At 43.6% G+C, this 70,700-nt stretch overlaps 5 protein-coding genes across 9 annotated transcripts in view; 3 read left to right on the plus strand and 2 right to left on the minus strand.

Annotated features, from left to right (window-relative positions):
- Positions 1 to 5,362: 5,362 nt before the first annotated feature.
- On the minus strand, positions 5,363 to 19,703 carry LOC139160076 (zinc finger protein 84-like). Of its 3 annotated transcripts, none has more exons than XM_070737608.1 (2): positions 11,691 to 11,949; positions 5,363 to 8,903 (listed from the first exon to the last, which is right to left on the minus strand). In XM_070737608.1, the coding sequence occupies exon 2, from the start codon at positions 8,009 to 8,011 to the stop codon at positions 6,851 to 6,853; it is 1,161 nt and encodes a 386-aa protein (XP_070593709.1). In that variant the 5' UTR covers positions 8,012 to 8,903; positions 11,691 to 11,949; the 3' UTR covers positions 5,363 to 6,850. The 3 variants fall into 3 exon arrangements, with proteins under 3 accessions (XP_070593709.1, XP_070593711.1, XP_070593710.1); XM_070737610.1 differs by lacking the exon at positions 11,691 to 11,949 and adding an exon at positions 19,667 to 19,703 and having other exon boundaries at positions 6,237 to 8,903; XM_070737609.1 differs by having other exon boundaries at positions 6,237 to 8,903; positions 11,866 to 11,949.
- On the minus strand, positions 17,552 to 29,314 carry LOC139160072 (zinc finger protein 850-like). Its single transcript, XM_070737601.1, has 2 exons — positions 29,013 to 29,314; positions 17,552 to 21,087 (listed from the first exon to the last, which is right to left on the minus strand). The coding sequence occupies exon 2, from the start codon at positions 19,695 to 19,697 to the stop codon at positions 17,973 to 17,975; it is 1,725 nt and encodes a 574-aa protein (XP_070593702.1). The 5' UTR covers positions 19,698 to 21,087; positions 29,013 to 29,314; the 3' UTR covers positions 17,552 to 17,972.
- Positions 29,315 to 29,356: 42 nt separating this feature from the next.
- On the plus strand, positions 29,357 to 33,139 carry LOC139160079 (zinc finger and SCAN domain-containing protein 2-like). Its single transcript, XM_070737612.1, has 2 exons — positions 29,357 to 29,550; positions 30,860 to 33,139. The coding sequence occupies exon 2, from the start codon at positions 32,177 to 32,179 to the stop codon at positions 33,137 to 33,139; it is 963 nt and encodes a 320-aa protein (XP_070593713.1). The 5' UTR covers positions 29,357 to 29,550; positions 30,860 to 32,176.
- Positions 33,140 to 33,179: 40 nt separating this feature from the next.
- Positions 33,180 to 54,409, plus strand: LOC139160083 (zinc finger protein 850-like). Of its 3 annotated transcripts, XM_070737618.1 has the most exons (3): positions 33,180 to 33,507; positions 33,734 to 33,740; positions 34,744 to 36,905. In XM_070737618.1, the coding sequence occupies exons 1-3, from the start codon at positions 33,180 to 33,182 to the stop codon at positions 36,218 to 36,220; spliced, it is 1,812 nt and encodes a 603-aa protein (XP_070593719.1). In that variant the 3' UTR covers positions 36,221 to 36,905. The 3 variants fall into 3 exon arrangements, with proteins under 3 accessions (XP_070593719.1, XP_070593720.1, XP_070593718.1); XM_070737619.1 differs by lacking the exon at positions 33,734 to 33,740 and having other exon boundaries at positions 33,180 to 33,556; positions 34,678 to 36,905; XM_070737617.1 differs by lacking the exons at positions 33,180 to 33,507; positions 33,734 to 33,740 and adding an exon at positions 49,710 to 54,409 and having other exon boundaries at positions 33,799 to 36,190.
- Positions 54,410 to 64,896: 10,487 nt separating this feature from the next.
- The window catches only part of LOC139160003 (zinc finger protein 850-like), a 10,160-nt gene continuing 4,356 nt past the window's right edge, over positions 64,897 to 70,700 (plus strand). The window contains exons 1-2 of the mRNA XM_070737494.1: positions 64,897 to 64,998; positions 69,914 to 70,700. The exon at positions 69,914 to 70,700 is cut by the window's right edge and continues 4,356 nt beyond it. The gene's annotated coding sequence lies outside the window, so the exon portion shown is untranslated. The remainder of the gene's footprint in view (positions 64,999 to 69,913) is intronic.

A 70,700-nucleotide genomic window follows, 5' to 3' on the forward strand; every position in this document is an offset into this window, starting at 1 on the left:
TGATGTTTTATTAATTTCAAAAAATATTTTTAATTCCTTTTCAATCCAATCCTTATATTTCTTATCATTTAATATATACCTATTCATCCGCCAGTTGTTCTGTTTATTATTCATCGTCATATAGACCACTATTGGGTTGTGATCAGCCCATGTATTAACGTCTATCTCGACCTCTCTTATTTGTTCTGCCACCGTTTTTGGTGCCCATAGCATGTCAATTCTCGTCCAAATTTTGTGAGGGTTGGAGTAGAAGGTAAATTGCCTTTTGTGAGGGTGTCTTTCCCTCCAAATGTCACTTAGTAATAATTCCGCTTTCATTTTTTGAAAAGTACTAGGTAGCAAATTCCTTCTTGTTTTTTTACCTTTTCCCCTTTTTTTATTACCTCCCCCTCCTGAATGGTCTAATTGTCTATTCGCGATAGCATTGAAGTCACCTATTATCAATACATTGTCGATAGCTAAGTCTATTATTATTTGGTGTAAATTTTTATAAAATGTCATTTGATCTTCATTGGGAGCATAAATAGAAACAACCACTAGAGGTCTAGGTTCAATATCAACTTGTACAATCAGTATCCTACCCTCTTTATCCTTATATATTTGTTTGGAATTTATAGCATTCTTAACATACATCACTACACCTCTTTTTTTTTGATCTGCTAATGCAGCATACATTTTTCCAATTTTGGGATTCAACAGTAATTTTTGGTTATCTTTTTTAATATGAACTTCTTGTAGTATTGCAATCTGAACATTTTGATTTCTAATTTTAGAAAAAATTTGCTTCCTTTTTCTTGGTTCGTTAAGTCCATTGACATTTACAGAAAAGATTTTTAAGTCTTTATTTGTTGTCATTTAATGGGTTTTTTGGTTTCTCGCTGAGGTTGAACTCTTCTAGAACCTTGGTCCTGCTCTATTACTTGAGCAGTAGCCCCCAGATCTTCTTCTTGCTGAGTTGGTAATTTTTCCCCTGGTTGCTGTTGAGCTGGTTGTAGTTGGACCACTTGTTGCTTACTTGTGTGATCGGAGTGGCCAATGCCACTCTTTTCAAGAAAGTACATGGCTTGTTCTACGTTTTCCAATTTGTATCTTGTAGAACGCCATGTCAGAGAAAGTCCTTGTGGAATAAGCCAACGGTAAGTGATATTTTCTTTGATCAAAATTTTAGTTAAAAAGTGATAATCTCTTCTGTTTTCTCTGACACTTCTTGGAACTTGTTTTAATATCTTTATTTCTACTCCATGTCGTTGAGGCGGGGAGTTTCTTGAATAATGAAGTATCTCATCTCGCAACGCCTTTCTTGTAAACTTAATATGTATCTCTCTTGGGAGGTTGTGTCGACGGATATAGCTATTCGAGATTCTGTATACTTCATCGATTTATTTCAGTAAGGCTATAGGGTCCTCTTGGAGTATAGCTCCAATAATTTCCGCCATAGTCGTTTTTAAATCTTCATCTTTTTCCTCTTTTATATTCTGAAATCGAAGTCCGTACGAAGCTCGTTGCATCTCCAGCTGGATGATAGATTCATCATATCTTCTGTATCTTTCATCAGCTCTCCCTTCAAGATAGGCCATTCTTTTCTCATTTTTATCAGATTGCTCTTCAACTTTTTTAACTCGGTCATCACTTTCTTGGAGAGTTTGTTGGATCTGCTTTATCTGGTCTTTCATCTCGCCCATATCAGCTTTCATTTGGGCCATCTCCACTTTAAATTCTGCCAAGTCAGCTTTTATGGCTTCTCTTTGTTGTGTTGCCTCCTCCTTTATGGCTTCTCTTTGTTGTGTTGCCTCCTCCTTTATGGCCTCTCTTTGTTGAGTGGCGTCTTCTTGTGATTTAACCATAAAGTCCTTCAAGGTATTTAGAGTCTCGTGTATAGTTGCAAGGTTGGACTGCATTGTTTTGTCTTTGTCTTTATCTTTGGTAGACATGGTTAACACCTGGTGCGAGGGGGAAGAATGCGGTGACACTTGTGGAGAGAGGGTAGTTGGTGTAGTTTGTTTTTTTGCTGTTTTAACAAGGGTTGAGGTATGGGACATTATCAAATTAGAATCCACTATTTCAAATTTTAAAATTGGTTTCAATTTATATATAGTGAAAAAGAGAAAAATTACTATAAATTCCAAATCTGTTCAGTGTATTTTGTTAAAAAGAGAAATTCCCTTATGATATAACTATACCAATTCAATAGCAATTCAATTAATAACAGAATTCAAAAAAGAAAAAAAAACATTATTATTTAATGCCACAGGAAAAAAGAACAGGTATTAACCTTTGCAAGTAAGAGAGAGACAAGAAATAAAAGAAGGGAAGGAATATCAGCTATATGTAGAAAACAAGAGGAAAAGCATTGGAGGGGAAACTTTGGGAGGAGGGAAGGAAAAGGAGAAGGGGGGAAAAAAATAAAGTGAAAAGAGTTGTTCAAAAGGGGAAAGAAGGAGGGTAATATTTTAATTCAACTATTTAAAATAGAGCAGGAACCCAAGGGTTATTAACAATGCATATAGTTCAAACTAAACTTCTTCTAATAATAAAAATACCCAGGAATAGAAAAGAAAGTCAAAGGAAAATCAGGAAGAAAACAAATAATTATTCAAAGACACAATAACAATATTGTATACTTAAGTTCTTCTTATAAATCCTGCAATTTTGCTAGAGAGTAGAGATGAAAATCCAAGTCTCAGAGGGTGAAGTTGTATTTGATTTCAATTCAAGATTCAAAGAGTAAGACAAATCAAAGGCTTGCTTGTGTTCAAAATGAAGTCAGTTTATTTTCCAAATTCAAAGCAGGAACAAAGAAACAGATCCCAAGATGGAGTCAAGTTAATTTCCATGCAGCAGGGCAGATGTTAAACAAAAGAATTCTCAGCAAATAATCCAAAAGGAGTCAGCAAATAATCCAAAAGGCTCAGCAAGTAATCCAAATAGGTTAATCCAGCAATAAGTAATCCAAAAAAGAAGTGATTTCAATCTCTTCTAGATTCCATTTAGTTCATAGTTATTAAGTTATTTCATGTTGTGAAAAAGAGCAACAAGAAGAAAAAAAGGCAGCAAGACTATGTTCCTCCGCTTCAAAAATTAAGCCCAGAACATTATGATTTTAAGAGTCTATCAAAAACAGATTCTGATCATCACTAGGAATTTCTTTTAGCAGTTAAAATTTTCTAAATAGTCATGTCAGATTTAAGCTATTTTGTTAAACCATAAAGTCAGAAAATTATTTTATAGGTTCCAAAGTTCACGTTCAAGATGGAAAAGTAAAAGTAAAAAAGATTAGGTCCGGCTGTTATTTGCGGATGAGTTCAAACAGGGAAAAACTTTCACTTTCGCCCTGAAGAAAAAAAGACTTTTACTTAGAACTTTCACGATCTTCTGGTTTTAAACACGAAACGCAATGGAAATTTTTACCTTAGGTCCTTTCTCTGCTATATTCTTTTTCAATGAAGATATTTTGTACTTTCACTTCTTAGATTTTTTCTTCTTCCCGCTGAGTGAGGGGAGAAAGCGCTGGCCGGTCCTCTTAAGCAAAGAGGAGCGGTTCCGCTGCGGGGCGAACCGCTGCCTCCGGAGTCCTGGCGATGGGTCCTCGGGCAGAGGAGAGCCCCCTGTTCATGGATCGGGCCATCCGGGCCCGATCCGATCGCAGATGCGACCTTCGGAGGGGGTAGAAGGGATCGCCTGGCAGAGCCCTGCCAGACACGTCCCGCCGCGATCTCCACCAAACCGGAAGCCCAGAATCTGCACAATTTCCTAACACAAATATCTTTCTTGTACCTTCTCCCACCTTCATATACTTCTGTGAATTAAGGAAATTTTTCTGGGGGTCTCTTCTGAATAGGATGTTATGCTGGGGATTTGGGAAATGTTTTCTCCTCATCTCTTTAGTAATGGAGTTTGCATAACTCTTAAGACATTTTCTTTTAGTTTGTGCAATGGGGGGTCTCTGGGCATAGGATAGGATGTGTTGGGAAGAGTGTTAGATTGCCGACTCAATGTTTACATGAATGCTAACAGTTTTCTTCCTCCCCCCCTCAAAATCAATTAATGATTCTTACGCAATGCTGCTTTAGAAATCAAACATTTACATTCAATGTAAAAATGAAATAGGTTCTTATTATCATCAATGGTGGACATGTAATAAAGTCCGGACATATTGGAGAATGATAGAAAAAATGATAAAAGAGATTACATTATGTGAAATAGAAAAATCCCCTGAATTTTATCTCCTAGGCATAGCTAAACAGAAATATAAAAACGATATTTCTTTTCTGGTTGTACATATTTTAACAGCCGCTAGGATAGTTTATGCACAAAATTGGAAAGGGGAAGATAGCCCCCAAAAAGAGGATGTAGTTAAAAAAATATTGGATTGTGCAGAGATGGATATGATAACGAGAAGGCTGAATGATTAAGAAGAATCTGATTTTTATATTATTTGGGATAAAGTTTATACATGGATAAGAATAAGTTGAAAATAAGGTAACAAAAACGGTATGAAATGTTAAATGTTATTGATATTTTTTGCTGCTGTTAGTGTTGTTGGCTTCTTTTTTATCAATTTAACTCTATGTTTATTAGAATATGTAAAAAAGTTCTTTTCAATTAGAATATTAGTTTGATTTAAAGATTTAAGATTTTATCCTTTTTTCTGTATTAAAAATTGACTTCAAGAAAAAAGGGGTAATTGTAACCCCTAATATGTGTTTAAATGTTTGTAAGTTTGTATGTCTTTTTTACTGAAAATCAATAAAGTTTATTTAAAAAAAAAGAAATCAAACATTCACTGTACAATTTTCCCCCCTCACATTTTCCAACCAAGGGAGGAACCACAAAAATGTCAGACCTTTGGTGCTGCTCTCACAACCCAGCCAAAGACTAAAAAGGAGGCACCTCCAAGCGAAGGAGATCACAACAGGCCTGTAAGGACTCGCTTCTTTTCTCTCTTCAAGAAAGCAGAATTCTTGAAACAAGAGGAATTTCAAAAGGAAACATTTATTGAGAGACAGTAATAGTAAGTAGAGCAAGGTAGAATTGGAAGTTTCTGCTCAGAATCATTAGGTAAAAAGTTGTAGAAACGCCTCCCTTCTACCCAGTCCAAAGTGAGCCAATCCACAAGTAGGAAGTTGTTGATGATGAAGATAAGAAGGTGATAAGAAGTTGTTCTCAGGGATTGCTTACTTGTTCTGTTGGAGGTGAGACAAAACAGATGGCCACAGGCAATTCCTCTCACCTCCCATTCCCAAGAAACTAGTGTTCCCTCGATTTCCGCGGGGGATGCGTTCCGAGACTGCCCGCGAAAGTCAAATTTCCGCAAAGTAGAGATGCGGAAGTGAATACACCATTTTTGGCTATGGACAGTATCACAAGTTTCAAGTTTTATTGGATTTATATGCCGCCCCTCTCCGAAAACTCGGGGTGGCTAACAGCAATCATAGACAATATACAATAATAATCCAATACTAAAAGCAAATTAAAACCCCTTAATATAGAAAACCAAACACACATACAAACATACCATGCATACCATTGTAACGGCCTAGGGGGAGAAGAAATCTTAATTCCCCCATGCCTGGCGGCAGAGGTGGGTTTTAAGTAGTTTACGAAAGGCAAGGAGGGTGGGGGCAATTCTAATCTCTGAGGGGAGTTGGTTCCAGAGGGCCGCCACAGAGAAGGCTCTTCCCCTGGGTCCCGCCAAGCAACATTGTTTAGTTGACGGGACCCGGAGAAGGCCCACTCTGTGGGACCTAACTGGTCGCTGGGATTCGTGCGGCAGAAGGCGGTCCCTGAGGTAATCTGGTCCGGTGCCATGAAGGGCTTTGTAGGTCATAACCAACACTTTGAATTGTGACCGGAAACTGATCGGCAACCAATGCAGACTGCAGAGTGTTGGTGTGACATGGGCATATTTAGAGGAGCCCATGATTGCTCTCGCAGCTGCATTCTGCACGATCTGAAGTTTCCGAACACTTTTCAAGGGTAGCCCCATGTAGAGAGCGTTACAGTAGTCGAGGTGATGAGGGCATGAGTAACTGTGAGCAGTGACTCCCGGTCCAAATAGGGTCGCAACTGATGCACCAGGCAAACCTGGACGAACGCCCCCCTCGCCACAGCTGAAAGATGTTTCCCTTAACACTTTAAACCCCTAAATTACCATTTCCCATTTCCTTAACAACCATTTACTCACCATTATTACTGGTACTCACCATTGAATAAGACACTTAGTGATCCTGATATTTATAAAAATAATTATTTATTAACAATTTTTTTTTGGTCATTTATTTGCAAAAATTATTAGTTTGGCGATGACATATGACGTCATTGGGTGGGAAAAACTGTGGTATAGGAAAAAAACCGCGAAGTATTTTTTAATTAACGTTTTTTGAAAAACCGTGGTATAGGCTATTTGCGAAGTTCAAACCCGCGAAAATCGAGGGAACACTGTATATCAAAAGTTGAGAAAACAGCAGAAAACGGAAAAGGTCATAAAATGGTGTTTACCACCGCCCCCCATGAGAATGGCAGCATCCTGATAAGGATCTATGGGGACCTGACACACAATCCCTTTTCTCCTCAACTCAATATTCATTTGTTCATTCATTGGTTGGTTGATTGATTGATTTTATTTCTAGGCCGCCCTTCTCCTGAGTCTCAGGGCATAACGATCACAGAAATCAAAGTTAATTAAAACACAACCAACCAACCAACCCACCCGCCCCCAAATTTAAAATATTAATAATCCACTCATCACATTCAACTCAATCACGCTATTTTCAATCAAACAATAATAGGGGGTGGAGCAGAATGACCAAGTTCAACAGCCTCAAGCTGAGAAACTATTTCTCAGCGGAACTTACAACGGGAAATTTGAAATGAAATTGAAGCTTTCTCTACACTCATTACTTTGGGCCTCGTGGATTTTTCTGTGTGCATTAAGGGTGGAAGGATTCCTAAAGCAACATGCACACTCACGGCACTTAAATGGTTTCTCCCCTGTGTGTATAAGCATATGATACAGAAGGCTATCCTTAGTACTGAAATCTTTCCCACAGTCTGGACACTCATATGGTTTCTCTCCCGTGTGGCTCCTCTGGTGACTCACCAGTCGAGAATTGCAAAGGAAACTTTTCCCACAATCTAGACACATATATGGTTTTTCCCTGGAATGAGTCCTCTGGTGTCTCACCAGGTGGGAATTGTTAGTGAAACTTTTCACACAATCAGGACATTCAAATGCTTTCTCTCTTATGTCAGTCCTCTGGTGTTTCACCAGGCTCGAATTCTCACAGAAACCTTTTCCACAATCATGACATTCCAAGCCTTTCTCTCCTGTGTGAGTCCTCTGGTGGGTGATCAGGTTGGAATTTCTACTGAAAAATTTCCCACAATCAGGACATTCATAGGGTTTCTCTCCTGTGTGAATCCTTTGGTGTTTCACCAGGCTGGAATTCTCACTGAAACATTTCCCACAATCAGGACATTCATAGGGTTTCTCTCCTGTGTGAATCCTCTGGTGTATCAAGAGGTGGAAATTCCGACGGAAACCTTTCCCACAATCAGGACATTCAAATGGTTTCTCTCCAGTGTGAGTCCTCTGATGCATCATCAGGTTGGAATTTTGACTGAAACCTTTTCCACACTCAAGACATTCAAAGGGTTTCTCTCCTGTGTGAGTCCTCTGGTGCATCACCAGGCTGGAATTTTGACTGAAACCTTTCCCACAATCAGGACATTCATAGGGTTTCTCTCCTGTATGAATCCTTTGGTGTGTCACCAGGCTGGAATTGTTACTGAAACCTTTCCCACAATCAGGACACTCATAGGGTTTCTCTCCTGTGTGTGTCCTCTGGTGTGTCACCAGGCTGGAATTATGGTTGAAACTTTTCCCACAGTCAGGACATTCAAAAGGTTTTTCTCCTGTGTGAGTCCTCTGGTGTATCACCAAGTTGGAATTTTGAGTGAACCCTTTTCCACAGTCAGGACATTCAAAGGGTTTCTCTCCTATGTGATTCATCTGGTGTCTAACAAGGTGTGAATTGTTACTGAAACCTTTTTCAAAATAAAAAACGTTTTTCTCCTCTGTGAGTCCTCTGGTGTATCACCAGGTTGGAATTATGACTGAAGCTTTTTTTACAATTAGGACAGTCAAGGAGTGTCCTGTGCTGGTTAATGAGGTGGGAATTTTGACTTAAACTTTTTTCACAATCATGGCATTCAAAGTATTTCTCTCCTATAATAATAATTTAATAATAATAATTTATTAGATTTGTATGCCGCCCATCTCCGAGGACTATGTAAGTCCTCTGTTGTCTCATGAAGTGGAAATTTCCAATGAAACGTTCACACAATCTGGACACTCATACGTGATGCTAGATGTCTGATGTATCACAATGTTGCCATGCTCACTAACCTATTTACCATGTTGGGAACACTTTTAAAACTTTTGTCCTGTGTGGATCTCCTAGTAAATGATCAGCTGTGATTTACAATCTCTGCTTTACCCACAATAGGCATATCTATGGAGCTTTTCCAACACTTATGTTCTTGAAGTCTAAGGCATGTGTGATCCATTGTTTAGTGGTGTTTTGAGTAAATCCATTATTTTCCTCCCAGAATGAGGCCTGCTTCTCTGTCTGCCCTACGTGGTTCTCCAAGTGACTTTTTAGTTCCCAGTAACTGCCAGATATTTCCCTCTTTTTCTGAAAAACAAAATTATCTCGCTTTACTTTTCATGTAACGTATGCTTGAGTTCCATATAATCTACTAATTCCAGTTTGAAATCTTTCTTAATTTTATCTCTTTGTTCTATTTGCTGCTGGAGAAGGGGAATTGTGTGATTTCTGGTTGGATTTTCTTTCCTTTTCAAAGTTGCTTGTTATTATCAGTTGTCCAGTGTGCTTCTTTGCCTGTGGGATTCAAAGAAAAGTGTAATTGTTTATAAAGTGATTGTAGATGTGAGAAAAAGGAAATATATATGCTACAATGAAAAAGCGAATATGCCATACTGCTAGAATCATTAATCATGATCCATTTGACACATGGAAGACTACCAAGGTTCAAGTTCAAATATGCATTCAATCATGAAATTTTCTTATTGATTTGGGTCAATCACAAACAGTGCAAAGGCTTATCATTGAATATATCTGGAAGTACTGGGAATAGAATAGAATGGAATGGAATAAAATAGAACAGAATAACAGTTAGAAGGGATCTTGAAGATCTTCTAGTCCACCCCCCTCTTAGACAGGAAAACTTGTATCATTTCAACAAATGCTTAACTAATCTATTCTTTAAAATGTTCAGTGTTGGAAGCATTCACAACTTCTGGAGGTAGAAACAGAAACATAGAAGTCGGACGGCAGAAAAAGACCTCATGGTCCATCTAGTCTGCCCTTATACTATTTTCTGTATTTTATCTTAGGATGGATATATGTTTATCCCAGGCATGTTTAAATTCAGTTACTGTGGATTTATCTACCACGTCTGCTGGAAGTTTGTTCCAAGGATCTACTACTCTTTCAGTAAAGTAATATTTTCTCATGCTGCTTTTGATCTTTCCCCCAACTAACTTCAGATTGTGGTAAGTTGTTCTACTGATTAATTGTTTCTCCTTAGTTCTAGATTGCTTCTCTCCTTGATTAGTTTCCACCCATTGCTTCTTGTTCTACCCTCAGTGCTTTGGAGAATAGTTTGACTCACTCTACCTTGTGGCAACCCCTGAGATATTGGAACACGACTGTCATGTCTCCCCTAGTCCTAGTTTTCATTAAACTAGACAAATCTTATTCCTACAACTGTTGCATATGACCCATAATCATCTTTGTTGCTCTTTTCTCTTTCTAGAATCTCAACATCCTTTTTACATTGTGGTGACAAAAACTGAATGCAATATTCCTACTGCAGCCTTATCAAGGCATTATAAAATGGTAGTAACACGTGATCTTGATACTATCTCTGTATTAATGCAGCCTAAAACTGTGTTGGGTTTTTTGGTAGCTGCTGCATACTTCCTGGCTCATATTTAAATGGTTGTCCACTAGGACACCAAGATCCTTCTCACAGTTACTACTGTTGAGCAAGGTACCACATATGCAGACAATACAACAGTGATCGGACTCATTCGAGACAATGATGAATCTGCATACAGATGGGAGGTTAAACAACTATCCTTGTGATGCAACCGGAACAATCTAGACACTCAAAACTGTAGAAATGGTGGTAGACTTTAGGAGAAACCCTTCCACCTCTCACAATACTAGACAACACAGTATCAATAGTAGAGACTTTCATATTTCTAGGTTCTATCATATCTCAAGACCTAAAATGGTCACCTAACATCAAAAATATCATCAAAAAGGCACAACAAAGAATGTTCTTTCTGCACCAGCTCAGGAAGCTCAATCTGGCAAAGGAACTGCTGATACAGTTCTACAGAGGAATCACTGAGTCTGTCATCTGCACCTCTATAACTGTCTGGTTTGGTGCTGCAACCCAACAAGACCAACACAGACTTCAGAGGATAATCAGAACTGCAGAAAAAACAATTGCTGTCAACCTGCCTTCCATTGAGGACCTGTATACTGCACGAGTCATAGAATGAGGGCAGTGAAAATATTTACTGACCCCTCGCATCCTGGACACAAACTGTTTCAACTCCTACCCTCAAAACATCGCTACAGAGCACTGCACATCAAGACAACTTGACACAATAACATTTTCCCCCCGAACACCATCACTCTACTAAACAAACAATTCCCTCAACACTCTCAAACTTTCTACCAAGTCTGTACTTCTGTTTCTACTAGTTTTTTCTCATCATTCCTATCATCCTTTTCCTCCCACTTAGGATTGTATGACTGTAACTTGTTGCTTGTATCCTAAGATTTTTATTAATATTGATTGTTTCTTCATTGCTTATTTGACCTCTATGACAATCATTAAGTGTTGTACCACATGATTCTTGACAAATGTATCTTTTTCTTTTATGTACACTGAGAGCATATGCACCAAGACTAATTCCTTGTGTGTCCAATCACGCTTGGCCAATAAAATTCTATTCTATTCTATTAAAGTGTGCTATTCTCTATAACCTTAACACAAGTAATAAGATTTGTACTGTCCATGGTATACATCAAATATACAGAAGGGCATGCGAGTGCCAGGCACTGGATTATGTGCAGCCCCACCTCTGCTGTAAAGTAAGACAAGATTCCCCCCCCCTCAAAATAAGACTTAATATGTTTTTAGACTTAAAATGGTCATTAGGGAATAGCTAAATTATTTGAATCGCAGCTTGAGAGGTAAAAAAGAAGGGAGCCAATTTATTTTGCAATGCACCAAAAGGCAAAGCAAGCAGCAACGGATAGAAACCAATCAAGGAAACAAGCAGTTTACAACTAAGGAGAAATTTCCTGACACTCAGAACAATTAACTAGTGGAACAACTTAGCCTCCAGAAGTTATAAATGCTCCCATCGCTGGAAGCTTTTAAACAGAGAATGGGCAGCTATTTGTCTGAAATGATATTGAGTCTCCAGCTTGATCAGGGGATAGGAATAGAAGACCGTCAAGGATCTTTCCAACTATGTTCCTCTTTCACAAACCTCCAGTAATGGGAGCACCCACAACCTCTGGAGGGAAGCCATTCCCAAAGAATCAGCCTTAACTTGAAAGACACTTTTAAAATCTTCTCACCAGCAGAAAATTGCAGCCACCAGTTTCACAGCGTGCAGCACCAGCGGCCTTAAATTTGGGGGAGGAAAGAACCTGCAGCAGCAGCAGCTGACATGCTTCAGCCCACTTGCTCCTCTGCTTCTAGCCCGTGGAGGAAACCAAACAGCCCGACTTGCTCCCGGACTCTCCCCCTCACCTGCCCTCAACTCGCCTTCCAACTGTTACTTCGATCCTTGGAAGAGCACAAAAGCCGCTCTGCACTCCCGCTTCCTCCCATGAGTCTTCCGGAAGAGGAAATTCCCCTGCGCTTCTTCTCTCCCCCCCCCATCCTTTCTAGCAATGCGATACTCGTTGGTTTTTGACTCCCTTTTTTAATGCACTTTTTCAGGCACAGATGTTGCCTACCTGATTCCTAACTTCCAGATAGGAGGCAGAAAAACACACCGTCCTATCTCTACTACCTAAAACAAGATTCTCTTCCCCCCCCCCCCTGGTTAAATGCTGTGAAGTCGGTTTCGACTTCTGGCAACCGTTCTTTGCAACGGGGCCAAATGAAACATCGAAGTGTGGGGCTACTTAACTTACGAAGATTAGCTATGTGTTGAGCCCTAAAAGTTAATGAACTTTTAAAATAGAATAATAAAATAAGCTTTCTTAGGTGTTACTCTTGATAGAAATGAAAACTTCTCTACATCCTAAAGGTACTGTATAGGCATAGCTAGAGGTATAACAAGCAGGAAGAGGGAGATTATGATCCCGCTATATAGAATGCTGGTGAGACCACATTTGGAATACTGTGTTCAGTTATGGAGACCTCACCTACAAAAAGATATTGACAAAATTGAACGGGTCCAAAGACGGGCTACAAGAATGGTGGAAGGCCTTAAGCATAAAACGTATCAGGAAAGACTTAATGAACTCAATCTGTATAGTCTGGAGGACAGAAGGAAAAGGGGGGACATGATCGAAACATTTAAATATATTAAAGGGTTAAATAAGGTCCAGGAGGAAAGTGTTTTTAATAGGAAAGTATACACAAGAACAAGGGGACACAATCTGAAGTTAGTTGGGGGAAAGATCAAGAGCAACATGAGAAAATATTATTTTACTGAAAGAGTAGTAGATCCTTGGAACAAACTTCCAGCAGACGTGGTAGATAAATCCACAGTAACTGAATTTAAACATGCCTGGGATAAACATATCCATCCTAAGATAAAATACAGAAAATAGTATAAGGGCAGACTCGATGGGCCATGAGGTCTTTTTCTGCCGTCAGACTTCTATGTTTCTATGTAGCCACTGATTTCCTGTGGCTCCCAAGGATTTATAACATGGGAGCACCATCAGGCCAGATAGCCAACTATACTCCGGCTATCCAGGGCTGCATCCACGAGAACCCAGCATGTCTCTTCATTCCTGAAGGAGGAAATTTTATATCTCCTAATGCTAAATGCCATGTGCTTCTGTTAACTGGCCTGCAAAGAAGTCTCCATAGATTACAGAGAGAGAGAAATATTCCAGTTCTGTTTTGATGAAAAGGATTTAGGGGTAGTGATTTCTGACAGTCTCAAAATGGGTGAACAGTGCAGTCAGGCGGTAGGGAAAGCAAGTAGGATGCTTGGCTGCATAGCTAGAGGTATAACAAGCAGGAAGAGGGAGATTATGATCCCGCTATATAGAGCGCTGGTGAGACCACATTTGGAATACTGTGTTCAGTTCTGGAGACCTCACCTACAAAAAGATCTTGACAAAATTGAACGGGTCCAAAGACGGGCTACAAGAATGGTGGAAGGTCTTAAGCATACAACGTAACAGGAAAGACTTAATGAACTCCATCTGTATAGTCTGGAGGGCAGAAGGAAAAGGGGGCACATGATCGAAACATTTAAATATGTTAAAGGGTTAAATAGGGTCCAGGAGGGAAGTGTTTTTAATAGGAAAGTGAACACAAGAACAAGGGGACACAATCTGAAGTTAGTTGGGGGAAAGATCAAAGCAACATGAGAAAATATTATTTTACTGAAAGAGTAGTAGATCCTTGGAACAAACCTCCAGCAGATTTGGTAGATAAATCCACAGTAACTGAATTTAAACATGCCTGGGATAAACATATATCCTTCCTAAGATAAAATACAGAAAATAGTATAAGGGCAGACTAGATGGACCATGAGGTCTTTTTCTGCCGCCAGACTTCTATGTTTCTATGATATTGGCTCTGAGCTCTGTTGTGTGAAGGAATTTGGAATAAAATAACCACAAAATTTAATTCCCTTTTCATTCAGGAACTCATGATAGCATGCAAAGTATTTCCAGAGAAGCATGCTGTAATTTACAGGGCAAATGTCTCCCAGACAGCTTACCTACCTACCGAGAAATACTTTTTGCCTCTCAATATTCCATAGTAAGGTATGGCATTTTTATGTCTGACCTAACGCTAAGTAAGTTAGTAAATAAGGCATTTTTATGTAAGTATGTCTGACCTAATGCTAAATTATAACACTAATTTATGATCTAATCCTAACCCTTTTTGTTCTTTCGTTTTCATTTTTGCTGGATGGTGACTTTCCATCCAACTTCCTTGAGCCTTACACCAGATGTTTGGTTTTGGTGCCTTTTAAATCAGGCAAGCAGGATTGGGCATTTACTGTGCTAACTGGATGGTCCTCGGCATCCAGCAAGGGTGTGCACACTCCCAACATGTGCGCACTCCCAACATGTGCGCATGCACCACCCTGCACGAGATTTTGCTTCTGCACATGTGCAGAAACCCAAATCTCGTGAGATTTTGGCTATTTTCACCAGTAGTTTTGCTCCCACGCATGTGCAGAAGCAAAAAAAAATATGGCAATTTCCCCCAGGAATCAGTCCATTGTGCCATTCCTGGGCTGAAATATATCGTCCATGCCATTCCCGGGCCATTTCCACTGGCCGGACAGCGTCCCCCCAACATGGGGGGGGGGAGGAACCCATGGCTGCAGGCACGTCATTTTTTTTGCTGCTTTTAAGCCTAGGCCTGATAAGATTGTCCAACATTGCACAGATGGTTTCACACTTTAAGGCAGAACTGATACTATTTCTCAGTCTCTAACCTGGTGTAACCTCATTACACTAACCAGGATCTTCTTCCCCATAAAATCTACTCATTGAGCTGGTAGGGCTCTTCTCTGGTGTGAGTCCTTCCATAAACAACCAGGGAGCTCTTTTGACCAAAAAGGGATGATTGTTTTTTGAAATATTATCCACTGTCCAGACATTTGAATGGTTTCTCCCCTGTATGTATATGTACATGATTTATAAGACTACAACTAGTGCTAAAATCTTTCCCACAATCTGGACACTATTACGGTTTCTCTCCTGTGTGACTTCTCTAGTCTATCACCAGGTTTGAATTCCAAAATAAATTTTTACCACAAACTCTAAACTCATATAATTTCTCCTTCGTAAATCTTCTTGTGTGTCATTAGATGGGAACCCACAATCTAGATACTCCTATGCTTTTTCTCCTGTGTGAATCTCCTGGTGTATCACCAGGTGGGAATTCTGTCAAATTTTTTTTTCACAAACTGCACATTCATATGGTTTCTCTCCTGTGTGCATTGTCTGGTGTATCACTAGACTGGAATTCCGAGTGAAACATTTTCCACAAACTGAATATGCGTAAGGTTTCTCTTCTGTGAGAGTCCTCTGGTATATCATCAGTTCAAAATTCCAACCAAACTTTTCCCACAAGCTGGACAATTATAAGGTTTGTCTCCTGTGTAAATCTGAAACTTTAAATTTATAATGACGAAGGAAGGGAAGCTGAGAAAGACATATTTGTCATAGTGATGCAGAATGCAGAAAAGTTAATAATTGTAATGTGTTAAACACCCACGGTACGAGTGGAGTCCTCATCACTGAGCAAGAGTTCAGAAATTAGTTTTACATTACCTTTTTATTATTATGAAATTCATTTATTATTAATCGCAGCTCATCTCCCAGTGTGAGGCAACTCTAAGTGTCTTGCCTTGCCCTAATGTTCATAGCAACACTGACAATATCCACTTTTGCTTTTGATCATTCTAAAATAATGCATTTTTAAAAATGAGACATTTTCTATTGTACATTTTTTTCTCATGTGAACATAGCACAAAATAGAGAGATTTGTCCCTTTTCTGTGTGACAATGTGGACAGTGCGGCAAAATAGTAGCTGCTTCAAAAAGTCCACAGCATGGCCCAGGGACAAATCCAGGGCCCATTGAAAATGGTGGTAGCTTCCAGGACACAGTCAAGAGTGTTCAGTTCTGGTCACACTTCAAAAAAGACATTGAAACTCTGGAGAAGGTGCAGAAAAGATCAACCAAAATGATCAGGGGTCTAGAAACCAAGACTTACGAAGAGAGACTGCGGGAACTGGGCATGGATAGCCTAGAGAAAAGGAGGGCCAGAGCGGACATGATAGCAGTCTACAGGTATACGAGGGGTTGCCACAGAGAGGAGGGGATCACTTTATTCTACAGGGCACCGGAGGGCCGGACGAGGAACAACGGCTAGAAGCTGACCAAGGAGAGATTCAACCTGGAAATAAGGAAGAACCTGACAGTCAGAATGACCAACCAGTGGAACAACCTACCAGCGGACGTTGTGAACTCCAATACTCTGGACATTTTTAAGAGGAAATTGGACTGCCATTTGGCTAGGATGCTATAGGGTCCCTGCTTAGGTAGGGGGTTGGACGATGACCCGCATGGTCCCTTCCAGCTCTAACAATAAATAAATTTTAAAAAAATAAAAGAGAGCCAAGGATGTGTATCCTTCCCTCTTTCCCCAACATGAGGATCAGAGATCTTCAAAAGGTAAGCAGGGGGAGGGGGAGGTCTGGTGAGTGAAGGGCCAAGCTTTGACGTCACAAAGGCGTCCTTCCTGGCCGGCCGAAACGTACGTCTTTGTGACGTCAAAGTTCCGCCCATGGAATTCCCTATTGGGATTCTCCACCTCCTTTCCAGCCTCCCGACCGGCCCGACAGCTCCGTGGCTCTTTTAAAAAGCTAACAGCTGGGCAGCGGGGCTTCTCAGCGTCCTCCTGAACCAGAACACCGACCCCGAACTTTTGCCGAACTTCCGGGTTCGGCGTTCGGGAGAACACCGAGAAGCCCCCTGGCTATTTCAAAAGGTGACAGCCAGGCGGCAGGGCTTCTCGGGGGCCTCCCGAACGCCAAACCTGGAAGTTCGGCAAAAGTTCAGGTTTGGCGTTCGGGTTCGGGAGGACGCCGAGAAGCCCCCCAGCTGTTTCAAAAGGTGACAGCTGGGTGGCGGGGCTTCTCGGCGGCCACGCAAACTTTTGCCGAACTTCCGGGTTCGGCATTGGGAGAAAGCTGAGAAGCGCCCGGCTGTTCCAAAAGGTGACAGCCGGGCGGCGACATTTTTTTGCTGCACGCATTCATTTTACATTGTTTCCTATGGGAAACAATGTTTCGTCTTACGAACTTTTCACCTTATGAACCTCTTTCGGGAACCAATTAGGTTCGTAAGACGAGGTATTACTGTATATATATAACCACTCCTCTGAACTGTGTTAGTGAAACGAACAAATCTGCAACTGTTTGGTGTCTTCAAAACTCAGCAAAATCAGGATGATTCATTGGCAGAGCTAAAAGTGCAGTTCTCAGTTCCAATTATTGTTCCTGTCTAGGGATTATTTGGAAATTTTGAAAAAGAAGCCTGCATGGTTGGTTTCTTAAATTAGGGTTTTTTAATTTAACTTCAACTTAAATATTAGATTTGTTTATATTGTCTTATTATTGTTGTTAGCCGCCCCGAGTCTACGGAGAGGGGCGGCATACAAATCTAATAAATAAATGAATGAATGAATGAATGAAAGAAAGAAATAGAAACACCTACCATGAGTTCAGAAGACAGCTTTATATTTACAGCAATGCTGACATTACCTATTCCTTTCATTCTCAAAACTTCCCTCCGCATTGCAGGAAGAAGCAAACAGGCAGTAAGGTAAACCGCCCGATATATACAATACCAAAGGCAGGTTTTTCAAGGAGGTAGAGAGTAGAGATTATAAGTAAGTATAAACACAGGCAAAGGAGAAGAGGTTCAGTTCAGTTCAGAGTTAAGTCAGGCCAAGGCTCCAAATTGTTTCAGCTCCCATTGGCTGATCTGTTGCTATCCCCATTCATTGGTTGACTTTGTTACCATGTCTCTACCAGCCATGAATACACTGATACCTCTGATTGAAACTGCTCCTAGAGATAGGACATTCAAAGAATTTCTTTCTCGTCAGTCCTCTCTTGTTTCACCAGGCTGGAATGTTTAATGAAACTTTTCCCAGTCAGTACATTCAAAGGGTTTCTCTCCTTTGTGAATCCTTAGGTGGTTCACCAGGCTGGAATGATCACAAAAACCTTTCCTACAGACAGAACATTCAAAGGGTTTCTCTCCTGTGTGAGTTCTTTGATGTGTCAACAGGCTGGAATTATCACTAAAACGTTCCCCACAGGTAGGGCATTCAGAAGATTTCTCTCCTATATGAGTCCTCCGGTGTATCACCAGATGGGAATTACGAGTATAATGTTTCCCACAGTCAGGACATTCAAAGGGTCTCTCTCCTGTGTGAATCCTCTGATGTGTCATAAGGTGGGAATTTTGACTGCAACGTTTCCCACAGTCAGGACATTCAAAAGGTTTCTCTCCTGTGTGAGTCCTCTGGTGTGTCACCAAGTTGGAATGATCACTACAGCTTTTCCCACAGAAAGGACATTCAAAGGGTTTCTCTCCTGTGTGAGTCCTCTGGTGTTTCACCAGGTGGGAATTCTGATTGTAACATTTCCCACAGTCAGGACATTCAAAGGGTTTCTCTCCTGTGTGAGTCCTCTGGTGTGTCACCAGATTGGAATTATCACTAAAGCTTTTCCCACAAATAGGACATTCAAAGGGTTTCTCTCCTGTGTGAGTTCTCTGGTGTTTCACCAAGTGGGAATTCTGATTGTAACATTTCCCACACTCAGGACATTCAAAGGGTTTCTCTCCTGTGTGAGTCCTCTGGTGTGTCACCAGATTAGAATTGTTACTAAAGCTTTTTTCACAGAGGGGACATTCAAAGGGTTTCTCTCCTGTGTGAGTCCTCTGATGTATTATCAGGTGGGAATTCTGACTGTAACATTTCCCACAGTCAAGACATTCAAAGGGTTTCTCTCCTGTGTGAGTCCTCAGGTGTTTTACCAGGCTGGAATTATCACAAAAACCTTTCCTACAGATTAAACACTCAAAGGGTTTATCTCCTGTGTGAATCCTCTGGTGTTTCACCAGGCTAGAATTATCAGAAAAAGCTTTCCTACAGATAGAACATTCAAAGGGTTTCTCTCCTGTGTGAGTCCTCCGGTGTATCACCAGGCTGGAACTCAGACTAAAACTTCTCCCACAATCAGGACATTCAAAGGGTTTCTCTCCTGTGTGAGTCCTCTGGTGTCTCACCAGGCTGGAACTCAGACTAAAACTTTTCCCACAGTCAGGACATTCAAAGGGTTTCTCTCCTGTGTGTGTCCTCTGGTGTATCACCAGGCTGGAATGCAGACTAAAACTTTTCCCACAGTCAGAACATTCAAAGGGTTTCTCTCCTGTGTGAGTCCTCTGGTGTCTCATCAGGCTGGAACTCATACTAAAACTTTCCCCACAATCAGGACATTCAAAGGGTTTTTCTCCTGTGTGAGTCCTCTGGTGTGTCACGAGGGTGGAATTTCGACTGAAACTTTTCCCACACTCAGGACATTCATATTGTTTGTCTCCTGTATGAATCCTCTGGTGTGTTACAAGGCTGGAATTCTGACTGAAACGTTTGCCACACTCTGGACACTCATAAGGTTTCTCTCCTGTGTGAGTTCTCTGATGTTTCACCAGGCTGGAATTATCACAATAACCTTTCCTACAGATAGGACATTCAAAGGGTTTCTCTCCTGTATGTATGGTCTTGTGTCTCAGGAGGTGGGAATTACTAATGAAATACTTACCACAATCTCGACACTCATAAGGTTTCTCCATGGAGCGTGTCCTCTTATATATTACCAGGTGGGAATTATCACTGAAACGTCTCCAAAGTAAGGACACTGTACAGGTTTTTCTCCTTTATGATTCTTCTGGTCTATCACCAAGTTGGAATTATAACTGAAAGTTTTCAAACATTTAAAACATTTATCTCCTATATGACTCTTCTCCTGTATCACCAGGCTGGAATTGTCACTTTCCCATAATCAGGATATTCAAAGGGTTTATCTTCCGTGTTGAGTTCTCTGGTGTTTTAGATGGAAATTTCTATTGAAGCTTTCCCCACAATCTAGACATTCTTACAGTTTCTCCCTGGAGTCAATATACTGATGCATCACCAGACTGAATTTTTTTCCACAATCAAGACACTCAAAGGTTTTCACTTTTATGTGAGTCCTCTGGTTCTTCACCAGGATGGAATTCTCACTGAAACTTTTCCCAAAGAAAGGATGTTCAAATGGTTTTATTCCTGTATGTGTGTGTCCTTTAGTGTCTCAGGACCTGGGAATTTCTAACGAAACTTTCACACAATCTGTACAGCCATACGTTTTCTCCCTCCCGTGAGTTATCTGATGTAGCACTATGTTGCCATGGTAACTAAAGCATTTAGCACATTGGGAGCAATTTTGTGGCTTCCCTCTTGTTTGGAAGTGCTTCCATGAACCAAAAGAGAGCTGTTGTGAGCAAAGCTTTTGTAATTTGTAAGGCTTCTCTCCTGTCTGGCTCCTCTAATACATAATCAGCTGCGATTGGCAATGTGTACTTTCCCCGCAATAGGCAATAGCTACGGAGCTTTTCCACACCTGATATTCTTGACAAGGTCAAAAATATGGACAATGCCTTGTTTACTGGTGTTTTCATTCAAGCCGTTTTCTTCCTCACAGGGAAAACCCTGCACTACTGTGTGTTCTACGTGACTTTACTTTACGTCTCCACCAGGGGTGAAATTCAAAACAATTTCCCTACCGATTCTGTGGGCATGGCAGGGGAAGAATACTTCAAAATCTCCATTCCTATCCCATTCTGGAGCCAGCCAGAATTGGTATTTACCAGTTCTCCAAGCTACTCAAAATTTTCGCTAACAATTCTCTAGAACCTGTCAGAACCTGATGAATTTAATACTTGTTCCCCGCTGACTTCCAGATATTTCCCTCTTTTGCTGGATGAAAAATAATGTCTCTTGACTTTTCATGCCATGTATCCTTGAGTTGTGCTTATTCTTTCTTGATTTTGTCTTTTGTCTAACAACTGCTGGAGGAGGAGCAGAATTGTATCGTTTTCTGAAGGAAATATAAAATATTTGATTTCTGGCTTGGTTCTGTTCTCTTTTCAACGTTGCTTGTTATTTACAGGTGTCCCAAATTGCTCTTATTCCCATCCTCTTTGTCTGTAAGATTGAAAGAAAAGTATGACTTTAATGGTTTATACAATGGTTAGAGGATGTGAAAAAAGAAAAAAAAAGTATATATTACAATGAAAAAACAAACATGCTCCAATACTACTGTGTTTCCCCAAAAATAAGATCCTGTCTTATATTTTTTTGAACCTTGAAATAAGCACTTGGCCCTATTGCCACGCACTCAAAATCCTGATTGGGTTTATTATCAGGGGATAGAAACATAAAAACATAGAAGACTGACGGCAGAAAAAGACCTCATGGTCCATCTAGTCTGCCCTTATACTATTTCCTGTGTTTTATCTTAGGATGGATATATGTTTATCCCAGGCATGTTTAAATTCAGTTACTGTGGATTTACCAACCACGTCTGCTGGAAGTTTGTTCCAAGGATCTACTACTCTTTCAGTGAAATAATATTTTCTCACGTTGCTTTTGATCTTTCCCCCAACTAACTTCAGATTGTGTCCCCTTGTTCTTGTGTTCACTTTCCTATTAAAAACACTTCCCTCCTGAACCTTATTTAACCCTTTAACATATTTAAATGTTTCGATCATGTCCCCCCTTTTCCTTCTGTCCTCCAGACTATACAGATTGAGTTCATTAAGTCTTTCCTGATACGTTTTATGCTTAAGACCTTCCACCATTCTTGTAGCCCGTCTTTGGACCTGTTCAATTTTGTCAATATCTTTTTGTAGGTGAGGTCTCCAGAACTGAACACAGTATTCCAAATGTGGTCTCACCAGCACTCTATATAAGGGGATCACAATCTCCCTCTTCCTGCTTGTTATACCTCTAGCTATGCAGCCAAGCATCCTACTTGCTTTTCCTACCGCCCGACCACACTGCTCACCCATTTTGAGGCTCTCAGAAATCACTACCCCAAATCCTTCTCTTCTGAAGTTTTTGCTAACACAGAACTGCCAATGCAATACTCAGATTGAGGATTCCTTTTCCCCAAGTGCATTATTTTACATTTGGAAACATTAAACTGCAGTTTCCATTGCTTTGACCATTTGTCCAGTAAAGCTAAATCATTTACCATGTCTTATTTTGGGGGAAACCGAGTAGAATAATTACATTATTGATGATTCATATGACACATGGAGAACTACTGAGATCCGTGTTCAAATACCCATTCAATCAAATTCAGTTGTTTATTTGGGTCTATCTTAGCAATGCAAAGTGTTATCATCAAATATATCTTGAAATGCTGGGGATAGGTTATATCAAATTAATTGAATTAATAAATATAATTGCAGATATATGCATAAAGAGAAATACAGATACACCCACTTATGCATGTATACATGGAGAAAATCTATGTCTTTCATACCTGACAAAGTGGTTCAAAATTGTTACAGTTAAACTTTCTGAGTTAAATTTAGATATGTGGGGGCTTTAACTGATGAAATGGTGCCGAAAGCCTCTGCAAGATTTGAAGCACCAGTTTTGTTCATGGAAGTCCTCAGCTCCAAATAAGGCCAGAAAATATTGTCTACAGTTAAGAAAATCACTGTGGGTTGTTAAAGGCAATTTCATATGACCATGACTTGCAATTTCCTGCCAGTCTATCCACTGATTTTGCTTGTCAGAAGCTAGCTGGGGAGTTCACAAGTGGGGATCATAGGTGTGGGATGCTGCCACCGTCATAAATGTGTAACTATTGGCAGAACCCGAATTGTTTTATTTATTTATTTTATTTATTATTTATTTTTATTTATTTATTCATTTCTCCAATACACAAATACATAGGAAGAAAAATAGACATGTAGTAAGGGTAAAAGTGAACTTAGAGGAGAGTATATATGAAAGGGAGGGAATGTATATGATAAGTGAGAGAAAGGAATGACAATTGGACAGGGGTCGAAAGGCACACCAGTGTACTTATGTACGCCCCTTACTGGCCTCTTAGGAACCTGGAGAGGTCAATCGTGGAGAGTCTAAGGGAGAAATGTTGGGGGTTAGGGGTTGACACAATTGAGTCTGGTAATGAGTTCCACACTTCAATAACTCGATTGTTGAAATCATATTTTTTACAGTCAAGTTTGGAGGGGTTCGTATTAAGTTTGAATCTGTTGCGTGCTCTTGTGTTGTTGCGGTTGAAGCTGAAGTAGTCATTGACCGGTAGGACGTTGCAGCATATGATCTTGTGGGCAATACTCAAATCGTGTTTTAAGCGCCGTAGTTCTAGGCTTTCTAGGCCCAGGATTGTTAGTCTATTTTCGTAGGATATTCTGTTTCGAGTGGAGGAGTGAAGGGCTCTTTGTGCAACTCCTTATCCTGTACCCTCAAGATCCCAATCACTGCTGAAGTGCAGTCACTGAAAAGCTGCTAGGATTACCACAGATGTTGTGGATCAGGTGCACCTCTACTTCTACTGTGCCCTAGTGACTTTGAAGGCTCAGGAAAGAAGTGGTAAGTGAGGTTTTTAGAAGGTGCTGGATTAAGCACAATTGAACCTAGTTAATACATGGAGGGGACAGGAAATACCATACGTATTGGCAAGACATGGAAGTAAAAAAGCTTGTAAATTTTATTCATATGTCATTTTCAATACACTTGTAGATTACAAACTATATCAAGAGGATCAAGAGCAAGATGTAATGGGAGACTTTAATTACCTGGATATCAACTGGGGAAAAAACTCTACATCTAGTACTGAACAGATTCCTAACAAGCTGATAATGTAGCTGACAACTATGCAGTGGCAGCTAAAAAAGCCAATACAATCTTAAATTGTATTAATAGAGGAATACAATCTATGAATAAGGAGGTAATAATACCATTCCAAAAAGCCTTAGTTAGACCACACCTAGAGTACTGCATCCAATACTGGTTACCACAGTACAAAAAAGACATTGAGACTCTAGAGAAAGTGCAAAGGAGAGCAACCAGGATGATTAGGGGCCTGGAAACTTTAACATAAGAAGAGTGGTTGCAGGAACTGGGCATGGCCAATCTAGCGAAGAGAAGGACCAGAGGGGACATGATGTCAGTGTTCCAATATTGGAGGGGTTGCCACAGAGAGGAGGGTGTCAGGCTATTTTCCAAGGCACAAGAAGGCCAGACAAGGAATAATGGATGGAAGATGACAAAGGAGAGATTCAACCTGGAAATAAGGAGAAACTTTCTGATGGTGAGAGTGCTTGCCTGAGGAGGTTGTGAGAGCTCTAACACTTGAACACTCAAAGGGAGATTGTCCAAAATGGTGTAAGGACTCCTGCTAGAGCAGTGGGGGTGGGTTGGACTAGATTACCGGACTCCATAGTGTCATCCCCAAACCCCCAACAATTTACCCTTAGATTATCTATGGTTGACCTATCCAGATTCCTAAGAGGTCAGTAAGGGGCGAGTACAAGTGCACTAGAGTGCCTTCCATCCCCTGTTCTATTGCTCTCCTATATCTCCTATACCTTTCTTCTATTCCTGTATCTCTTCTTCTATTCTTTCATTGATATGTTCTATTACTATATCTTCTTTTCTATTCTTTCATAGATATATTTTACTATGAGTATCTCGTCTATAACCTTCATCATATATTTTACTATGTGTATATAGATATATATATGTCACATGTTTTTTTGCTGAATTTGAAAATTAAGGGAGACTAGGATAGATCTATTTCGGCCTTATTTTGGCCTCATCAGCTAGCCATACCCACTGGGACTTGATATCACATAATTCTTGCTGAAATTTTTGAAATATATATACTGTATACCCACTAAATCCCTCATTGTGTATTGGACAAAATAATTTAAAAAAAATAGATTACCTACAAGGTCCCTTCCAACTCTAATAATAATCTGTAATCTAATCTGTAAACACCTAGAAGCAAGCAAAGTTGTAACTATCAGTAGAAGCTAAGAAAGGGTTTATTAAAAACAGATCATGCCAAAGAAATCCTATTCTATTCCTCAACAAAATGACTAAAATCAGTGGCCCCAGTGCAATGCAACAGACATGGTATACTTGGATTTCAGTAAAAAGCATCTGACAAAGTAGATGGTAAATTCTTGTTAAGTTAAAAAAATGTGGCACAGACACATCCACCCACACAGATGGATCCATAACTCGCTGACAAATTGTCTTCTACAGTATGTGTAATCCTATCTGGACCGGGACTCACTGCTCACGGTCACTCATGCCCTCATCACCTCGAGGTTCGACTACTGTAATGCTCTCTACATGGGGCTACCTTTGAAAAGTGTTCGGAAACTTCAGATCGTGCAGAATGCAGCTGCAAGAGCAATCATGGGCTTCCCAAGGTATGCCCATGTTATATCAACACTCTGCAGTCTGCATTGGTTGCCGATCAATTTCCGGTCACAATTCAAAGTGTTGGTTATGACCTATAAAGCCTTTCATAGCATCAGACCAGAATATCTCCGAGACCACCTTCTGCTGCACGAATACCAGCGACTGATTAGGTCCCACAGAGTGGGCCTTCTCCGGGTCCCGTCAACTAAACAATGTCGTTTGGCGGGCCCCAGGGGAAGAGCCTTCTCTGTGGCGGCCCCGACTCCCTGGAACCAGCTCCCCCCAGAGATTAGAACTGCCCCCACCCTCCTTGCCTTTCATAAACTCCTCAAAACCCACCTTTGTCATCAGGCATGGGGGAACTGAGATATCTCCCCCGGGCCTATACAATTTATGTATGGTATGTTTGTACGTATGTCTGCTTAATAATGGGGTTTTAAAAATATTTTAAATTGTAAATTATTTGATTTGTTATGAACTGTTTTATTGTGTTGTGAGCCGCCCCGAGTCTACGGAGAGGGGCAGCATACAAATCTAATAAATAATAATAATAATAAATAAATAATAAAAATAAAAAAGTTGTAACTATCAGTAGAAGCTAAGAAAAGGTTTATTAAAAACAGATCGTGCCAAAGAAATCGTATTCCATTCTTCAACAAAATGACTAAAATCAGTGGACCCAGTGCAATGCAACAGACATGGTATACAGTGATCCCTCTATTATCGCGAGGGTTCCGTTCCAAGACCCCTCGCGATAATCGATTTTTCGGGATGTAGGGTTGCGGAAGTAAAAACACCATCTGCGCATGCGCGCCCTTTTTTCTATGGCCGCGCATGCGTAGATGGTGGAGTTTGCGTTCCCTGCCGCCCACGCAAAGGGGAAATCCCGATTCGGCTCCTCGCTGCTGCTGCGCTACCGAGCAGATCAGCTGCTGGGTGGCCGAAGGAACCTTCCCTGGGTCTTCCCGGCCGCCCACGCAAAGGGGAAACCCCGGCTCCTCGCTGATGCCCGCCGCTCGCCCGCCCGCCAGCAAGAGGGGGAAGACCCAGGGAAGGTTCCTTCGGCCGCCCAGCAGCTGATCTGCTCGGCACAGCAGCAGCGAGCAGACAAAGATCGGGGTTTCCCAGCCGCCCACGCAAAGAGGAAACCCCGGCTCCTCGCTGATGCCTCCGCTCGCTCGCCCGCCCGCCGCCCACCGCCCGCCAGCAAGAGGGGGAGAGATAGAGAAAGAGAGAGAAGGAAAGAAAGAGATGAGAGAGGGAGGAAGAGAGTGTGAGAGGAAGAAGCAAGATAGAGAAAGAGAGAGAGAAAGAAAGATGAGAAAGGAAGGAAGAGAGTGACGTCATCGGGTGGAAAAATCGCGATATAGCGTTTCGCGAAGATCGAGATCGCGAAACTCGAGGGATCACTGTACTTGGATTTCAGTAAAAAGCATCTGACAAAGTAGATGGTAAATTCTTGTTAAGTTAAAAAAATGTGGCACAGACACATCCACCCACACAGATGGATCCATAACTCACTGGCAAATCATCTTTAACATGTAATCCTCAATGGAACTACACTCACATGGAGGGGTACCCCCAGATTTCATTTTAGGCCGAGTAGTGATCAACATCTTCATAAACTATCTAAATGAGGGAAGAGAAGGGGAACTCCATCAGAATGGAGCTGGAAGGGAAATTGGAGGCCTTCTAATCTAACCCCCTGCTAACCCTAACCCTATACCATTTTAGACAAGTGCAGTCTTTTCTTTCCATGTGCCTTTGCTGCAAGTTGGCGCCTGCTTGAAGATAGTTTTCCCATGTGCACCACAGGCAGATAGGGAATTGCAAGAAGGGGAGCAGGGTCACCTGAAGCCTCTGCTGCAGATGGTGATCTTTTCTCAGCACACAGAGAGAGAAGTGGGGAGAGAGAGAGAGAGCGATGGAAAAGAGAGATCACTTTTTCTCATACAGCCACAAATCTGGGTAAGCATGGTGTTGGGTCATGTGACTTGATGGAAGTGACATTGAGTTGGCCACACCCACCCCGGTTTTGTGGCTCTAGGTCAGCGGTCCCCAAACTACGGCCCGCGGGCCACATGCGGCCCACTGAGGCCATTTATCCGGCCCGACAGTGAGTGACAAGAGCACAGGGAAAAGAGAGAGAGAAAGAAAGAAAAGGGAAAGAGAGGGAGGGAAGGAGAAGTGGAGAGGAATGAAGGAGGGAAGGAAGGAAAGAAGGAAGGAAGGAAAAATGAATGGAGGGACAGAGGAAAGAAGGACTGTTTTGGGGGGGTAATTTTTTTTAAATTTTTATCTCAACATACATTCAAACAATACAGTGTACCATCTAATTTTCCATGAATAAAATGCGGTATTTTGTTAGTAACTAATATCAATCATCAAAAAAGTTGCAAAAGGTTTTTTTTTTCTAATTTTGTCATCCAGTTACATTCATTTTCTTTTAATTAAATTCCCTCCTTAATGTTCCTTCAAAAAGTGCAACACCAATTATATTTCTAACTTATTAACCATTATGCCAAAGTGCTTCCTTCTTTCTTTATACATTTTTCATAAGCCAAGAAAACCTTGTATAGCCAATCAAATATTAACAAAAGAAAATTAAAAACAAAACATAAACATATATGAATTTCAGATCTTCTCCCCCACTCTAAATAGTACGTTCCCATTTTGTTTTTTTACTTTAAAACAAGGTATGTGCAGCGTGCATAGGGATTTGTTCATAGGTTTTTTTTATAGTCCGGCCCTCCACCAGTCCGGGGGACAGTGAACTGGCCCCCTGTGTAAAAAGTTTGGGGACCCCTGCTCTAGGTGTTTTGTTTTCTCTGGGAAATGGGTCCAAATGGCTCTTTCAGTTTTTAAGGTTGCAGACCCCTGTTCTAGATGTTTTTGCTATTTTTTCCAATTATCTTCCAGGGATCAGTGTTAGGCTGTTTGGCCCGTACATTCCTGGGTCTGTCTCCCCCCCCCCCCCACACACTTTTTTTTGAAGATGGGAACTAGATTTTCCCAATCCTGTGTTACAGGAGTTTTGAAAAATATGGTTCAATGGTTCTGAGATAACATCTGCCAGATGTGGGAACTACATCGGCTCTTTTCCAATCCTGTTCTAGATGTTTATATTATTTTAGTATTTTAATAAAGGGATCAGTGTTAGCTTAATTGGTCCATAGATTCCTGGGTCTCTTTTCTTCCCTTTTTTGAAGATAGGAACTACATCGGCTCTTTCCCAATCTTGGGTTACAGGAGTTTTGAAAAATATGGTACAATGGTTCTGAGATAACATCTGCCAGTTCCCTCTGGATCCTAGTGTTCTAAGAATCAGATCCTGGTGATTTATATTCACCAAGCTCATCTAATTTGAGATGACACCAAACTGACAGGAATACCCAACATCCCAAAAGACAGAGTCAAGATACAGGGGAATCTCAATAGCCATTCCCAAAGAATCAACCGTCACTTTTTAAATCTTCCCACCAGCAGAAAACTGCAGTCATCAGTTTCACAGCGTGCAGCACCAGTGGGCTTACATTTGGGGAGGGAAGGAACCTGCAGCTGTAGCTGACATGCTTCAGCCCTGTTGCTTCTATGCTTCCAGGCCGTGGAGGAAACCAAACAGCCCAATTTTCTCCCAACCTCTGCCCTCAACTCACCTTCCAGATGCTGCTTCGATCCTTGGAAGAACAGAAAAGCCGCTCTGCACGCCACTTTCCTCCAATGGGCGATCCAGAAGAGGAAGTATCTCTGCGCTTCTCCTTTTCTCCCATCCTTTCTAGCAATATAGCACTCTATGGTTTTAACCCCGTTATTGTGTACTATGCAAGCTTTCAGGCACACCACCAGCAACAAAACGTGATACAATTTAATCCGTGGAAACGTTGCAAACACCTTAGGTAGAAACTGGAGAAGCATGTTTTTCTGCCCCCTATCTGGATGTGGTGGTTCAAACGGGAAACCGGTGCCTAGAAAGCGGATACCTGTGGATCTGTGTAGCTTAAAGGAGTTAAAACCATCGAGTACTGTATTGCTAGAAAGGTTGGAGCTAGAGGGAACAGTAGAAGAAATTCCAGTTGCCGTTTGACAAAGCACCTTTGGGACAGCGGAACTTCTTCTTCCGGAAGACTCCTTGGAGGAAGGTGGCCTGCGGAGCGGCGTTTCTGCTCTTCCGAGGATCGAAGCTGTGGTTGGAAGGTGAGTTGAGGGCAGATGGGAGGAGAGTCCGGGAGCAAGTCGGGCTGTTTGTTTTTCCTCCACGGCCTGGAAGCAGAGAAGCAACTGCAGCGTGTCAGCTGCTGCTGCTGCAGGTTCCCCTCCTGCCCAAATTTAAGCCCACTGGTGCTGCACAGTGTGAAACCGGTGGCTGTGATTTTCTGCTGGTGGGAAGATTTAAAATGTGTTTCAAGTGAAGGTTGATTCTTTGGGAATGGCTATTGAGATTCCCCTGAATCTTGACCCTATCTTCTGGGGTGTTGGGTATTCCTGCCAGCTTCATGTCATCTCAAATTAGATGGGTTTGGTGAACATGAATCACCAGGATCTGATTCTCAGAACACGAGGATTCAGAAGGAAGTGGCAGATATTATCTCTAAACCATTGTACCATATTTTTCAAAAATCCTGGAACACAGGATTGGAAAAGAGTCGATGTAGTTTCCATCTTCAAAAAAGGGCAGAAAAGAGACCCAGGAATCTATGGAGCAATTAAGCTAACACTGATCCCTGTATTATAATAGTAAAATAATATAAACATCTGGAACAGGATTGGAAAAGAGACAATGTAGTTCCCATCTTCAAAAAAGGGACCTAGGAATCTACAGACCAATTAACCAAACAGTGATCCCTAACCTAACACCGAATATCCCGAGGGGAATTCCAGTATTTGAAAGGTTGCCATAAAGAGGAGGGAGTGAACTTGTTTTCTAAAGCCCCAGAAACCAAGGTAAGAAACAATGGATGGAAACTAATCAAGCAGGGAAGCAACCTGGAACTAAGGCAGGGGTGTCAAATTCAATTTCATTGAGGGCAGCATCAAGGTTATTGCTGATACCATGCTTCTGGGATTTCTTGTTCTTAGTGATATTATGTTGGTCTGGCCTTGTATGGGCGTGTATGATCATATTTTCCAGTGTTTCCCTTGCTCCTTGCATTCTTTTCTCCCTTAGGATTTCTGCCATGAAATTTTGCTTAGGCTCTACTCTCCTAAAGTTTAAGACACTTGTTGGATTATATTCTGTTGCTTGTGTTTGCATGATATTGAATTCCAGTAAGATGTGATCACTCGCCCAAGGTTCTGACAACTTCAACTCCTTTTATCGCTTCTCTCTTTTTGTTTCCCAAAAATATGACATGTCCTGATATTGAGCCCAACGGCAGTTTTCAGGACATGCGCTGAAGTAAGCCCCCCCCCAACTACTTTCTAATATATAGGTTTTTTTTCCTTTTTCACATCCTCTAACCATTTTATCAACAATTAAAGTTACATTTTTCTTTCAATCTTACAGACAAAGAGGATCGCAATAAGAGCAGTTGGGACAACTGAAAATAACAATGTGGAAAAGGGAAGAAAATCAAGCCAGAAATTAAAATATTTTCCATTTCCTTCAGAAAACCATGCAATTCTGCTCCTCCTCCAGCAGCTGTTAGACAAAAGAGACAAAATCAAGAAAGAATAAGCAGATTATGCACAAATCAAGGATGCATTACATGAAAAATCAAGGGAGATTGTTTTTCATTTAACAAAAGACTAATTATCTAATTAGTGAAGATTTATGCCTTTATGCCTTTAGCTGCTGTGCTTCCTGGAGTCTTATCTATGCTCTATAGATGGACACTGTCAACTTGAATATGCTTTAGACTTGAATTATTTCTTGCAAATCATTGTAAAATAATACCCCTTTGCTTCGATCAATGTTTTCAGCATGTGTGGGTTTGCTTTATAATAATAATTGATCCATCAGACAGAAGATAAACAAGGCATTGTCCATATTTTTGACCTCAAGATTATCAGCTGTGGAAAAGCTCCATAGATTTGCCTATTGTGGGGAAAGTACACATTGCAAATAACAGCTGATTGTGTACTAGATGAGCCAGAAAGGAGACAAGCCTTACAAATTAGCCGAATGGGGCAAAAAACTTTACGTGCAACAGCTCTCTTTTGGTTCATGGAAGCACTTCCAAACAAGAGGGGAGCCACAAAAGTGCTCCCAATGTGATAAATGCTTTAGTTACCATGGCAACATGGTGTTACATCAGATAAGACACAGAAAGGAGAAATCGTAGGACTGTACAGATTGTGTGAAAGTTTTGTTAGAAATTCCCAGGTCCTGAGACACTAAAGGACGAACACACAGGGATTAAACAATTTGAGTATCATTTCTGTGGGGAATGTTTCAGTGAGAATTCCATACTGGTGAAGAACCAGAGGACTCACAGAAAAATGAAAACCTTTGAATATCCTGACTGTGGGGGGAAAAAATTCAATCACAATTTCAGTCTGGTGATGCATCAGTAGATTGACCCCAGGGAGAAACTGTATGTGTGTCTAGATTTTTGGGACAGCTTCATTGGAAAGTTCCATCTCAGACACCAAAGAAATCCACACAGAAGGGAAACCCTTTGAATGTTTCAATTATGGGAAAATCACAATTCCAGCCTAATGATAAAGGAGAAGACTCATATAGGAGAGAAATGTATTGAATGTCCTGAGTGTCAGCAAACTTTCAGTTGAAATTCCACCCTCATGACACACCAGAGCACTCACACAGGAAAGAAACCCTTTGAATATCCTGACTGGCAGAAGTTTCACTCAGCATTCCCACATGGTGACACACCAGGGGATTCACACAGGAGAGAAACCCTTTAAATGTCCTTACTGTGGGAAAAGCTTTAGTAATAATTCCAGACTGGTGACACACCAAAGGAGTCACACAGGAGAGAAACCCTTTGAATGTCCTGTCTGTGGGAAAGGTTTTAGTCAGAGTTCCAACCTGGTGAGACACCAGAGGACTCATACAGGAGAGAAACCCTTTGAATGTCATTGTTGGAAACATTTTAGTCATAATTCCAGCCTGGTGACCCACCAGAGGATTCACACAGGAGAGAAACCCTTTGAATGTCCTGATTGTGGAAAAAGTTTCAGTTACAATTCCAGCCTGGTGAAACACCGGGGGACTCACACAGGAGAGAAACCCTTTGAATGTCCTATTTGTGGGGAAAGTTTCAGTCAGAATTCCCACCTGTTGACACACCAGAGCATTCACACAGGAGAGAAACCCTTTGAATGTCCTGATTGTGGCAAAACTTACAGTCTGAATTCCCACCTGTTGACACACCAGAGGATTCACACAGGAGAGAAACCCTTTGAATGTCCTGATTGTGGCAAAACTTACAGTCTGAATTCCCACCTGCTGACCCACCAGAGGATTCACACAGGAGAGAAACCTTTTGAATGTCCTATCTGTGGGAAAAGCTTTAGTGATAATTCCAGCCTGGTGCAACACCAGAGGACTCAAACAGGAGAGAAACCCTTCAAATGTACTGACTGTGGGAAAAGCTTTAGTGAAAATTCCAGCCTGGTGACACATCGGAGGACTCACACAGGAGAGAAACCCTTTGAATGTCCTGATTGTGGCAAAAGTTTCAGTCAGAATTCCCACCTGCTGACACACCAGAGGATTCACACAGGAGAGAAACCCTTTGAATGCCCTGACTGTGGGAAAAGTTTCAGTCGGAATTCCCACATGCTGAGACACCAGGAGGCTCACAAGAGAGAAACCCTTTGAATGTCCTGACTGTGGGAAAAGTTTCAGTCAGAATTCCCACATGCTGAGACACCAGAAGGCTCACACAAGAGAGAAACCCTTTGGATGTCCTATTTGTGGGAAAAGTTTCAGTCAGAATTCCCACCTGTTGACACACCAGAGGATTCACACAGGAGAGAAACCCTTTGAATGTCCTGATTGTGGGAAAAGTTACAGTCTGAATTCCCACCTGTTGACACACCAGAGGATTCACACAGGAGAGAAACCTTTTGAATGTCCTATCTGTGGGAAAAGCTTTAGTGATAATTCCCGCCTGGTGCAACACCAGAGGACTCACACAGGAGAGAAACCCTTTGAATGTCCTGACTGTGGGAAAAGTTTCAGTCAGAATTCCCACATGCTGAGACACCAGAAGGCTCACACAAGAGATAAACCCTGGTGTTAAGCAGTGGATCCGCTTGGGTGCAGAAGTTGTTGGCGCTTAATCCCTGTAGGTTTTTAAGAAAGGACTGGACAGACACTTCTTTGAAATGGTATAAGACCCCCTGCTTGAGCAGCAGGTTGGACTAGAAGACCTTCAAGATCCCTTTCATTTCTATTCCATTCTGATGATACTGTGTCTGTGCTCTTGAATGAATGAATCTGGAGTAAAATAACCCCAAAATTTTATTAATTCTCTTATCAATCAGGAACTCAAGATGGCATGCAAAGCCCTTCCTGGGCAGCATGCTGTAATTTACAAGGCAAATGTCTCCCAGGCAGCCTATTTTCCTACCATAGCATGATATACTTTTTGCCTCTCAATATTCCATAGTTGATGGAAGGCGTCTATGATGGCTTTCCATTCAGCATCCTTGAGCCTTACACTATACGAGTCATCTCCTTTGCAGCTTTTAGGCTACGCATAATTATAGAATTGTCCAAAGTTGCCTAGAAAGTTTCACATTTTAAGGTGGGACTGGATCTGAGTATTTCCCAGTTCCTAACCTGGTGCTTTCACCACTACATCAACCTGGATAGTTGGAAAACTTTCAGTTATAATTCCAACTTGGGGATAGACCAGGGAAACTATAAAGGAGAATAACCTGTTCAATATCCTGACTGTGGGATAAGTTTCAGTCATAACTCCCACCTGGCGACACACCAGAGGAATCACACAGGAGACTAAAGGAGAAGGATAAAGGAGAAGACTCATATAGGAGAGAAATGTATTGAATGTCCTGAGTGTCAGAAAACTCAGTTGGAATTCCACCCTCATGACACACCAGAGCACTCACACAGGAGAGAAACCCTTTGAATGTCCCATCTATAGGAAAAACCTTTCTAATAATTCCAGCCTGGTGAAACACCGGAGGACTCACACAGGAGACTAAAGGAGAAGGATAAAGGAGAAGACTCATATAGGAGAGAAATGTATTGAATGTCCTGAGTGTCAGAAAACTCAGTTGGAATTCCACCCTCATGACACACCAGAGCACTCACACAGGAGAGAAACCCTTTGAATGTCCCATCTATAGGAAAAACCTTTCTAATAATTCCAGCCTGGTGAAACACCGGAGGACTCACACAGGAGAGAAACCCTTTGAATCTCCTGACTGTGGGAAAAGCTTTAGTAATAATTCCAGCCTGCTAACACACCAGAGGACTCACACAGGAGAGAAGCCCTTTAAATGTCATGACTGTGGGAAACGTTTTAGTAAGAATTCTAGCCTGGTGACACACCAGAGGATTCACACAGGAGAGAAACCCTTTGAATGTCCTGATTGTGGCAAAAGTTTCAGTCAGAATTCCCACCTGTTGACACACCAGAGGATTCACACAGGAGAGAAACCCTTTGAATGTCCTTATTGTGGCAAAAGTTACAGTCTGAATTCCCACCTGTTGACACACCAGAGGATTCACACAGGAGAGAAACCCTTTGAATGTCCTGCCTGTGGCAAATGTTTCACACAGAATTCCCACCTGCTGACCCACCAGAGGATTCACACAGGAGAGAAACCCTTTAAATGTCATGATTGTGGAAAAAGCTTTAGTGATAATTCCAGCCTGGTGACACATCGGAGGACTCACACAGGAGAGAAACCCTTTGAATGTCCTGACTGTGGGAAAAGTTTCAGTCAGAATTCCCACCTGCTGACGCACCAGAGGATTCACACAGGAGAGAAACCTTTTGAATGTCTTATCTGTGAGAAAAGCTTTAGTGATAATTCCAGCCTAGTGAAACATCAGAGGACTCACACAGGAGAGAAACCCTTTGAATGTATTGACTGTGGGAAAAGCTTTAGTGAAAATTCCAGCCTGGTGACACACCGGAGGACTCACAGAGGAGAGAAACCCTTTGAATGTCCTGACTGTGGGAAAAGTTTCAGTCAGAATTCCCACCTGGTGACACACCAGAGGATTCACACAGGAGAGAAACCCTTTGAATGTCCTGTTTGTGGCAAAAGTTTCAGTCAGAATTCCCACCTGCTGACACACCAGAGGATTCACACAGGAGAGAAACCCTTTGAATGTCCTGATTGTGGCAAAAGTTACAGTCTGAATTCCCACTTGTTGACACACCAGAGGATTCACACAGGAGAGAAACCCTTTGAGTGTCCTGCCTGTGGCAAATGTTTCACACAGAATTCCCACCTGCGGACCCACCAGAGGATTCACACAGGAGAGAAACCCTTTAAATGTCCTATCTGTGGGAAAAGCTTTAGTGATAATTCCCGCCTGGTGACACACCGGAGGACTCACACAGGAGAGAAACCCTTTGAATGTCCTGACTGTGGGAAAAGTTTCAGTCAGAATTCCCACCTGCTGACCCACCAGAGGATTCACACAGGAGAGAAACCTTTTGAATGTCCTATCTGTGGGAAAAGCTTTAGTGATAATTCCAGCCTCGTGCAACACCAGAGGACTCACACAGGAGAGAAACCCTTCGAATGTACTGACTGTGGGAAAAGCTTTAGTGAAAATTCCAGCCTGGTGACACATCGGAGGACTCACACAGGAGAGAAACCCTTTGAATGTCCTGACTGTGGGAAAAGTTTCAGTCAGAATTCCCACATGCTGAGACACCAGAAGGCTCACACAAGAGATAAACCCTGGTGTTAAGCAGTGAATCCGCTTCGGTGCAGAAGTTGTTGGTGCTTAATCTCTGTAACTTTTTAAGAAAGGACTGGACAGACACTTCTTTGAAATGGTATAAGACCCCCTGCTTGAGCAGCAGGTTGGACTAGAAGACCTTCAAGATCCCTTTCATTTCTATTCCATTCTGATGATACTGTGTCTGTGCTCTTGAATGAATGAATTTGGAATAAAATAACCCCAAAATTTTATTAATTCTCTTATCAATCAGGAACTCAAGATGGCATGCAAAGCCTTTCCTGGGTAGCATGCTGTAATTTACAAGGCAAATGTCTCCCAGGCAGCCTATTTTCCTACCATAGCATGATATACTTTTTGCCTCTCAATATTCCATAGCTCATGGAAGGCGTCTATGATGGCTTTCCATCCAGCATCCTTGAGCCTTACCCCATACGAGTCATCTCCTTTGCAGCTTTTAGGCTACGCATAATTATAGAATTGTCCAAAGTTGCCTAGAAAGTTTCACATTTTAAGGTGAGACTGGATCTGAGTATTTCCCAGTTCCTAACCTGATGCTTTCACCACTACATCAACCTGGATATTCTTCCCCACAAAATCTACCCATTGAGCTGGTAGGGCTCCTCTTAAGAGGCCAGTAAGGGGCGTATATAAGTACACTGATGTGCCTATCGTCCCCTGTCCAATTGTCTTTCCTTATCTTATATATCATATACAGTGATCCCTCGAGTTTCGCGTCCTCGAGCACCGCGAAAGGGCTATTTCGCGAGTTTTCAACCCGGAAGTAAACTCCACCATCTGCGCATGCGTGCCCTTTTTTCTATGGCCACGCATGCGTAGATGGTGGAGTTTCCCCAGCTGGGAAGCAATAAGAGCAACGGGGTGGGCGGGGGAAGGCTGGGCGGCGCGCGCGCGGGGGCCGCTTCCCAGCTGGGAAGCAATAAGAGCAACGGGGTGGGCGGGGGAAGGCAGGGCGGCGCGCGCGGGGGGGCCGCTTCCCAGCTGGGAAGCAATAAGAGCAACGGGGTGGGCGGGGGAAGGCCGTGCGGCACGCGCGTGGGGGCTGCTTCCCAGCTGGGAAGCAGCGAGAGCAACGGGGTGGGCGGGGGAAGGCCGGGCGGTGCGCGCGCGGGGGACGCTTCCCAGCTGGGAAGCAGCGAGAGCAATGGGGTGGGCGGGGGAAGGCCGGGCGGCGCGCGCGCGGGGGCCGCTTCCCAGCTGGGAAGCAGCGAGAGCAACGGGGTGGGTGGGGGAAGGCCGGGCGGCGCGCGCGCGGGGGCCGTTTCCCAGCTGGGAAGCAATAAGAGCAACGGGGTGGGCGGGGGAAGGCCGGGCGGCGCACGCGCGGACAAGCAGCAGCAGCGAGGAGGCGGGGAAACCCCAATCTTCGGCTCCTCGCTGCTGCGGTGGAAGTAAAAACACCATCTGCGCATGCGCAGATGGTGTTTTTACTTCCGCACCGCTACTTCGCGAAAAATCGATCATCGCTTGGGGTCCTGGAACGGAACCCTCGCGATGATCGAGGGACCACTGTATATTCTCTCCTTATCTCTTGTATCATATATATTCTCTCCCTCCCATCTACTTCTCTTCTTTTTTACTTTCTATCTTTATATATATTACTTAATGTCTATTCTCTTCCATATGTATTGTATATTGGACAAAGAATAAATAAATAAAATTACTGGACTCAGTAGTGTCAACCCCTAACACCAACATTTCTCCCTTAGACTATCCACAATTGACCTCTCCATGTTCCTAAGAGGTCAGTAAGGGGCGTACATAAGTGCACTAGTGTGCCTTTCGTCCCCTGTCCAATTGCCTCTCCTTATCTCATATATCATGTATCTTTTCTTCCTTTTATATATCTTCTCTATTTTTATATCTTTTCTTCTATCCTTTTCTTTATATATAATACGACATGTCTATTCTCTTCAATATGTATGGAGCATTGGACAAACAAAAATAAATAACTACCAGGGAGCTCTTCTGACGAAAGGTTTTGCTGCACTGGGAGCACTGGGAGGCTTTCCACCAGGGTGGATCCTCTTGGGGATAATCAGTTGTGATCAAAGACCATACTTGGAGTACTGCAACCATTATTAAACAGATGTTGAGACTCTAGAAAGAGCCCATAGAAGAGCAGCAAGGATGATTAGGGAGCTGGAGGTTGAAACAAACAACCTATTCTCCAAAGCACCTGAAGGCAGGACAAGAAACTGGATGGAAACTAAACAGGGAGAAAAGCAGCCTAGAACTAAGGAGAAATTTCCTGAAACCCAGAACAATTAACCATTTAAACAGCTTGGCCTTCAGAAGTTGTGAGCAGTGTTCCCTCTATTTCCCCCCCGCTATCTATCTATCTATCTATCTATCTATCTATCTATCTATCTATCTATCTATCTATCTATCTATCTATCTATCTACGTTGGGGTCTGGATGGGTGTCAACAGACTCAAAATCAACCCTGATAAGACGGAGGACAACCCCATCTGTCCGTCCATTACCCTGGGGGGAGAATCATTGACCCCCCTCAGAGAGGGCCGCAACTTTGGCGTCCTCCTAAATCCACAGCTCACATTAGAGAAACATCTTTCAGCTGTGGTGAGGGGGGCGTTTGCCCAGGTTCGCCTGGTGCACCAGTTGCGGCCCTATTTGGACCGGGAGTCACCTCAAGGCTCGACTACTGTAACGCTCTCTACATGGGGCTACCTTTGAAAATGTTCGGAAACTTCAGATCATGCAGAATGCAGCTGGGAGAGCTATCATGGGCTTCCCTAAATACGCCCATGTCACACCAACACTCCGCAATCTGCATTGGTTGCTGATCAATTTCCGGTCACAATTCAAAGTGTTGGTTATGACCTATAAAGCCCTTCATGGCACCGGACCAGAATATATCCGGGACCGCCTTCTACCGCACGAATCCCAGCGAAAGGATGGGAAGAAGATGATTCAGGTTGGTGTAGTGATGAAAGCTACAGGTTAGAGACTGTGAAGTACTCAGTCTCAGTCGGCCTAAGGTGTGAAGCCATCTGTGCAGCTTTGGCCAGTCCTATCAGGCCTAGGCTTAGGCAAGAGGGAAACCACTTTATTTGACTGGCTTGAAGGCACCAAACCCAAACATCTAGTGTAAGGCTCAAGGACGCTGGATGGAAAGCCACAAATTATAATTCAGTATTAGCTTATGCATAAAACGTCCATGAGCTATGGATTGTCGAGAGAGAAAAGATATATCAGCATAGGTAGGCAGGCTGCAGTCATCAACTGGTGGTTTGCGAGAAAATGTTGTGGTTCTCAGAAAAATTATTTGCCTTTTTATATTAACCTAAATACTATTTATCTTTTGGAAAAATTGATATTAGTTGTCTATGGGATTTAAAATTAAGAATTTGGTGCCCCTGAGGTCCAAAAGTTTGGTGGCCCCTGGTCTGGGGGACATTTCCCTTGTAAATTACAGAATGCAACCCAGGAAGTGATTTGTATGCCATCTTGAATTCCTGAATGAAAAGGTAATCAATAAAAGTTTCTACTTTATTCCAGATTCCTACATACAACAGATTCCAGAATCATTATCCTCACCATCCATACCATTTTACATCTGCATTAAAAATGGCATTGCAGGGTCTTTCTAAAAAGATTAGCCTGGCTATTTTATTTTTGCCTCTTTTTTTCCCCAAAAAATTTTTTGGGGAAGGGAAACATTTCTTCTACCATATATAGTAGAATATATATATATAGAACCAGCTCCCCCCGGAGATTAGGATCGCCCCCACCCTCCTTGCCTTTTGTAAACTCCTTAAAACCCACCTCTGCCGTCAGGCATGGGGCAATTGAGACATCTCTCCCTGGCCTATATAGTTTATGTATGGTATGTTTGTGTGTATGGGTTTTTAGATATTTTTAAATATTAGATTTGTTATTGTACACTGTTTTTATTAATGCTGTGAGCCGCCCCGAGTCTACGGAGAGGGCCGGCATACAAATCTATTAAATAAATAAATAAATAAATTTAAATAAATAAGCAAGCAAGCAATTAGGCCCTCTTTCTTAGTCTCCATTTTCTAGGTCCGTGATGGTGAATCTATGGGATGCGTGCAGTGAAGGGCTACCAAAATTTTTACTACCACACTGTGGGCGTGGCTTATGCAGATTGCCCTGCATTTTCTTTCAACATCTTTCAGTGCAAATTGGGTGCTCTGCGGTGGAGCTCCATTTTCACTACCCCACTGCATCTCCCCTCCCCCGCCCAGTGTTCTGTCGGGCTCTCTGGTAGACTCCTCCCAAAAATTCACAGGTACAAATTTCAGACACACACACACGTTTGAAAATTCAAAACAATGTTCTTTATAATGAAAATTCACTTAAACTAAGCCCTCTTTTGGTATAGCAAAGAGCACTCGTCTCCAAAAAACTGGTAATTTGTACAAGTCCCTTATCAGTTCTGTGATACTTAGCTTGCAGCTGTGAGGCAATTCACAGTCCTTTCACAAAGTGAAACACACTTTGCTCTGGTTTAGTTTCAAAGTGGGGAAAAATCAGCACACAAAAGGTCAAAGTCAGTAAAGCAGTCACGAAACACAACGATCAGATAATCCTCCACAATGGCCAAACCCACAGGCTGCTCTTTATAGCAGCCTCACTAATTACCACAGCCCCACCCAACCACAGGTGGCCTCATTTTCTTTGATAATAATCTCTCAGTTGTTGTTGCCTATGCATCGCTCTCTGCATGCGTGGCTGTATCATTAACTCTTGTTCTGAATCCAAGGAGGAGAGAGATAATTGATCTCCTTCTGAGCTGTCTGCCCCACTCTCCTCCTCCCTGTCACTCATGTCTTCTTGGTAAGAGGAGCCTTCATCAGCAGATTCCACTGGGGGGCAAAACAGGCCTGCAGCATGTGGATGTCTCCCCCACATCCACAGTCCTTGGGGCAGGAGCTGGGCCAGAGCTAACCACAACACCCAGGCAGTAGCCCACCCCTGGATGCGTGCCAGAGGTGGTACAGCACACCAGCCAGCTGCTTTCTTCCGGGTTCTGGCACTTTGGCGCATGCACGCCCCAGTTTTGGAGATTGGAGTTGAAATCTCTGTTCTAGGCCCTGCTGCATAAATTTCTCTGTGTGGCCTAATGGATACTTCAGTGCAAGCAAATTTAGAGAATTTACACATGGCTCTTAGAAGATATAAAATATCTTCTTTCATGAAGCTTTTGGATGCAGCACTGGCCAGCTGGGGGGAGGCTAGCTCCATTAGAGTGTGTAGCCTGAGGGTGTTGCCATGTCCTAAAATCCTGGGAGCCACAGGAAATCAGTCATAAAGTTTTGGGAGGTAGAGAGGTTTTGAGAGTCACACCTAAGAAAGCTCATTGTGTAATTCTATAAAACATTCACAAACTTAGGGTTCCGCACATAACTACTCTTCGTAATGTAAGCAGCATCACATTGGTCAGAGCGATCAACTAGTGGAACGGCCTGCCAGTGGAGGTTGTGAACGCCCCAACTCTGGACATTTTCAAGAGGAGAGTGGACTGCCATCTGGCTGGGGAGGTGTAGGATTTCCTGCTTAAACAATCAAGAAGAATCAGAATTCTATGATGTATGGCAAAAGGTATATATTTGGTGGGAAATAAAGAAAAAGGGATAACCTTGTTATACTACTTTAAATATATCTGAAACTAGTAGTCTTATTGTATTAGATGGTGATTAGTTATAATATAAATGTAAATTCCTTTTTTCTTGTTCTCTTATCTTTATTCTAGTTTGATCTAAGTCATAATTTAAGAATTTCTATATATGTTTTAATAAATTTTTGATGTGTTTTTTCCTTTACTTACTATGTTATAATTAATACTTTTACACACTTTATAGATGTTGTTAAACAACGATAAGATTTTTCTTTTTTTCTTCTTTTTTAATATAAAGATGACTTTTATCTTGAGCGGAGCGACTGTAGCTCCACTATGTGTTATATGTTATGTGTGTCATGTTTGTCTATGCAAATTAATAAAAAATATTTTTTTTAAAAAAGGATTTCCTGCTTGAGCAGTGGGTTGGACTTGATGACCTGCAGGTCCCTTTCAACTCTAAGTAAGTAAGTAAATAAATAAATACATACATACATAATACAGAAAGAAAAAAAGGAAGGAAGGAAGAAGAAAGAAAGAGAAAGAAAGAAAGAAAGAAAGAAAAAGAAAGAATATATATATAGGCTAACTTGCAAAGCTCGATTGCTAGAAGACGTGTGTTATATGTTATGAGTGTCATGTTTGTCTATGCAAATTAATAAAAAATATTTTTTTTAAAAAGGATTTCCTGCTTGAGCAGTGGGTTGGACTTCATGACTTGTAGGGGTCCCTTTCAACTCTAAGTAAGTAAGTAAATAAATAAATCCATCCATCCATCCATCCATCCATCCATACATACTACAGAAAGAAAAAAAGGACGGAAGGAAGGAAGGTTATATATATATAGGCTAACTTGCAAAGCTCGATTGCTAGAAGACGTGATACCATTTAATCAGTGGAAACGTTGCAAACACCTTAGGTAGAAACTGGCGAAGCACGTTTTTCTGTCCCCTATCTGGATGTGGTGGTTCAGACGGGAAACCGGTGCCTGGAAAGCGGATACCTGTGGATCTGTGGAGCTTAAAGGAGTTAAAACCATCGAGTACTGTATTGCTAGAAAGGTTGGAGCTAGAGGGAACAGTAGAAGAAATTCCAGTTGCCGTTTGACAAAGCACCTTTGGGACAGCGGAACTTCCTCTTCCGGAAGACTCCTTGGAAGAAGGTGCGGTGCAGAGCGGCTTTTCTGCTCTTCCGAGGATCGAAGCTGCGGTTGGAAGGTGAGTGGAGGGCAGATGGGAGTAGAGTCCGGGAGCAAGTCGGGCCGTTTGTTTTTCCTCCACGGCCTGGAAGCAGAGAAGCAACTGAAGCGTGTTAGCTGCTGCTGCTGCTGGTGGAGGTTCCTCCCCTGCCCAAATTTAAGCCCACTGGTGCTGCACACTGTGAAACCGGTGGCTGCGATTTTCTGCTGGTGGGAAGATTTAAAAAGTGTTTCAAGTGAAGGTTGATTCTATGGCTATTGAGACTCCCCTGTATCTTGACCCTATCTTCTGGGGTGTTGGGTATTCCTGCCAGCTTCATGTCATCTCAAATTAGATGGGTTTGGTGAATATGAATCACCAGGATCTGATTCTCAGAACACGAGGATTCAGAAGGAAGTGGCAGATATTATCTCTGAACCACTGTAGCATATTTTTCAAAAATCCTGGAACACAGGATTGGAAAAGAGCCCATGTAGTTCCCATCTTCAAAAAAGGGGAGAAAAGAGACCCAGGAATCTATGGACCAATTAAGCTAACAGGATCCCTGTATTATAATAGTAAAATAATATAAACATCTAGAACAGGATTGGAAAAGAGTCGATGTAGTTCCCATCTTCAAAAAAGGGAAGAAAAGAGACCCAGGAATCTACGGACCAATTAAGCTAACACTGATCCCTGTATTATAATAGTAAAATAATATAAACATCTAGAACAGGGGTCAGCAACCTTAAAAACTCAAAGAGCCATTTGGATCTATTTCCCTGAGAAAACAAAACAGCCAGAGCCACAAAACCTGTGTGGGTGTGTCCAACGTAATGTTACTCCCATGGAGTCACATGACACACACACACCCAGCTACACCTACCCATTCTCTCTCTCTCTCTTCAGCAAAGGCACATGTGGAGGGCGGGTGCTGCTTGCTTACGGAGGGTCTTTCCATGTGGCTACTCTCCTTCCCTAAGGATCCAGCCAGCCATTGCCATGCCATGTCCCGTCCCAAGAATGGTTGCAGGATTTGGTTTACTTAGTCTAGAGAAAAGAAGGACTAGAGGTGACATGAAGAAAAGAAGGACTAGGGGTATTCTAGTATTTGAAAGGTTGCCATAAGGAGGAGGGGGAGAACTTGTTTTCTAAAGCCCCAAAAAGCAAGGTAAGGAGCAATGGATGGAAAGTAATCAAGGAGAGAAGCAACCTGGAATTAAGGTAGGAATGTCAAATTCAATTTCATTGAGGGCAGCATCAGGGTTGTGTTTGACATCCCTGAGCTGGGGAGACGTGGCTATGGTGGGTGTGGCCAGTTGAATGACACTCATTGAAGCTGTGGTTTTGGCCATGACAGCCTCATGCAGTGCTCTGCCACCAAAACTAGAGCTTGTGAGGGGGGGGGTGTTGAGGGCTGTCTGGGCTCCATTTTCAGCGGCAACAGGCTGCTGAAGCCTTCTTCCAATGAAAATAAAGCCTGGTTGGACTACATGTAGCTTCCCTGAACTCTGTTTTCTTTGGCAGAGCGTTGCAAGAGGCCATCACGGCTGAAAATGGAATCTAGGATGCAGCTCTCCCTGAGCTCTGTTTTTGCCAGCAAACACAATTATTTATTTATTTATTCAATTTTTATGCCGCCCTTCTCCTTAGACTCAGGGCGGCTTACAACATGTTAGCAATAGCACTTTTTAACAGAGCCAGCATATTGCCCCCACAATCCGGGTCCACTGCAGGTCCAAGAACCCTGCAGACCAAATCTGGACCCCGGGCCTTTAATTTCACACTCCTAAATTAAAGCAAAGAGTTGGTTGGTAAATCCACAGTAACTGAATTTAAACATGCCTGGGATATATTCACTGTAAGATAAAATACAGGAAATAGTATAAGGGCAGACTAGATGGACCAGGAGGTCTTTTTCTGCCATCAATCTTCTATGTTTTTACAATTAAGGACAATTAAGCAGTGAAATAATTTGCCTTCAGAAGTTATGGGTGCTTCATCAGTGGAGGTTTTTAAGAAAAACCTGAACTTGTCTAAAGGATTAGAGTGTACACAGTCACAGACACACCCCATGGCACTGGCTCGGGTCCTCTGGGCTCTGCCTCTGGTGGCATTTTAAACACGCTCCTGCCTGCAAAGAGGTGGCAAGGCAGGGATCGAGGCTCCAGAGCTGCTGCTGTGGGAGGGGGGAAAAGCCCCAGGTCCCCCATCACCTACCCTAGAGTGAGACATACATCTTACTTGAGGCTGGTAGCTCCATGACATCCCTCAGCCAATCTGTGCAGAGAGAGAAACACCTTGCAAAATACAGAAAAACTTTTTGCTGCAAGAAGTTGTTAATTGCTCATCGTCGCGAGAAGTTTTTCTGGACTTTGCAAGGTGTTTCTCTCTCTGCCCAGACCAGCTGAGAGATGTGATGGAACTGCCAGAACCCAGTAAGAATCTAGTAAGATACATGTCTTGTGGCCCGGCCCCTCCATCCCTGCTGCACAGCGAGACATCTGTGGCGTCTGGCAGCTCCATACTTCCAACTCTTGCCAATAAGTATGGCATTTCCTGTCCCATCCATGTACAGTGGTACCTTGTCATATGAACCGCTCGTCATACGAACTTTTCAAGATACGAACCTGGGGTTCGGATTTTTTTTGCCTCTTCTTACAAACTTTTTTCGCCTTATGAACTCGCTGCTGGGATGCCCCACCTCCGGACTTCTGTTGCCAGCGGAGCACCCGTTTTTGCGATCCTGGGATTCCCCTGAGGCTCCCCTGCATGGGAAACCCCACCTCCTGACTTGCGCATTTTTGCGATGCTGTAGAGCAGTGATTTTCAACCTTTTTTGAGCTGCGGCACTTTTTACATAAACATAATAATGGGGCACATTGAGCGGGGGGGGACGGACTAAAAAAAGATTGGACAAAAAATTTCTCTCTCTCTCTCTCTCTCTCTCTCTTTTCCTCCCTTTCGATCTATTTCTCTCCCTCTTTCTCTTCCTTTCCCCCTCTTTCTTTCTCTCTTCCTTCCTCTCTTTTTTGCTCTCTTTCTATCTCTCCCTCCTTCCCTGCCTTTCTTTCTCCCTCTCTCTCTTGCTTTCTTTCTCTTTCTCTCTTTCTCTCTCTCTCTCCCTTGCTTTCTCTCTCTCTCTCTCTTGCTTTCTTTCTCTCTTTCTTTCTTTCTTTCTTTCTCTCTCTTGCTTTCTTTCTCTTTCTTTTTCTCTCTTTCTTTTTCTCTCTTTCTCTCTCTCTTGCTTTCTTTCTCTCTCTCTTGCTTTCTTTCTCTCTCTCTTGCTTTCTTTCTCTTTCTTTTTCTCTCTCTCTCTCTCTTGCTTTTTCTCTTTCCCTTGCTTTCTTTCTCTCTCTCTTGCTTTCTTTCTCTCTTTCTCTCACTTGCTGAACTTCGTGGCATACCTAACCATGTCTCACGGCACACTGGTTGAAAAACACTGCTGTAGAGAAATCCCAGGTGGGGAATCCCAGGATCGCATAAACGGGCGCTCTGCTGGCAATGGAAGTCTGGAGGTGGGGTTTCCCAGCGAGGGAAGCCTCAGCGAAATCGCACCATCGCAAAAACACGGAAGTCCTCGAAACCTCAGCTCCGGACTTCCGTTGCCAGCGGAGCGCCCATTTTTGGCTTGAAAAAGGGGTAAATTATGGGCTTGCACGCATTAATCAGTTTTCCATTGATTCCTATGGGAAACATTGTTTCGTCTTACGAACTTTTCACCTTACGAACCTCCTCCTGGAACCAATTAAGTTCGTAAGACAAGGAATCACTGTATTAACCAGGTTCAATTGTGCTTAATCCAGCACCATTAAAAAATAGCTATTGAGGACCTTTTGGCATCTTGGGTCACTTAACACGCCTTCCCTGAGCTCTCAAGGTTATTATGACACAGTAGAAGGAGAGGTGCACCCGATTCACAAAATATTTAGTAATCCTAGCAGTTGTTCCGTGACCGCATGTCAGCAGTGATTGTGGTTTTGAAAATGCGGAAAAAAGAGTTGCACCAATTTGGGATCTGCCAATAGTTACACATTTATGATGGTGGCAGCACTCATGATCCCCACTTGTGACCTCCTCAGCTAGCTTCTGACAAGCAAATCGGTGGATAGACTGGCAGGAAATTGCAAGTCACAGTCATATGAAATTGCCTTTAACAACCCACAGTGATTTGCTTAACAACTTCAGAGGAATAGATGTAAGTTGACACTGTCATTGACATCATAGTTAATGATTGAACTGCTTAGTGATGCAGATGTCAGTTCCAATTACGGAGTGTAGACAGTATTTTCTGCTCTTATTTGCAGCTGAGGACTTCCATGAAGTATAGTGGTGCTTCAAATGTTGCACAGGCTTTTGGCATCATTTCATCAGTTAAAGCCCCCACACCTCCAAATTTAACTCAGAAGGTTCAGCTGTAACCATTTTGGACCATTTTGCCAGACGTGAAAGACAAAGATTTTCTCCATGTATACATGTGATGGGTGTATCAGTATTTCTCTCTATGATTATATCTGCAATTATATAACCTATCCCCAGCATTTCAAGATATATTTGATGATAACACTTCCCATTGCAAAGAATTTGTGATTGACCCAAATAAACAACTGAATTTGATTAAATAGGTATTTGAACGTGGATCTCAGCAGTACTTCATGTGTCATTTGAATTATCAATAATGTAAGTGATTATTCTACCCTGTTTTCCCCAAAATAAGAACGAGATCGCGAAACTCGAGGGATCACTGTATTTGATGATAACATTTCGCATTGCAAAGAATTTGTCATTGACTCAAATAAACAACTGAATTTGATTAACTAGGTATTTGAACGTGGATTTCAGTAGTACTTCATGTGTCATTCAGTAATACTTCATGTGTCATTTGAATCATCAATAATGTAAGTGATTATTCTACCCTGTTTCCCCCCAAATAAGACATCCCCTGATAATAAACCCAATTGGGATTTTGAGTGCCTGACAATAAGGTCAAGTACTTATTTTAGGGTTCAAAAAAAATATAAGACAAGGTCTTATTTTTGGGGAAACGCCATGGTACAAGAGCATGTTTTTTCATTCTAATATATACTTCCCCCCCCTCTTTTACATCCCCTAACCATTTTATCAACAATTAAAGTTACACTTTTCTTTCAATTTTACAGACAAAGTGGATTGCAATAAGAGCAGTTGGGAAATAACTGAAAATAACAAGCAATGTGGAAAAAGGAAGAAAATCAAGCCAGAAATCAAAATATTTTCCATTTCCTTCAGAAAACCATGCAATTCTGCTCCTCCTCCAGCAGCTGTTAGACAAAAGAGAGACAATCAAGAAAGAATAAGCAGATTATGCACAAATCAAGGATGCATTACATGAAAAATCAAGGGAGATTGTTTTTCATTTAACAAAAGACTAATCAACTAATTAGTGAAGATTTATGCATTTATGCCTTTAGCTGCCCTGCTTCCTGGAGTCTTATCTATGCGCTATAGATGGACACTGTCAACTTGAATATGCTTTAGACTTGAATTATTTCTTGCAAGACATTGTAAAATAATATTCCTTTGCTTCGATCAATGTTTTAAGCATGTGTGGGTTTGCTTTCTAATAATAATTGATCCATCAGACAGAAGATAAACAAGGCATTGCCCATATTTTTGACCTCAAGATTATCAGCTGTGGAAAAGCTCCATAGATTTGCCTATTGTGGGGAAAGTACACATTGCAAATAACAGCTGATTGTGTACTAGAGGAGCCAGAAAGGAGACAAGCCTTACAAATTAGCTGAATGGGGCAAAAAACTTTACGCGCAACAGCTCTCTTTTGGTTCATGGAAGCACTTCCAAACAAGAGGGGAGCCACAAAAGTGCTTCCAATGTGCTAAACGCTTTAGTTACCATGGCAACATGGTGTTACATCAGCTAAGCCACAGGAGGGAGAAATCGTAGGACTGTACAGATTGTGTGAAAGTTTCGTTAGAAATTCCCAGGTCCTGAGACATTAAAGGATGAACACACAGGGATTAAACCATTTGAATATCATTTCTGGGGGGAATGTTTCAGTTAGAATTCCATCGTGGTGAAGAACCAGAGGACTCACAGAAAAGTGAAAACCTTTGAATGTCCTGACTGTGGAAAAATTTCAGTCCGGTGATGCATCAGTAGATTGACCCCAGGGAGAAACTGTATGTGTGTCTAGATTGTGGGGACACCTTCATTGGAAAGTTCCATCTCAGACACCAAAGAAATCAACACAGAAGGGAAACCCTTTGAATGTTTCAATTATGGGAAAATCACAATTCCAGCCTGATGATAAAGGACTAGACTCATATAGGAGAGAAATGTATTGAATGTCCTGATACTGTACTTGGAAAACTTTCAGTTATAATTCCAACTTGGGGATAGACCAGAGGAACTATAAAGGAGAATAACCTGTTCAATATCCTAATTGTGGAATAAGTTTCAGTCATAACTCCCACCTGGTGAAAGACCAGAGAAGTGACACAGGAGAGAAACCATATAAGTGTTCAGAGTGTGGCAAAAGTTTCAGTTAGAATTCCCACCTGGCGACACACCAGAGGAATCACACAAGAGACTAAAGGAGAAGGATAAAGGAGAAGACTGATATAGGAAAGAAATGTATTGAATGCCTGAGTGTCAGAAAACTTTCAGTTGAAATTCCACCCTCATGACACACCAGGGCACTCACACAGGAGAGAAACCCTTTGAATGTCCTATTTGTGGGAAAAGCTTTAGTGATAATTCCAGCCTGGTGAAACACCGGAGGACTCACACAGGAGAGAAACCCTTTGAATGTCCTGACTGTGGGAAAAGTTTCAGTCAGAATTCCCACCTGCTGACCCACCGGAGGTTTCACACAGGAGAGAAACCTTTTGAATGTCCTATTTGTGAGAAAAGCTTTAGTGATAATTCCAGCCTGGTGAAACACCGGAGGACTCACACAGGAGAGAAACCTTTTGAATGTCCTATCTGTGAGAAAAGCTTTAGTGATAATTCCAGCCTGGTGAAACATCGGAGGAGTCACACAGGAGAGAAACCCTTTGAATGTCCTGACTGTGGGAAAAGTTTCAGTCAGAATTCCCACCTGCTGACCCACCGGAGGTTTCACACAGGAGAGAAACCTTTTGAATGTCCTATTTGTGAGAAAAGCTTTAGTGATAATTCCAGCCTGGTGAAACACCGGAGGACTCACACAGGAGAGAAACCTTTTGAATGTCCTATCTGTGAGAAAAGCTTTAGTGATAATTCCAGCCTGGTGAAACATCGGAGGAGTCACACAGGAGAGAAACCCTTTGAATGTCCTGACTGTGGGAAAAGTTTCAGTCAGAATTCCAGCCTGGTGAGATACCAGAGGATTCACACAGGAGAGAAACCTTTTGAATGTCCTATCTGTGAGAAAAGCTTTAGTGATAATTCCAGCCTGGTGAAACACCGGAGGACTCACACAGGAGAGAAACCTTTTGAATGTCCTATCTGTGAGAAAAGCTTTAGTGATAATTCCAGCCTGGTGAAACACCTGAGGACTCACACAGGAGAGAAACCCTTTGAATGTCCTGACTGTGGGAAAAGTTTCAGTCAGAATTCCCTCCTGCTGACCCACCAGAGTATTCACACAGGAGAGAAACCTTTTGAATGTCCTATCTGTGAAAAAAGCTTTAGTGATAATTCCAGCCTGGTGAAACACCGGAGGACTCACACAGGAGAGAAACCCTTTGAATGTACTGACTGTGGGAAAAGCTTTAGTGAAAATTCCAGCCTGGTGACACACCGGAGGACTCACACAGGAGAGAAACCCTTTGAATGTCATGACTGTGGGAAAAGTTTCAGCCAGAGTTCCCACATGCTGAGACATAAGAAGGCTCACACAGGAGAGAAACCCTTTGAATGTCCTGACTGTGGGAAATGTTTCAGTCAGAATTCCCACATGCTGAGGCACCGGACGATTCACACAGGAGAGAAACCCTTTGAATGTCCTGATTGTGGAAAAAGTTACAGTCTGAATTCCCACATGCTGACACACCAGAGGACTCACACAGGAGAGAAACCCTTTGAATGTCCTATCTGTGGGAAAAGCTTTAGTGATAATTCCAGCCTGGTGAGACACCGGAGGACTCACACAGGAGAGAAACCCTTTGAATGTCCTGACTGTGGGAAATCTTTCCGTCAGAATTCCAGCCTGGTGACACACCAGAGGACTCACACAGGAGAGAAACCCTTTGAATGTCCTATTTGTGGGAAAAGCTTTAGGGATAATTCCAGCCTGGTGAGACACCGGAGGATTCACACAGGAGAGAAACCTTTTGAATGTCCTATCTGTGGGAAAAGCTTTAGTTATAATTCCAGCCTGTTGACACATCAGAGGACGCACACAGGAGAGAAACCCTTTGAATGTCCTATCTGTGGGAAAAGCTTTAGGGATAATTCCAACCTGTTGACACACCGGAGGACCCATATAAGGGAGAAACCCTTTGAATGTCCTGACTGTGGGAAATGTTTTAGTGACAATTTCAAACTGTTGGTACACCAGAGGACTCACATAGGAGAGAAACCCTTCGAATGTCCTGACTGTGGCAAATGTTTCAGTCAGAATTCCCACATGCTGACACACCAGAGGATTCACACAGGAGAGAAACCCTTTGAATGTCCTAGCTGTGAGAAAAGCTTTAGTGATAATTCCAGCCTGGTGAGACACCGGAGGACTCACACAGGAGAGAAACCCTTTGAATGTCCTGACTGTGGGAAATCTTTCCGTCAGAATTCCAGCCTGGTGGCACACCAGAGGGCTCACACAGGAGAGAAACCCTTTGAATGTCCTATTTGTGGGAAAAGCTTTAGGGATAATTCCAGCCTGGTGAGACACCGGAGGATTCACACAGGAGAGAAACCTTTTGAATGTCCTATCTGTGGGAAAAGCTTTAGTTATAATTCCAGCCTGTTGACACATCAGAGGACGCACACAGGAGAGAAACCCTTTGAATGTCCTATCTGTGGGAAATGTTACAGTCAGAGTTCCCACCTGGTGACACACCAGAGGACTCACAGGAGGGAAACCCTTTGAATGTCCTGACTCTGGGAAATGTTACAGTCAGAATTCTCACATAGTGACACACCAGATAATTCACACAGGAGGGAAACCATTTGAATGTCCTGACTGGGAAATGTTAGAATTCCCACTGGTAACACACTAGAGGATTCACACAGTAGAGAAACCCTTTGATTGTCCTCACTCTGCCAAAAATTTCAGTCATATTCATACCTGCTGACAAACCAGAAGATTCACACAGGAAAGAAAACCTTTGTCCTATCTGTGGGAAAAGCTTTTGTAATAATTCCAATCTAGTGAAACACCTGAGGACTCATACAGGAGGGAAACCCTTTGAATATCCTAACTGTGGGAAATGTTACAGTCAGAATTCCTACCTGGTGATGCACCAGTGGGCTCACAGAGGCGAAAAATCATTTGAATGTCCTCTGTCAAAAAAGCTTTAGTGATAATTCCACCCTGGTAAAACACCAGAGGATTCACACAGGAGAGAAATCCTTTGAATGTTGTATCTGTACGAAAGGTTCCAATCAGAAGTGTCAGTGTATTCATGACTGGCAGACACACGGTAACAAGATCAACCAATAAATAGGCATAGCAACAGCCAATGGAACTTAAACGTTTTGGAGCTGTCTTCCCAACACTTTATTCATTCCTCTCAGGGCTTCTTTTTAAAAAATTTCAAGTAATCCATAGATGTAAAAAAAGGAACAATAATTGGAGCCAATGATTAGCTCTGGAAATGAATCACCCCGATTTTGCTTAGTTTATAAGAGACCAAAGAATTGCAGGTTTAATCATTTCACTAACACAGAGGATTAATTAAAATATATATATATACTCTAAAGTGTGCAATAGGGTTGATATTCCTGGAGGGGTCTGTAATATGGTAAATGATTTAGCTTTACTAGATAAATGGTGAAAACAATGGAAACTGCAGTTTAAGGTTTCCAAATGTAAAATAATACACTTGGGGAAAAGGAATCCTCAATCTGAGTATTGCATTGGCAGTTCTGTGTTAGCCAACAAAGGGAGATTGTGATCCCGCTATATAGAGCGCTGGTGAGACCACATTTGGAGTACTGTGTTCACCTACAAAAAGATATTGACAAAATTGAACGGGTCCAAAGACGAGCTACAAGAATGGTGGAAGGTCTTAAGCATAAAACGTATCAGGAAAGACTTAATGAATTCAATCTGTATAGTCTGGAGGACAGAAGGAAAAGGGGGGACATGATTGAAACATTTAAATATGTTAAAGGGTTAAATAAGGTTCAGGGAGGAAGTGTTTTTAATAGGAAAGTGAACACAAGAACAAGGGGACACAATCTGAAGTTAGTTGGGGGAAAGATCAAAAGCAACATGAGAAAATATTATTTCACTGAAAGAGTAGTAGATCCTTGGAACAAATTTCCAGCAGGCGTGGTTGGTAACTGAATTTAAACATGCCTGGGATAAACATATATCCATTGTAAGATAAAATACAGGAAATAGTATAAGGGCAGATTTGATGGACCATGAGGTCTTTTTCTGCCGTCAGTCTTCTATGGTGACCCCTGGTCTGGGGGACATTTCCCTTGTAAATTACAGAATACAACCCAGGAATTGATTTATATGCCATCTTGAATTCCTGAATGAAAGGGTAATCAATAAAACTTTGGAGTTTATTCCAGATTCATCCATACAACAGATTCCAGAATCACTATCCTCACCATCCTGTTGTGATTCAGTCTGAGGCTCCTCAGGGAACGGCTGGAACTCTGCCGGCTCCATGCTCAGAGGGGGAGGACGAGGAACAGGAGGAGGAGGAGGACCAGGCAGACGGGGAAGAGGAATGTCAGGACGAGGAGGAGGGATAACAGCCTGAGACCCCCGGGGGGGAGCTCTCCCCAGCGAGTAGCCTGGAGTCATTAGATGAGAACGCACAAGCCATCATAGATATGAGGCAGAAAAGGGCAGCACAAAGAAGGGGACAATTAGCCAGGTATTTCCATCCCTAATAGGCAACAGCTGGGTTTGGGTGTGGTTCTCCTCAGAAAGGTTGAAAAGGCAGGCCCGCCCTTCTTGTATTGTGGAGAGTTATCTTTTGGGAGTCCTGTGACCTTGCTTCGATCCTTGGCGTCTCTGATTCTGGCTTGTGGCCTCGAAGGCTGAAAACTTGGGGGAGGCATGGGTGTTATTATCTACAGTGGTGTGTGTGCCAGCAAGAAGCCTGTTGTATTGTCTGGCCGTCGTGACTCTTCTGTGAAGCTTCATAGCATTCCAGTTTGTAAGAACAGTTTTTGTTATCTGTGTTTGTTTTCAAAGATATAAAATGACTTTGCTTTTTACCAGCATGTCTGACTACTCTTTTTAGTTGGTGTTGACGTCTGGGGGAACCCAGACAGAACAGTATAACTCTCCACCAACCACCAGATACCTGGTTCACAGTTTGGAGGGGTGGTTTGGTTGTTTATTCTTCCTGCTCTCTGCTGCTGGTTCCTTGTTTGGCATTTTTTGCTTTTTGGCTTCCTGTTTTTGCCTGCCACCATGGCCGTTTCTGCAGCTGACATGCAGGCTGTGTTTGATGAGTTGCGAAGGGACATTGCACAGTTGACCCAGACGGTGTTACAACGCCAGGTGGAGGATTTGTCCCAGCCGGCCCCACCCCAGGCTCCCCCTGGGGTACCTCCTCCAGCGCCTTTGCCCAGGAGGAAATGTTTCGTGGCGATGCCGGAAAAGTTCTGGGGGGACCAGCGGCTGTTTTCTGCATTCCTGAGCCAAGTGCAGCTGTTTATCAACACCCAGATGATGCACTTTCCGGGAGATGACCACAAGGTGGCGTTTCTTTGTAGCTTGTTGGCTGGCGCTGCAGCGTCGTGGGTGGCACCTTACCTGGCTCGGGATGACCCGCTACTTCAGAACTTTGCTGCTTTCTGTGACCAGCTGTGTCACCAATTTGCGGACCCGGTGCAGGAGCAGACGGCCACGCAGGCGCTGAAGCAACTGCGCCAGGGTTCGCGCCACCTGGCGGACTACATGGCTGACTTTCGGTCTCTGGCCGGGCAAGTCCAGTGGAATGAGGCTGCCCTGATCAAGGCTTTTCAGGATGGACTATCGGACACTATGTTGGATGAACTGGTGCATGAGGTGCTGCCCGGTACTCTGGACACTTTGGAGTGGCATTGCCTGGCAATAGAGGCCAGGCTGTTGGACAGGGAAGTCCGTCGAGCGGGATGATCCAACCCCCGTGCGTCAGGCGTTCCGCCGACACCTGTTCCGCAGCGGGGGTTGTCGACCGTAGGCACCCCGGCTCCGGTCCCTGCGCCCCGACGTTTTCAACCAGCGCTGCCTCCATGCCTGATGGATCATGTTGCCGCCGGGGAGCTGATGGACGTGAGTTACGCATGACCCCGCCAGACCCCGGAGGAATGGGGGCGTCGGTGGGCGGCCGGATTGTGTTTTTATTGTGGGGCCCCAGGACATTTTGCTGTGGTTTGTCCCCACAAGAGGCGGAGCACGGTGGCTGCCGCCGTTCCAGTACCTTCCAGCTCTCCCATGCTTCCAATGGCGTCCCCCGTGCAGTTCCAGGAGACAACCCCTTGTGTCCCTGTCCCTGTCATGAACTCTCTGATGGCGGGGCCTTCGTCTGGACGCCTCAGTCACCGGAACAGTCGGGAAACGAGGGAGGCCTGGCTTGGTGGCAAAACTAGGTCGGGCGGGGATCCCACTTTCTCCTGATTCCACGGCTACCGACTCCGGACCGTTTCGACACCTGATGCTCGCTGTGACTCTGCATATTGCGCAACGGACTCGGACGTATCCTGCGTTGGCCCTTGTGGATTCGGGGGCGACGACGAATTTCTTGGACGAAGCCTTTGCCCACTGCCATTCCTTGCCCCTTTGTCCTCTTATCCCGCCGTTAACCATGGAGACCATCGATGGGCGGGTGTTGCTGGCTGGTCCCATTCGGTTCCAGACCCTGCCGGTGCGGATGTGCATCGGAACTCATGAGGAGGCCCTGCAGTTTTATGTCACCAAGGGGCTTCATTTTCCCCTCGTGCTGGGGTTGTCGTGGCTGCGCGCGCATTACCCGCATGTGGTGTGGTCCCAGAACCTGGTAACATTCTCCAGTTTGCAGTGTGTGGACCACCACTGACATGTGTGCGCAGCCCATGGCCCAGTGGTTCCCACAATCCAGTTACCCCGTTGCCTCGAGGAGTTCGCCGATGTTTTTAACGAGAAGGAGGCGGATCGGCTACCACCGCATCGGACGTACGACTGTGCCATAGACTTGATCCCTGATGCCAAGCTCCCGGCTGGTCGTTTGTACTCCATGTCAGAGCCAGAGCTTGTGGCCCTCAAGGAGTTTGTTGAAAAGAATTTGGCCAAGGGATTTATTCGACCATCCAAGTCCCCTTTGTTTGCCCCTGTTTTGTTCGTGAAGAAGAAAACAGGCGATCTTCGCCTCTGCTGTGACTATCGGCGCCTTAACGCCATCACGGTACGTAATAGGTACCCCTTGCCCTTGATTCCTGAACTCATGGACCGGTTGCGGACGGCAACGGTATTCACCAAAATTGATTTGGGCAATGCGTACAATTTGGTCCGGATGCAGGCCAGGGATGAGCGTAAGACAGCGTTCGGCATGCGTTATGGCCACTTTGAATACACCGTGATGCCCTTTGGCCTCACCAACGCCCCGGCCGTGTTTCGACATCTAATGAATGATGTATTCCGGGACATGTTGGACCATTTCGTTGTGATTTACCTTGATGACATTTTAGTGTATTCCCCGAACCATGCCTTGCATATTTGGACCATTTGCGCCGGGTCCTGCTCCGGTTGCGGGAGCAGCATTTGTATGCCAAGCTGGAGAAGTGCCAATTCTTCCAGACTACCGTCGAATTCCTTGTGCACATTTTGTCTCCAGGTGGCATTTCCATGGACCCGGGCAAAGTGGCCGTACTTCAGTCTTGGCAACCTCCATGACGGGTGAAAGACGTACAACGTCTTTTGGGGTTTGCGAACTACTATCGGGCTTTTATTCCGGGGCATGCCACGTTAACCACGCCCTTGACTCGGTTGTTACAAAAACAAGTTCTGTTTGGTTGGGGGGAGGCGGAACAGCGGGCTTTTGAGGCCCTGAAAGCGGCGTTCATGGCGGAACCGCTTCTGCGCCATCCTGATCCCGCTCGGCCGTTTGTGTTAGAAACAGACGCCTCGGATGTAGCGGTTGGCGCAGTGCTCCTTCAAGCCCATCGTCCTGGTGACATGCTGTTTACGTGTACCTACTTCTCCCGCAAATTGTCTCTCTCGGAGAGAAATTATACTATTTGGGAGAAGGAACTCTTAGCGGTGAAGGCCGCCTTTGAGCATTGGCGGCATTACCTGGAGGGGGCCCGTCACCAGATTGAAGTATGGACGGACCACCGGAACCTCGAGTACCTGCAGATGGCTCGGAAATTGAACCAGAGACAGATCCGCTGGTCCTTCTTTTTCGCGCGGTTCAATTTCCGCATCAGGTACACTCCCAGAGCCCAGAACCCTCGAGCGGACGCCTTGTCTCGCAAGCCGGAGTACACGCACCCGAAGGAGCCAGCTCCTCTGCAGACAGTTCTACCCCCTGCAGCTTTGGCTACGACCCAGGACCCAGTGGACTTGCATCGCCGTTTATGGGAGGCGCAGCAGGAGGATGGGTTTGTAGCGCAGAGGGTGCGGGAGTTAACACCCAATTCCCCCTGGACGTTCCAAGACGGCCTGCTCCGGTACCGGGGGCAGCTGTATGTTCCCGCTGGCCCAGTAAGGGGCCTGATTATGGCCCAGTGTCATGACTGTCCAGTGGTGGGGCATTTTGGCCTGTTCAAAACATTAGAGCTGGTCACTCGGACATTCTGGTGGCCACGCATCCAAGATGATGTGCGTTCCTATGTGGCCACCTGTGTCCGGTGTCGTACGGCCAAGGGGGTGACTGGAGCCTCGCCAGGATTACTGCAACCTTTGCCCACGCCTGAGAGACCCTGGGGTGCCGTGTCCATTGACTTTGTGACCCATTTGCCTTCCTCAGCTCGCTTCACGGTAGTCATGGTGGTGATGGACATGCTCACCAAGATGGTTCATTTTGTACCTTGCACTAGGGTGCCCACTGCCCAACTCACGGCCCAAATGTTTATCAGCCACGTGTTTAGGTGACATGGGCTTCCGGATCGGGTGGTCTCTGACAGGGGAACACAATTCACAGCCCGGTTCTGGCGGGAATTGATGTCGGCCCTGAATGTGTCCGTGTACCTCGCATCGACGCAGCACCCCCAGACCGATGGAGGCACAGAAAAGGTCATAGGGATACTGGAGCAATACCTGAGGTGTGTAGTGGCAGATCGCCAGACTGATTGGTCCAGGTTCCTCCCTGTAGCGGAGTTTGCTTTTAACAACTCACGCCACTCCTTGACCCGACTCACGCCCCTTTTTGCCAATTATGGCTTCCATCCTCGCTTCTTTCCCTTGACCCTCCTAGATTCCCCGGTGCCTGCTGCCGAGGACTTCCTCTCGGAGCTGCAGGCAGTCCACGAGATGGTGAAGAGGTACTTGAATAAGGCCAAGGAGGACTGTAAGAGAGTGGCTGACCGCTCCAGAAGGGATGTGCCCCACTTGGTGGTGGGGGATCAGGTGTGGCTGTCCACGAAATACATAGCCTCTGAATTACCCAGACACGAATTAGATCCCCGGTTCCTGGGCCCTTTTCCCGTTGAAAGGGTGATCAATCCGGTGGCCTATCGGCTCACCTTGCCGCCCAACTTGCGGGTCCACCCTGTGTTTCACCGTTCGCTGTTAGTCCCTGTCCCTCCCGATTGTCCGCTCCGTCCCAACGTTCCCGTGTTTCCTGCCCCGTGTGTTCGTGACCACCTCCCTGAGGCTATGGTACATGCCATTTTGGATTCCCGTTGGGTGGACGATTGCTTCCAATACAAGGTGCAATGGGTGGAGGGGGGACCCTGATGATAGCTCCTGGGTGGAAGCGACGTTGTTGGACGCTGCTGACCTTATTCGGGAGTTTCACGCCTGGTGTCCCCAGAAACCACGTCCTCTCCGCTGGCAGATGGGGAGGGGCCTTCCAAGGGGGGATGGTGTTGTGATTCAGTCTGAGGCTCCTCAGGAAACGGCTGGAACTCTGCCGGCTCCATGCTCAGTGGGGGAGGACGAGGAACAGGAGGAGGAGGAGGACCAGGCAGACGGGGAAGAGGAATGTCAGGACGAGGAGGAGGGAGAACAGCCTGAGACCCCCAGGGGGGAGCTCTCCCCAGCGAGTAGCCTGGAGTCTTTAGATGAGAATGCACAAGCCATCATAGATATGAGGCAGAGAAGGGCAGCACAAAGAAGGGGACAATTAGCCAGGTATTTCCATCCTTAATAGGCAACAGCTGGGTTTGGGTGTGGTTCTCAGAAAGGTTGAAAAGGCAGGCCCGCCCTTCCTGTATTGTGGAGAGTTATCTTTTGGGAGTCCTGTGACCTTGCTTCGATCCTTGGCGTCTCTGATTCTGGCTTGTGGCCTCGAAGGCTGAAAACTTGGGGGAGGCGTGGGTGTTATTATCTACAGTGGTGTGTGTGCCAGCAAGAAGCCTGTTGTATTGTCTGGCCGTCGTGACTCTTCTGTGAAGCTTCATAGCATTCCAGTTTGTAAGAACAGTTTTTGTTATCTGTGTTTGTTTTCAAAGATATAAAATGACTTTGCTTTTTACCAGCGTGTCTGGCTACTCTTTTTAGTTGGTGTTGACGTCTGGGGGAACCCAGACAGAACACCATCCATACCATTTTACATCTGCATTAAAAATGGCATGGCAGGGTCTTTCTAAAAAGATTAGCCTGGCTTTTTTATTTTTGCCTCTTTTTTTCCAATAATTTTTTTGGGGGAAGGGAAACATTTCTTCTATCACATATAGTAGAATATATATATGGAACCAGCTCCCCCCGGAGATTAGGATCGCCCCCACCCTCCTTGCCTTTCGTAAACTCCTTAAAACCCACCTCTGCCGTCAGGCTTGGGGGAATTGAGACATCTCCCCCTGGCCTATATAGTTTATGTATGGTATGTTTGTGTGTATGTCTTTTTTAAATTATGGGTTTTTAGATATTTTTAAAGATTAGATTTGTTATTGTACACTGTTTTTATTACTGCTGTGAGCCACCCCGAGTCTACGGAGAGGGCCGGCATACAAATCTAATAAATAAATAAATAAATAAATTTAAATAAACAAATAAATAAATATAAAATAAAATAAAATAAAGCAAGCAAGCAAGCAATTAGGCCCTCTTTCTTAGGCTCCATTTTCTAGGCCCGTGATGGTGAATCTATAGGATGCATGCAGTGAAGGGCTACCAAAATTTTTACTACCACACTGTGGGCATGGCTTATGCAGATTGGCCTGCATTTTCTTTCAACATCTTTCAGTGCAAATTGGGTGCTCTGGGGTGGAGCTCAATTTTCACTACCCCACTGCATCTCCCCTCCCCCGTCCAGGCAGTAGCCCACCCCTGGATGCATTTATTTATTTATTTATTTATTTATTTATTGGATTTGTATGCCGCCCCTCTCCGGAGACTCGGGGTGGCTAACAGCAATAATAAGACAGCATATAATAATAATCCAATACTAAAAACAATTAAAAACCCATTATAATAAAAACCAAACATACAGACAGACATACCATGCATAAAATTGTAAAGACCTAGGGGGAAAGAGTATCTCAATTCCCCCATGCCTGGCGGCTGAGGTGATTTTAAGTAGCTTACCAAAGGCAAGGAGGGTGGGGGCAATTCTAATCTCTGGGGGGAGTTAGTTCCAGAGGGCCGGGGCCGCCACAGAGAAGGCTCTTCCCCTGGGTCCCGCCAAGCGGCATGCCAGAGGTGGTATAGCACACCAGCCAGCTGCTCCCTTCCGGGTTTTGGCACTTTGGTGCATGCACGCCCCAGTTTTGGAGATTGGAGTTGAAATCTCTCTTCTAGGCCCTGCTGCATAAATTTCTCTGTGTGGCCTAATGGAGACTTCAGTGCAAGCAAATTTACAGAATTTGCACATGGCACTTAGCAGATATAAAATATCTTCTTTCATGAAGCTTTTGGATGCAGCCCTGGCCAGCTGGGGGGAGGCTAGCTCCATTAGAGTGTGTAGCCTGAGTGTGTAGCCATGTCCTAAAATCCTTGGAGCCACAGGAAATCAGTCATAAAGTTTTGGGAGGTAGAGAGGTTTTGAGAGTCACACCTAAGAAAGCTCATTGTGTAATTTTATAAAACAGTCACAAACTTAGGGCTCCGCACAATTACAAGGCTCCCCCTTGAAAGCCTAGAACTACGGCGCCTAAAACACGATTTGAGTATTACCCACAAGATCATATGCTGCAACGTCCTACCAGTCAATGACTACTTCAGCTTCAACCGCAATAACACAAGAGCACGCAACAGATTCAAACTTAATACGAATCGCTCCAAACTTGACTGTAAAAAATATGATTTCAACAATCGAGTTATCGAAGCGTGGAACTCATTACCGGACTCAATTGTGTCAACCCCTAACCCCCAACACTTCTCCCCTAGACTCTCCACGATTGACCTCTCCAGGTTCCTAAGAGGCCAGTAAGGGGAGTGCATAAGTACACTGGAGTGCCTTTCGTCCCCTGTCCAATTGTTTTTTCTTTCTTTCACCTATCTTATATATTCTCTTCCTTTCATATATCCTTTCCTCTAAGTTAACTTTCACCCTCTTCTATATTATCACATGTCTATTTTTCTTCCTATGTATTTGTGTATTGGACAAATGAATAAAATAAAAAATAAAATACTCTTTGTAATGTAAGCAGCATCACATTGGTCAGAACGATCAACTAGTGGAACGGTCTGCCAGTGAAGGTTGTGAATGCCCCAACTCTGGACATTTTCAAGAGGAGAGTGGACTGCCATCTGGCTGGGGAGGTGTAGGATTTCCTGCTTAAACAATCAAGAAAAGTCAGAATTCTATTATGTATTGGTGGGAAATAAAGAAAAAGGGATAACCTTGTTGTTATACTACTTTAAATATATCTGAAACTAGTAGTCTTATTGTATTAGATGGTGATTATTTACAATATAAATGTAAATTCCTTTTTTCTTCTCTTCTTTATTCTAGTTTGATCTAAGTCATAATTTAAGAATTTCTATATATGTTTTTATAAATTTTAATATGTTTTTTCCTTTACTTACTATGTTATAATTAATACTTTTACACACTATTTAGATGTTGTTAAATAACGATAAGATTTTTCCTTTTCCCCCCTTTTTTAATATAAAGATTACTTCTATCTTGAGCGGAGTGACTGTAGCTCCACTATGTGTTATATGTTATGTGTGTCATGTTTGTCGATGCAAATTAATAAAAAATATTTTTTTTAAAACCGGATTTCCTGCTTGAGCAGTGGGTTGGACTTGATGACCTGCAGGTCCCTTTCAACTCTAAGTAAGTAAGTAAATAAATAAATAAATACATACATACATAGTACAGAAAGAAAAAAAGAAAGGAAGAAGAAAGAAAGAAAGAAAGAAAGAAAAAGAAAGAAATAATATTTATATATAGGCTAACTTGCAAAGCTCGATTGCTAGAAGACATGATACCATTTAATCAGTGGAAACGTTGCAAACACCTTAGGTCAGCGGTCCCCAAACTACGGCCCGCGGGCCGGATCCGGCCCGATGAGGTCTTTTAACCGGCCCAGGGCAGCTCATGAGATTTTACTGATCAATATAATAAGCTCCCGAATCTCCTGTCCACTCACCGCAGTCGGCTGCTGAGCAAGGAGAAGGTGGCGAGGCAAGGAGGCGGGGAGTAAAGCGGGCCTGCAATTGGCCCCTTCCTTTGCCGCCTTTAGGGAGAGAAACTCTATGGCAGAGCAGCAACACTTCCTCTCCCTAAAGGCGAGAAATAAATTGGCCAATTGCAGGCCCGCTTTCCTCCTCGCCTCCTTGCCTCTCCACCTCCTCCCCTCCACCTCCGCGGTGAGTGGACGCGAAATTCAGGAAAAGGCGATGGCAATTGAAAAACTGTCCACTGAGTGTGTGTGTGTGGGGGGGGGGAAGGCGGCTGCTTGAAAACCCCTGACCTCCATCGCCTCCCCCCCTCCACGGCACAAGGCAAGCACACCTCGCCGCTGACACAGGCAGTGGGGACCGCCCTGTCCCCCTTCAGGGCCTCTTTGACAGCTCTCGGCATCAGCAGATGCCATGGCATCGTTGTTGTCGTAGCAGCCACCCTGCACTGGCCAGTAAAGCCAGCGGCCCGAGAAAGCAGCGTAGGAAAGCGGCGCATTTAAAAAGCGCAGGGCAGCCGCCGCGAAAACAACGGCCCAATGGCAGCCACTGAAGCCGAGAGCCCGAAGCCCCCTCTCCAGCCTCAAAACCAGGCTTCGGGCGAGCAGAGGTGTGCGCTGGCGGCGGGAGCTGTTGGGGAGGGCTCTGCCGGGAAGGGCTGTGTCAGCGGCGAGGTGGCCGCGCCGGCATTGTTCCTTCTAAGCTGCATGCGTGACCACCTCGCACAGAAACATTTGCCCCTTTGCGCCGCCCCACCACCCGTTCCTGCAAGTAGAGGTTGGGCGCGTTACCAGGAGTTGGAGGAGTGAATGTGGCTACTGCCTCTCAGCTGCAGAGCTGAATGGGGGCGGAGGCAACAGCGGAGCCCGGCGCTGGGGACATGCGGGGCCGCTCATCCAGGGGGGCATGGACTGGCAAGTCGCCCTCCGTTCTCTCTCTTTCTCTCTCATATACCACGCCGGCAACGAGAGAAAGAGAGAGAGCGGAGGGCGGCTTGCTGGTCCACGCCCCCCTGGATGAGCGGCTCCGCACGGCCCCAGCGCCGGACTCCGCCGTTGCCTCCGCCCCTGTTCGGCTCTGCAGCTGAGAGGCAGTAGCCACGTTCACTCCTCCACCTCCCGGTAACGCACCCGACCTCTACCTCTCTCTTTCTCTCTCTGTTGCTGGCGTGGTGTATGAGAAAGAGAGAGAGAAAAAAGAGGGGAGAGAGAAAGAGAGAAAAAGCAAGAGAGAGAAAGAAAGAAAGGAAGAGGAGAGATAGAAAGGGAGAGAGAGAAAGAGGGAGAGATAGAGAGATACAAAGAGAGTGAGTGAGAGAAGGAGAGATAAGAGAAAGAAAGAGGGACAGAGAGAAAGGGAGAGAAAGAGAAAGAAAGGTAGAGAGAAAGAGGGAGAGATACAAAGAGAGTGAGTGCGTGAGAGAAAGAGAAGAGAGAGAAAGAAAGAAAGAGAAAGGGGGAGAGGGAGAGAAAGAGAGAGATAGAGAGGGAGAGAGGAAGAGGAGAGAAAGAAAGGGACAGAGAGGGAGAGAGAAAGAGGGAGAGATACAAAGAGAGTGAGTGAGAGAAAGAGAGAAGAGAAAGCAAGCAAGCAAGAGAGAAATAGAAAGAGAGAAGGACAAAGAGAGAGAGAGAGAGAAAGAGGGAGAATAAATATTAAATATTGTATTTGTTCCTATTTTGTTTTTTACTTTAAATAAGGTATGTGCAGTGTGCATAGGGATTTGTTCATACATTTTTTTAATAGTCCGGCCCTCCAACAGTCTGAAGGACAGTGAACTGGCCCCCTGTGTAAAAAGTTTGGGGACCCCTGCCTTAGGTAGTAACTGGAGAAGCATGTTTTTTTGCCCCCTATCTGGATGTGGTGGTTCAAACGGCAAACCGGAGCCTGGAAAGCGGATACCTGTGGATCTGTGGAGCTTAAAGGAGTTAAAACCATCGAGTACTGTATTGCTAGAAAGGTTGGAGCTAGAGGGAACAGTAGAAGAAATTCCAGTTGCCGTTTGACAAAGCACCTTTGGGACAGCGGAACTTCCTCTTCCGGAAGACTCCTTGGAGGAAAGTGCGGTGCAGAGCGGCTTTTCTGCTCTTCCGAGGATCGAAGCTGCGGTTGGAAGGTGAGTGGAGGGCAGATGGGAGTAGAGTCCGGGAGCAAGTCGGGCTGTTTGTTTTTCCTCCACGGCCTGGAAGCAGAGAAGCAACTGAAGCGTGTTAGCTGCTGCTGCTGCTGGTGGAGGTTCCTTCCCTCCCCAAATTTAAGTCCGCTGGTGCTGCACACTGTGAAACTGGTGGCTGCGATTTTCTGCTGGTGGGAAGATTTAAAAAGTGTTTCAAGTGAAGGTTGATTCTATGGCTATTGAGACTCCCCTGTATCTTGACCCTATCTTCTGGGGTGTTGGGTATTCCTGCCAGTTTCATGTCATCTCAAATTAGATGGGTTTGGTGAATATGAATCACCAGGATCTGATTCTCAGAACATGAGGATTCAGAAGGAAGTGGCAGATATTATCTCTGAACCATTGTACCATATTTTTCAAAAATCCTGAAACACAGGATTGGAAAAGAGCCAATGTAGTTCCCATCTTCAAAAAAGGGGAGAAAAGGGACCCAGGAATCTATGGACCAATTAAGCTAACACTGATCCCAGTATTATAATAGTAAAATAATATAATCATCTAGAACAGGATTGGAAAAGAGCCGATGTAGTTCCCATCTTCAAAAAAAGGGGAGAAAAGAGACCCAGGAATCTACGGACCAATTAACCTAACATTGATCCCTGTATTATAATAGTAAAATAATATAAACATCTAGAACAGGATTGGAAAAGAGTCGATGTAGTTCCCATCTTCAAAAAAGGGAAGAAAAGAGACCCAGGAATCTACGGACCAATTAAGCTAACACCGATCCCTGTATTATAATAGTAAAATAATATAAACATCTAGAACAGAGGTCAGCAACCTTAAAAACTCAAAAGAGCCATTTGGACCTATTTCCCTGAGAAAACAAAACACCCAGAGCCACAAAACTTGGGTGGGTGTGTCCAACGTAATGTTATTCCCATGGAGTCACATGACACACACCCCCAGCTACACCTACCCATTCTCTCTCTCTCTCTCTCTCTTTCCACCGAGTGCCAAAGTGCAGCAAAGGCACATGCGGAGGGCGGGTGCTGCTTGCTTACGGAGGGTCTTTCCATGTGGCTACTCTCCTTCCCTAAGGATCCAGCCAGCCATTGCCAGGCCATGTCCCGTCCCAAGAATGGTTGCAGGATTTGGTTTACTTAGTCTAGAGAAAAGAAGGACTAGAGGTGACATGAAGAAAAGAAGGACTAGGGGTATTCTAATATTTGAAAGGTTGCCATAAGGAGGAGGGGGTGAACTTGTTTTCTAAAGCCCAGGAAAGCAAGGTAAGGAACAATGGATGGAAAGTAATCAAGGAGAGAAGTAACCTGGAACCTGGCAGGAATGTCAAATTCAGTTTCATTGAGGACAGCATCAGGGTTGTGTTTGACATCGCTGAGCTGGGGAGGCGTGGCTACGGTGGGTGTGGCCAGTTGAATGACACTCATTGAAGCTGTGGTTTTGGCCATGCAGTGCTCTGCCACCAAAACTAGAGCTTAGGGGGGGGGGGTTTGTTTGAGGGCTGTCTGGGCTCCATTTTCAGCTGCAACAGGCTGCTGCAGCCTTCTTCCAATGAAAATAGAGCCTGTTTGGACTACATGTAGCTTCCCTGAGCTCTGTTTTCTTTGGCAGAGCGTTGCAAGAGGCCATCATGGCTGAAAATGGAATCTAGGAGGGCCACATGCAGCTCTCCCTGAGCTCTGTTTTTGCCAGCAAACACATTTATTTATTTATTCAATTTTTATGCCGCCCTTCTCCTTAGACTCAGGGCGGCTTACAAAATGGTAGCAATAGCACTTTTTAACAGAGCCAGCATATTGCCCCCACAAATCCGGGTGCACTGCAGGTCTAAGAACCCTGCAGGCCAAATCTGGACCCCGGGCCTTTAGTTTCACACTCCTAAATTAAAGCAAAGAGTTGGTAAATCCACAGTAACTGAATTTAAACACACTCCTAAATTAAAGCAAAGAGTTGGTAAATCCACAGTAACTGAATTTAAACATGCCTGGGATAAACATATATCCATCCTAAGATAAAATACAGGAAATAGTATAAGGGCAGACTAGATGGACCATGAGGTCTTTTTCTGCCATCAATCTTCTATGTTTCTACAATTAAGGACAATTAAGCAGTGAAATAATTTGCCTTCAGAAGTTATGGGTGCTTCGTCAGTGGAGGTTTTTAAGAAAAAACTGAACTTGTCTAAAGGATTAGGGTGTACACAGTCACAGACACACCCCATGGCACTGGCTCGGGTCCTCTGGGCTCTGCCTCTGGTGGCATTTTAAACACGCTCCTGCCTGCAAAGAGGAGGCAAGGCAGGGATCGAGGCTCCGGAGCTGCTGCTGTGGGAGGGGGGGAAAGCCCCAGGTCCCCCATCACCTGCCCTAGAGTGAGACATACATCTTACTTGAGGCTGGTAGCTCCATGACATCCCTCAGCCAATCTGTGCAGAGAGAGAAACACCTTGCAAAATACAGAAAACCTTTTTGCTGCAAGAAGTTGTTAATTGCTCATCGTCGCGAGAAGTTTTTCTGGACTTTGCAAGGTGTTTCTCTCTCTGCCCAGACCAGCTGAGAGATGTGATGGAACTGCCAGAATCCAGTAAGAATCTTGTAAGATACATGTCTTGTGGCCCGGCCGCTCCATCCCTGCTCCACAGCGAGACTTCTGTGACGTTTGGCAGCTCCATACTTCCAACTCTTGCCAATAAGTATGGCATTTCCTGTCCCATCCATGTACAGTGGTACCTTGTCATATGAACCCCTCGTCATACGAATTTTTCGAGATACGAACCTGGGGTTCGGATTTTTTTTGCCTCTTCTTACGAACTTTTTTTGCCTTACGAACCCGCCGCCGCTGGGATGCCCCACCTCCGGACTTCCGTTGCCAGCGGAGCGCCCGTTTTTGCGATCCTGGGATTCCCCTGAGGCTCCCCTGCATGGGAAACCCCACCTCCTGACTTGCGCATTTTTGCGATTCTGTAGAGCAGTGATTTTCAACCTTTTTTGAGCTGCTGCACTTTTTACATAAACAAAATCATGGGGCACATTGAGCGGGGGGTACGGACTAAAAAAAGTTTGGACAAAAAATTTATCTCTCTCTCCCTCTCTCTCTCTTTTCCTCCCTTTCGATCTATTTCTCTCCCTCTTTCTCTTCCTTTCCCCCTCTCCATCCCTCTTTCTTTCTCTCTTCCTTCCTTCCTCTCTTTTTTCCTCTCTTTCTATCTCTCCCTCCTTCCCTGCCTTTCTTTCTCCCTCTCTCTCTTGCTTTCTTTCTCTTTCTCTCTTTCTCTCTCTCTCCCTTGCTTTCTTTCTCTCTCTCTTGCTTTCTTTCTCTCTCTCTTTCTCTCACTTGCTGAACTTCGTGGCATTACCTGACCATGTCTCACGGCACACTGGTTGAAAAACACTGCTGTAGAGAAATCCCAGGTGGGGAATCCCAGGATCGCATAAACAGGCGCTCTGCTGGCAATGGAAGTCTGGAGGTGGGGTTTCCCAGCGAGGGAAGCCTCAGCGAAATCGCACCATCGCAAAAACACGGAAGTCCTCAAAACCTCAGCTCCGGACTTCCGTTGCCAGCGGAGCACCCATTTTTGGCTTGAAAAAGGGGTAAATTATGGGCTTGCACGCATTAATCAGTTTTCCATTGATTCCTATGGGAAACATTGTTTCGTCTTACGAACTTTTCACCTTACGAACCTCCTCCTGGAACCAATTAAGTTCGTAAGACAAGGAATCACTGTATTAACCAGGTTCAATTGTGCTTAATCCAGCACCATTAAAAAATAGCTATTGAGGACCTTTTGGCATCTTGGGTCACTTAACACGCCTTCCCTGAGCTCTCAAGGTTATTATGACACAGTAGAAGGAGAGGTGCACCCGATTCACAAAATATTTAGTAATCCTAGCAGTTGTTCCGTGACCGCATGTCAGCAGTGATTGTGGTTTTGAAAATGCGGAAAAAAGAGTTGCACCAATTTGGGATTTGCCAATAGTTACACATTTATGATGGTGGCAGCACTCATGATCCCCACTTGTGACCTCCTCAGCTAGTTTCTGACAAGCAAATCGGTGGATATACTGGTAGGAAATTGCAAGTCACAGTCATATGAAATTGCCTTTAACAACCCACAGTGATTTGCTTAACAACTTCAGAGGAATAGATGTAAGTTGGCACTGTCATTGACATCATAGTTAATGATTGAACTGCTTAGTGATGCAGATGTCAGTTCCAATTACGGAGTGTAGACAGTATTTTCTGCTCTTATTTGCAGCTGAGGACTTCCATGAAGTATAGTGGTGCTTCAAATGTTGCACAGGCTTTTGGCATCATTTCATCAGTTAAAGCCCCCACATCTCTAAATTTAACTCAGAAGGTTCAGGTGTAATCATTTTGGACCATTTTGCCAGACGTGAAAGACAAAGATTTTCTCCATGTATACATGTGTTGATGGGTGTATCAGTATTTCTCTCTATGATTATATCTGCAATTATATAACCTATCCCCAGCATTTCAAGATATATTTGATGATAACACTTCCCATTGCAAAGAATTTGTGATTGACCCAAATAAACAACTGAATTTGATTAAATAGGTATTTGGACGTGGATCTCAGTAGTACTTCATGTGTCATTTGAATTATCAATAATGTAAGTGATTATTCTACCCTGTTTTCCCCAAAATAAGACATCCCCTGATAATAAACCCAATTGGGATTTTGAGTGCCTGACAATAAGGTCAAGTACTTATTTTAGGGTTCAAAAAAAATATAAGACAAGGTCTTATTTTTGGGGAAACGCCATGGTACAAGAGCATGTTTTTTCATTCTAATATATACTTCCCCCCCTCTTTTACATCCCCTAACCATTTTATCAACAATTAAAGTTACACTTTTCTTTCAATTTTACAGACAAAGAGGATCGCAATAAGAGTAGTTGGGAAATAACTGAAAATAACAAGCAATGTGGAAAAGGGAAGAAAATCAAGCCAGAAATCAAAATATTTTCCATTTCCTTCAGAAAACCATGCAATTCTGCTCCTCCTCCAGCAGCTGTTAGACAAAAGAGAGAAAATCAAGAAAGAATAAGTAGATTATGCACAAATCAAGGATACATTACATGAAAAATCAAGGGAGATTGTTTTTCATTTAACAAAAGACTAATCAACTAATTAGTGAAGATTTATGCATTTATGCCTTTAGCTGCCGTGCTTCCTGGAGTCTTATCTATGCGCTATAGATGGACACTGTCAACTTGAATATGCTTTAGACTTGAATTATTTCTTGCAAGACATTGTAAAATAATATTCCTTTGCTTTGATCAATGTTTTAAGCATGTGTGGGTTTGCTTTCTAATAATAATTGATCCATCAGACAGAACATAAACAAAGCATTGCCCATATTTTTGACCTCCTCAAGATTATCAGCTGTGGAAAAGCTCCATAGATTTGCCTATTGTGGGGAAAGTACACATTGCAAATAACAGCTGATTGTGTACTAGAGGAGCCAGAAAGGAGACAAGCCTTACAAATTAGCTGAATGGGGCAAAAAACTTTACACGCAACAGCTCTCTTTTGGTTCATGGAAGCACTTCCAAACAAGAGGGAAGCCACAAAAGTGCTTCCAATGTGCTAAATGCTTTAGTTACCATGGCAACATGGTGTTACATCAGCTAAGCCACAGGAGGGAGAAATCGTAG

This window comes from Erythrolamprus reginae, chromosome 2 (genome assembly GCF_031021105.1).
Source record: "Erythrolamprus reginae isolate rEryReg1 chromosome 2, rEryReg1.hap1, whole genome shotgun sequence".
NCBI lineage: Eukaryota > Metazoa > Chordata > Lepidosauria > Squamata > Dipsadidae > Erythrolamprus > Erythrolamprus reginae.

Coding starts and splice junctions, on each gene's coding strand:
- LOC139160076 (XM_070737608.1), bottom strand. CDS start 8,011: ATGAATCACATAGGAGAGAAACCCTTTGAATGTCCTGACTGTGGAAAA.
- LOC139160072 (XM_070737601.1), bottom strand. CDS start 19,697: ATGGAGAAACCTTATGAGTGTCGAGATTGTGGTAAGTATTTCATTAGT.
- LOC139160079 (XM_070737612.1), top strand. CDS start 32,177: ATGGTGACACACCAGGGGATTCACACAGGAGAGAAACCCTTTAAATGT.
- LOC139160083 (XM_070737617.1), top strand. CDS start 34,580: ATGACACACCAGAGCACTCACACAGGAGAGAAACCCTTTGAATGTCCC. Junction 36,191..49,709: donor ACATGCTGAGACACCAGAAG/GCTCACACAAGA, acceptor ATGACACACCAG/GGCACTCACACAGGAGAGAA.